The 72,089-nt window shown below is 45.0% G+C and overlaps 2 protein-coding genes and 1 pseudogene across 2 annotated transcripts; 1 reads left to right on the top strand and 2 right to left on the bottom strand.

Moving 5' to 3' along the window:
* Positions 1-29,127: 29,127 nt before the first annotated feature.
* LOC123404935 lies at positions 29,128-33,116 on the top strand. Its single transcript, XM_045098838.1, has 3 exons — positions 29,128-30,217; positions 31,195-31,292; positions 32,904-33,116. The coding sequence occupies exons 1-2, from the start codon at positions 29,128-29,130 to the stop codon at positions 31,245-31,247; spliced, it is 1,143 nt and encodes a 380-aa protein (XP_044954773.1). The 3' UTR covers positions 31,248-31,292; positions 32,904-33,116.
* Positions 33,117-33,522: 406 nt separating this feature from the next.
* LOC123404934 lies at positions 33,523-35,525 on the bottom strand (annotated as a pseudogene).
* Positions 35,526-56,283: 20,758 nt separating this feature from the next.
* LOC123403602 lies at positions 56,284-56,957 on the bottom strand. The gene is made up of 2 exons (XM_045097525.1): positions 56,625-56,957; positions 56,284-56,470 (listed from the first exon to the last, which is right to left on the bottom strand). Exons 1-2 carry the CDS (start codon positions 56,890-56,892, stop codon positions 56,415-56,417), a joined length of 324 nt encoding a protein of 107 aa, XP_044953460.1. The 5' UTR covers positions 56,893-56,957; the 3' UTR covers positions 56,284-56,414.
* Positions 56,958-72,089: the final 15,132 nt, after the last annotated feature.

Below are 72,089 nucleotides of genomic sequence, written 5' to 3'. Positions count from 1 at the left end.
ACATGTAGATACCGCAAATAGGTAGGTATGGTGGACTCTCATGGAAAAACTTTTGGGTTGATGGAAGTGGATGCACAAGCAGTATTCCCGCTTAGTACAAGTGAAGGCTAGCAAAAGACTGGGAAGCGACCAACTAGAGAGCGACAACAGTCATCAAGATGCAATGAGTATGACTAACATTGAATGCAATCATGAACATGATATAAATCACCATGAACACGAACATCATAGAGGCTATGTTGATTTTGTTTCAACTACATGCATGAACATGCGCCAAGTCAAGCCACTTGAAACATTCAAAGGAGAATACCATGATATCATACTACATCATAGTCATCTCAAAATCTATGTTGGCAATCAAGACAAACCATTATAAGCTCTCAACTAAATAAGCATGGCATCAGAAACTATGATCTCTAAGTTGTCATTGCAAACATGGTTATCTCACAACAACGCTAAATCTGGGTTGACAAGCTAGTCATATTTAGAAAAACAAAATAGATAGAGTTCATACCAACTTTTCAGTCTCAGTCACTTCATCATATATCATCATTGTTGCCTTTCATTTGCATGATCGAACGATGAAAACGATAATAAGCGCATTGGACTAAGCTGAATCTGCAGGCAAACAGAAAGGAGAAGACAAAGTAATATGGCTCTTTGAAAGCTAAACAGGTAAGCATGTAAGAACCACTAAGCATTATAACCAATATCTTCTACCTTGACACAAAGAAAAAGAAAACTATTTACGCGGGAAATCTCCCAACAAGAAAAAGAAGAAAGAAAAATATTTTTGGGTTTTCTCAAAAGGACACAAAAGAAGAAAACAAGAAAACAAAAAGAAACTAGCATGGATAATACAGTGGCAAAGTGTAAACACCGGCTAACAAAATGAAAGGATAACATGAATATAAAGTCGGTGAGAACACGTACTCCCCCAAGCTTAGGCTTTTGGCCTAGCTTGGTCTACTCCCATGGTGGGAAATAACCAGCTCCAGGATACTCCGGAGCAGACTGTGGATGCCACTGCTGTGTGAGCTCCTCTGGCTCCCACTGATAAACTGGCGTCTGGTACTCGACTGGCGGCTCGGGCGCGGGTGCCTGTGGTTGGGCCAAGTCCCAATATGCGTAGATATCCGCGGGCATAATAGTGTACCTACCTGCATGAAGATCAAACAAAGAAGGAGCAGGCAAGGTAATAGTCTCCAGAGTACCCTGACTAAATACCAGGTTATAAATCATCCGTCTACTAGCATCTCTATCCAGAAAATCATGGCGAACCATGCTGTCATAATCCAGATATCTCTTAGGGAGAAGCATCTCTCCTTCCTCTCCCAGTCTAATGGGTAACTCAAAGTGTCTGGCAAGACGGGTAGCATAGATACCTCCATAGACAACACCCTTGGAACGGTTCAGGTTCAACCGTTGAGCGACTATAGCGCCCAAGCTATAAGTCTTATCGTTATAAAGGCCTTCACGCAGAACCGCAAGGTCTGGAGAACTAAGTGATCCAGCCTCCCCATGGCCAATCAAACATTTTCCCACAAATAGTGAGAAGTACCGAAGCACAGGAAAATGTATGCTAGCAATTCTAGCACGAGACACTCCTCTCTCCTCTCCAACAACAATAGAACAAATGAAATCCTCCAAGTCCCATGGACGAGGGTCACGGATATCCCCAACATAAGGTAATTTGCATACATTGCAGAAGTCCTGCAGCGTCATGCACTTGGGGATATCGTAAATCATGAACTCAACGATGGGAGGATTCTTCCTCGGATAAAAGTTGAAGCTTTGAACGAAAATATTGGTGAGGAGGAGATATTGTGGGCACTTATCTTCAACGAACGCAGTAAGACCTGCGTTCTCCACCAAGTAATAAAAGTCTTCATAAAGTCCGGCGGCGCGCAAAAATTCATCACTTGGCCACTCGCACGCTCGAACTTCTGTGACTCGAGGGACTGCGTACTTGGGGTGATTCTTCTCGTCCTCCTTGTGGTTACGTCTTGAAGAGCCTCTCAAGAACCTCCTCATCTCTTCCTTTTTCTAGCTCTGAAAAATTCTGAAATTTGTAGAGACTTCGAAAGAAAAGTGAATGAGGATTAACCCAACTTGTATCAACTACTCCTACTAGTGCCTAGAGACCGTATCACGCGCTAAAACTACTTGGGACCAGCTAAAATCAACTTTTCAAGCTCAAGAACAGGGTCACCAAGGCAACAAGAATTCGTGAAGGATAAAGCACTAGAGCAAAAACTAATTGGACCAATGGAGGAGTCACTTACCAAGGAGTAATTTCCCCAAAACAGTTCAGAGAATGGTGCTTTGAGCAAGGAGATCGAAAATCACAGCCAAATGAGCAAGAACACGGGTTTGAGCTGCGAAACAATTTTTTTTGGAGGTGGAAGAAGAGGCTGAGAGCTGGAATGAGTGGAGGGGGTGCCAGTGGGCCCCACAAGCTTGCACCCCGCCACCAGGGGGTAGGTGGCGGTGGGGGGGGCTTGTGGCCCACTGGTCTGGCCCCCTGACCAGCTCTCGGGCTCACAAAATTTCAAAAAATCCAGAAAAAATCATACTAAATTTTCAGGACCATCGGAGAACTTTTATTTTCGAGGTATTTTTCTCCGGGACGCTAAAACAGAAAACAGGAAAAGCTAAACTAATTCTATCATTTTTCTTCTAAGCAACAGAAAATGAAGACTCAAAACAGAGGTATGTGACTCTCTGATTCATCCGTTTCATGGTCATCGAAAGAAATCCGTCAATGGGATTGATCAAGTCCTTATGACAAAACCTTCTCGAATCGCAAGAGAGAACGGAGAACTTTCGAATAGCCACTAAGTCACCTCAATGGGGATATGTATCTCCCCAACAAGCAAATCATACTTCATCTTGACACGAGGAATAGGGCATTCAAAGCTCCCAATAAGAATCGATGAAGTCTTTTCAATAGCATTGATGCTATGTACTGGATATCGTTTCTTCGGAAAGTGTACTGTGTGGTCATTACCGCTGACATGGAAAGTGACATTGCCTTTGTTGCAATCTATAACAGCCCCTGCGGTGTTTAAAAAGGGTCTTCCAAGGATGATAGCCATGGCATCGTCCTCAGGAATATCCAAGATAACAAAGTTTGTTAAGATAGTGGTATTAGCAACCACAACAGGCACATCCTCGCAAATGCCGATATGGAAAGAAGTTGATTTGTCGGCCATTTGCAGAGAAATTTCAGTGGGTGTCAACTTATCCAAGTCAAGTCTACGATAAAGAGAGAGCGGCATAACACTAACACCGGCTCCAAGGTCACATAAGACAGTTGTTACATAGTTTCCTTTAATAGAGCAAGGTATAGTGGGCTCTCCAGGATCACCGAGTTTCTTAGGAGTTCCACCTTTGAAAGTATAATTGGCTAGCATGGTGGAGATCTCAAGATCTGGTATCTTCCGTTTATTAGTCACGATATCTTTCATGTACTTGGCATACGGAGACATCTTGAGCATATCAGTTAACCGCATCTGCAGAAAGACGGGTCTTATCATCTCAACGAAGCGCTCAAAATCCTCATCATCCTTTTTCTTGGATGGCTTAGGAGGAAAGGGCATAGGCCTCTGAACCCATGGCTCTCATTCTTTACCATGCTTCCTAGCAGTAAAGTCATTCTTGTCGTATCTCTTAGGTTGTGGATTATCAGCATTAACCGTAGATTCAATCTCCACATCCTCATCATGGCTAAGTTGAGCATTATTGTGAACATCACTGTCCACATTGTCACCAGGTTCATGTTCATCACCTGATTGTGTTTCTGCAACAGACGCAGAAATATTATTAGGTTCTTCAGGTGTGATAGTATTTGGCGAACTGGCGTGCAGGTTTCTATCATCCTTCTTCTTCTCCTTAGGATGACTAGGTGTATCAGCATTGATTCCTTAAGAATCTTGATAAATTCTCTTAGGATGACCTTCAGGATACAAAGGTTCCTGAGTCATTTTGCCGCCTCTAGTAATCACTCTGACAGAGTTGTCATTTAATTCATTGAGCAAGTCATTTTGAGCTTTAAGTACTTGTTCTACCTGAGTAGTAATCATAGAGGCATGTTTACTCAGAAGCTTCAGAGCGTTGACATTTCTGTCTACACAAGCACATAAATCGCTAAGCATATGAGCACTTTGTTCCAAATGTCTGCTAACATAATCATTGAAACTCTGTTGTTTGTCAACAAAGTTGTCAAATTCATCAAACCATAGGCTAGCAGGTTTATCAAAAGGAATATCACTCTCATCAAACCTACACAGAGAATTCACTTCTACTACCTGTATCGGGTTGTCGAGACCGTGGATCCCTTCGATAGGTGGTAGATTTTTGACATCTTCAGCTCTAATGCCTTTCTCTTGCATAAATTTCTTGGCTTCTTGCATATCTTCGAGACTGAGGAATAGAATACCTATTTTCTTAGGAGTTGGCTTAGGAGGTGGTTCGGGAATAGTCCAAGCATTATCATTGATCAAGAGGTTATTTAGTAGAGTCTCAGCTTGTTCTACAGTTCGTTCCCTAAAAACACAACCGGTACAACTATCTAGGTAGTCTCTAGAGGCATCGGTAAGTCCGTTATAGAGGATATAAAGTATCTCGTTCTTCTTGAGAGGGTGATCAGGCAAAGCATTCTGTAGCTGGACGAGCCTCCCCCAAGCTTGTGGAAGACTCTCTTCTTGGAGTTAGGCAAAGTTGTATATTTCCTGCAAGGCAGCTTGCTTCTTATGGGCAGGGAAATATTTCTCACAGAAGTAATAGACCATCTCCTGGGACTACGCACACATCCAGGAGCAAGAGAGGTGAACCAGGCTTTAGCATCATCCTTTAGAGAGAAAGGAAACAGCTTAAGGATATAGTAGTGGCGGATCTTCTCCTCATTAGTGAAAAGGTTGGCTATTTCGGATAGTTTGGCAAGATGGGCTATGACCGTCTCAGACTCGTAACTGTGAAAAGGATCAGATTCGACTAGAGAGATTATCTCAGGGTCGACAGAGAATTCATAATCCTTATCGGTGACAAAGATAGGCGAAGTGGCAAACTTCGGATCATTTTTCATCCTAACTTCCCGAGATTTTTCCTTCCACTTGAGAACTAATTTCTCAGCGTCATAGGCATCCTTACACGCAAGAAAATCCTCAGCTTCTCTCCCTCCATAACGTAACCCTGAGGTATATCAGGCAATTCATATCTTGGAGAGCTAGATCTAGCAGGAGCAAAAGGAGGATCTATCTCAATAGTATCGGTAGTTTCAGAAGCATCACGAGCATTGGCAGTAACTCTAGCAATATGAGCATCAAGGAACGCTCCCAGTGGAACATCAGGCAAAGGAGTATCTCTAGCAGTATCAAGCATAGCATCATCAGGAAAAATAGCATCTCTAGCATCATCAGGCAAAGCAGTATCAAGCATAGCATCTCTAGCAGTATCAAGCATAGCATCAAGCATAGCATCTCTAGCAGTATCAGGCATAGTATCAAGCATATCATCATCAGGCATAGTATCAAGCATAGCATCATCGGACATAGTATCAAGCATGGCATCTCTAGCAGTAGTATCACAAGCATCATCAAGCACAGGCGACATATTAAGATTTCTAGCAGGAGGTGATGTCGCAAACTCACTCATAACTGAAGGTGAATCAAGTGCAGATCTAGATGGCAATTCCTTACCTCCCCTCGTAGTTGAGGGAAAGACTTTGGTCTTCGGATCCTTCAGATTCTTCATGGTGATCAGCAGATATAAATCCCAAGTAACTCAGAGAATATAGCAATACCTCCCCGGCAAAGGCGCCAGAAAAATGCTGTCGTCAGCTGTGCTTCCCCGGCAACGGCGCCGGGAAAATGCTGACATCAGCTGTGCTTCCCTGGCAATGGCTCCAGAAAAGTGTTGATCCTACAATCTCTAGTGTTAGCTAGACGAATGCTTATAACAACTAACCTTCTCCTGCAAAGGCACCAGAAGAATGCTGCTAGCACTCCCCGGCAATGAAACTAGAAGAATGTTGTTGATGGCCCACCAGCGCGTGGGTTCGCAACAGTTTTCGAGGGTAGAGTATTCGACCCAAATTTGTAGGTAAGCCTTAGGAGGTGAGAGTATACTCCCAAGTATTAGCAGTTGAATGTGTCAGATTCAACCACACCTGAAAGATTAGTATCTGCAAGCACAATAGTGACAGCGAAGTAGCAGGTATCGGCAGTGTAACGAGCAATAGTAGTGGCAAGGAACAACAGTAGTGACAGCAGTAGCAAGTAGCAACAGTAGCAAGCGATAGTAGTAGCAACAGTAGCAGCAGAGCAAGACAAGTAACAGCAGTAGCAACAGTAGTAGCAGCAGAGCAGGACAAGTAACAGCAGTAGCAACAGTAGTAGCGGCAGAGCAAGACAAGTAACGACAGTAGCAACAGTAGGACAAACTCGTAGGCATTGGGTCGGTGTTTTGTTTGGATGATATTCATCATGCAACAACTATAACACAGAGAGATATGTGGCTAGCTCCCGTTCGTCAATGTGATGTAGGCATGCATTCCGTGTGTCGTCATACGTGCTTAGGGAAAAGAACTTGCATGACATCTATTGTCCATCCCTCCCGTGGCAGCGGGGTCCAAAAGGAAACTACGGGATATTAAGGTTCTCCTTTTAATAAAGAGCGGACCAACGCATTAGCACTTGGTGAACAAATGAACTCCTCAAACTATGGTCATCAACGGGAGTGGTTCCGGTTATTGTCACTCCGGGGTTGCCGGATCATAACAGATAGTAGGTAACTACAACTTGCAAGTTGGGATCTAAAACACACATATATTGGTGACAACATAATAATTTCAGTTCTGAAATCATGGCACTCGGACCCTAGTGACAAGCATTAAGCATGGAAAAGTAGTAGCAACATCAAATCTCAGAACATAGTGGATACTAGGGATCAATCCCCATCAAAACTAACTCGATTACATGATAGATCTCATCCTACTCATCACCGTCTAGCGAGCCGACGAATAGATTACTCATGAACGACGAAGAGCTTCCTGGAATTGGAGAGGGAAGAAGGTTGATGATTATGATGGCGACGATTTCCCCTCTCCAGAGCCCAAGACGGACTCCAGATTTGCCCTCCACATGAAGAACAGGTGGTGGCGGTGCCTCCGTATCGAAAACGCGACGAAAACTTCTCTTCTAATTTTTTTCTGGGACGAAAGACAACTTATAGAGCTGGAATTGGGGGGCGGCAGGTGCGTGTGGGCGCCACAAGCCTGCCCACCGCCACCAGGGGGTGGTGGCGGAGCAGGGGCTTGTGGCCCACTGGCCCACCCCCTGAGGTGGATTCTGGCGCAGGTATTTTTGATATTTTCGAAAACTGCTCCCTGTAAATTTTTAGGACGTTTGGAGAACTTTGATTTCTGCACAAAAATAACACCAAGGCAATTCTACTGAAAGCAGCGTCAGTCCAGGTTAGTTCCATTCAAACCATGCAAATTATAGTCCAAAACAAGGGGAAAAGAGTTTGGAAAAGTAGATACATTGGAGACGTATCAATATACTCTTGATGATCTTAAGGGTATTAGTCCTACTCTATGTCAGCACAAGATTAAAACCGATCCTGACTTTAAATCAGTTGCTGATCATCAAAGGAGAGTAAATCCTAAGATGAAAGAGGTCGTTAGAAAAGAAGTATTAAAGTTTCTGGAAACAGGAATCATTTATCCTCTTGCTCATAGTGATTGGGTAAGTGTAGTACATTGGCTACCTAAGAAGGGAGGTATCACCGTCGTTCCTAATGATAAGGATGAACTAATCCCACAAAGGATTATTTGTTGGAAATATGCCCTAGAGGCAATGATAAATTAGTTATTATTATATTTATTTGTTCATGATAATCGTTTATTATCCATGCTATAATTGTATTGATTGGAAACACAATACTTGTGTGGATACATAGACAAAACACTGTCCCTAGTAAGCCTCTAGTTGACTAGCTCGTTGATCAAAGATGGCCAAGGTTTCCTGGCCATAGACAAGTGTTGTTACTTGATAACGGGATCACATCATTAGGAGAATCATGTGATGGACTAGACCCAAACTAATAGATGTAGCATGTTGATCGTGTCATTTTGTTGCTACTGTTTTCTGCGTGTCAAGTATTTGTTCCTATGACCATGAGATCATATAACTCACTGACACCGGAGGAATGCTTTGTGTGTATCAAACGTCGCAACGTAACTGGGAGACTATAAAGATGCTCTACAGGTATCTCCGAAGGTGTTAGTTGAGTTAGTATGGATCGAGACTGGGATTTGTCACTCCGTGTGACGGAGAGGTATCTCGGGGCCCACTCGGTAATACAACATCACACACAAGCCTTGCAAGCAATGTGACTTAGTGTAAGTTGCGGGATCTTGTATTACGGAACGAGTAAAGAGACTTGCCGGTAAACGAGATTGAAATAGGTATGCGGATACTGACGATCGAATCTCAGGCAAGTAACATACCGAAGGACAAAGGGAATGACATACGGGATTAAATGAATCCTTGACACTGAGGTTCAACCGATAAGATCTTCGGAGAATATGTAGGATCCAATATGGGCATCCAGGTCCCGCTATTGGATATTGACCGAGGAGTCACTCGGGTCATGTCTACATAGTTCTCAAACCCGCAGGGTCTGCACACTTAAGGTTCGACGTTGTTTTATGCGTATTTGAGTTATATGGTTGGTTACCGAATGTTGTTCGGAGTCCCGGATGAGATCCAGGACGTCACGAGGACCTCCGGAATTGTCCGGAGGTAAAGATTGATATATAGGAAGTCCTGTTTTGGTCACCGGAAAAGTTTCGGGCTCATCGGTAGTGTACCGGGAGTGCCGGGAGGGGTGCCGGGGACCATCGGGAGGGGTGTCACGCCCCAAGGGGTCTCAAGGGCTATGGGAAGAGATAAACCAGCCCCTAGTGGGCTGGAATAAGTTCCCACTAAGGCCCATAAGGTTTGAGAAGGAAAAAACACAAGGTGGAAAGAGTTTCCAAGTGGGAAGGTGGAATCCTACTCCAAGTAGGATTGGAGTAGGACTCCTCCACCTCCAATTTCGGCCAAACCTTGAGGGTTTGAGGCTGCCTCTTCCCTCCCCCTCCCTCCTATATATACTGAGGTATTAGGGCTGATTTGAGACAACTTTGCCACGGCAGCCCGACCACATACCTCCACGGTTTTTCCTCTAGATCGCGTTTCTGCGGAGCTCGGGCGGAGCCCTGCTGAGATTAGATCACCACCAACCTCCGGAGCACCGTCACGCTGCCGGAGAACTCATCTACCTCTCCGTCTCTCTTGCTGGATCAAGAAGGCCGAGATCATCGTCGAGCTGTACGTGTGCTGAACGCGGAGGTGCCGTCCGTTCGGCACTAGATCGGAGCGGATCGTGGGACGGATCGCGGGACGGTTCGTGGGACGGTTCGCGGGGCGGATCGAGGGACGTGAGGACGTTCCACTACATCAACCGCGTTTCTTAACGCTTCTGCTGTGCGATCTACAAGGGTACATAGATCGGAAATCCCCTCTCGTAGATGGACATCACCATGATAGGACTTCGTGCGCGTAGGAAATTTTTTGTTTCCCATGCGACGTTCCCCAACATTATTACCGTCTATAGAATGGTGATAGACTTCCGGAAACTGAACAAGGCAACCAGGAAAGATCATTATCCTTTGCCTTTCATCGACCAAATGCTAGAAAGGCTATCAAAACACACACACTTCTGCTTTCTAGACGGTTATTCAGGTTTCTCGCAAATACCTGTTGCACAATCTGATCAAGAGAAAACCACTTTCACCTACCCTTTCGGTACCTTTGCCTATAGACATATGCCTTTTGGCTTATGTAATGCACCTGCCACCTTCCAAAGATGTATGATGGCTATATTCTCTGACTTTTGTGAAAAGATCGTCGAGGTTTTCATGGATGACTTCTCCGTTTACGGGTCTTCCTTTGATGATTGCCTCAGCTACCTTGATCGAGTCTTACAGAGATGCGAAGAAACCAACCTCGTCTTGAATTGGGAGAAGTGCCACTTTATGGTTAATGAAGGTATCGTCATAGGACACAAAATATGTGAAAGAGGCATTGAAGTTGATAAGGCTAAGGTTGATGCAATTGAGAAAATGCCTTGCCCCACATATATCAGAGGTATACGAAGTTTCCTAGGTCATGCTGGTTTCTATAGAAGGTTCATTAAAGACTTCTCTAAGATTTCTAGGCCTCTTACCAACCTCTTGCAGAAGGATGTTCCTTTTGTTTTTGATGAGGATTGTGAGGAAGCCTTCGAAATACTTAAGAAGGCTTTGATAACTGCACCTATTGTTCAACATCCTGACTGGAACTTGCCCTTTGAGATCATGTGTGACGCTAGTGATTATGCTGTTGGTGCTGTTCTAGGACAAAGAGTTGACAAGAAGTTGAATGTCATTCACTACGCTAGTAAAACTCTAGACAGTGCCCAAAGAAACTATGCCACTACGGAGAAGGAATTTTTAGCAATCGTGTTTGCATGTGAAAAGTTCAGATCTTACATAGTTGACTCCAAAGTCACTATTCACTCTCATCATGCTGCTATTAGGTACCTCATGGAGAAGAAGGACGCTAAGCCTAGGCTGATCAGATGGGTTCTTCTGCTACAGGAATTTGATTTGCACATCGTTGACCGAAAGGGTGCTGATAACCCTGTAGCAGATAACTTGTCTAGGCTAGAGAATGTCCTTGATGACCCACTACCTATTGATGACAACTTTCCTGATGAGCAACTAAATGTCATCCGCACTTCACTTAGTGCACCGTGGTATGGCGATTATGCAAACTATATTGTAGCCAAATACATACCACCCAGTTTCACCTATTAGCAAAAGAAGAAATTCTTCTTTGATTTGAGACACTACTTTTGGGATGATCCTCACCTTTATAAGGAAGGAGTAGATGGTGTTATTAGACATTGTGTGCCTGAACATGAACAGAGACAGATCCTACAGAAGTGTCATTCCGAAGCCTACGGAGGACACCATGCTCGAGATAGAACTGCCCATAAGGTATTGCAATCAGGCTTCTATTGGCCCACTCTCTTCAAGGATGCCCATAAGTTTGTCTTGTCTTGTGATGAATGCCAAAGGATAGGGAACATCAGTAAGCGTCAAGAAATGCCTATGAACTATTCACTTGTCATTGATCCATTTGATGTCTGGGGCTTTGATTATATGGGACCCTTCCCGAGTTCCAATGGGTACACTCACATCTTAGTTGTTGTGGATTACGTTACTAAGTGGGTAGAAGCTATCCCCACTAAAAATGCTGATCACCACACCTCTATTAAGATGCTTAAAGAAGTCATATTCCCAAGATTTGGAGTCCCTAGATACTTGATGACTGATGGCGGTTCACACTTCATTCATGGTGTTTTCCGCAAGATGCTAGCTAAGTATGATGTCAACCATAGAGTTGCATCTCCTTATCACCCTCAGTCTAGTGGTCAAGTTGAGTTGAGTAATAGGGAGATCAAGTTGATCCTACAAAAGACCGTCAATAGATCTCGAAAGAACTGGTCTAGCAAACTTGACGATGCACTATGGGTTTATAGGACTGCTTATAAGAATCCCATGGGCATGTCACCGTATAAAATGGTTTACGGTAAGGCCTGTCATTTACCTCTTGAGCTGGAAGACAAAGCTTATTGGACAATCAAAGAGCTCAACTTTGATTTCAAACTTGCCGGTGAGAAGCGGTTGTTTGATATCAGCTCGTTAGATGAATAGAGAGCCCAGCCATATGAGAATGCCAGGTTGTTCAAGGAAAAGGTTAAGAGATGGCACGACAAACGGATACAGAAATGAGAGTTCAATGTAGGTGATTATGTCTTGCTATACAATTCTCGTTTGAGATTCTTTGCAGGCAAGCTTCTCTCTAAATGGGAAGGTCCCTATGTTGTCGAGGAAGTATATCGTTCCGGTGCCATCAAAATCAATAACACGGAAGGAAATTTTCCTAGAGTGGTAAATGGGCAAAGAATCAAGCATTACATCTCTGGTACTCCCATAAATGTTGAGACCAATATCATCAATGTCATAACTCCATAGGAGTACATAAGGGATGTTTATCAGCCTGTTTCAGACCTTGAAATGAAGATGTATCTGTTTCGGTAAGAAATTGGACTCCGATGCTTTTCCAATAGGAAATTTCCTCCGTTTTGGAATTTTTGGAAAATTGGAAAAATAAAAAGCAGTCCGGAGAGCGAACGAGGCGGCCACAAGCCGTGCCACCGCCCCCTACCCCCTGGTGGCGGAGGGCAAGCTTGTGGGCACCTCGTGTGCCTCCCGGACTCCGTTTTCTTGCGGAGGACTCCTTTTGGCCCAGAAAAAAATCAATATATAGTCGCCCGAAGGTTTTGATCTCCGTATCGCGTAGTTTTCCTCTATTTTCATTTCGAGCCTGTTTCTGTGACAGATCTAGATCATCATGACTTCCCCAAACGCTCCTAAGGACAAGATCTTCGAGAAGGTCATCAATCCCTACCTCACGGAAGTGCTGAAACACCCTCAATCTATCAAGATGAGTGAGGGGATGTTGCACATCCGTGATGTTGAGGGGCCTAAGAAGACCGGGAGCATGGAGACGAGGCTCGAAGCAATGGAGCAACAAGTCTTCAAGTGCCAAGGGATGGTAGAGCGTGGACTCAACGCCAACCACACGATGATCACAGAGTTCACTAGCAATCACAAGATGGATGCCATTGATATTGGGAAACACCTCTCCAGGCTCTACGATAGGGTTGACCAACTTCAGGGCCAGATCTATGACCTGCAGAATCAAAACTATGAGTATGAGTACAGATTTAAATCAATAAGGTTGGCTGCAGATTTGAGGATTCCGGCGACTCGTTCATCCTGCCATGATGGAGCACCTATGCCTTGGAAGACGGAGGATCAGACCGCTCCAACAACACCACCATCACCACCGAAGGAAGACAACTAAACATTGGTATGGGCAATCCCCTTGGCTTCTGCCAAGCTTGGGGCAGTTGCCCTGGTATCGTATCACCTTTATATCTTTTGCTTTTACCTTTGTTTTAGTTCTTTCCTTTTCAGTTTTTATTTCTTCTCTTAGAGGAATAAGTCTTTAGTTTTTAGTTTGAGTCTTTTGCTTTTGTCTCTCCCCTGATGTATTCGAGCTTACGAGCTATATAATAAAGAGTGTCTTAGTCAAGGGCTTTGCTTTGTGCCATGATCAAAAGTATGAAAAGAACGATAGCATGAAAGATCATGAGACGATCTTATGGAAAGTGATAACTTCACTTATGACACGTATGATGATTGAAACTTGTTGAGAATAAATCAACATAGACATTAGTCATTGTTGTAATTAATAAGAAGTAATAAGGAAAGAGAGGTTCACATATAAATATATCATCTTAGACACTTTTTTTTTACAATTGTGAGCACTCACCAAACTATTACATGCCTAGGAGTAGATGTTGGACAAGGAAGAAAACATAATGAATTGTGTTTGCTTGGTTCCAAACAATGTTATATGATTAGAGATCCCTTAGCATGTGACGATTGCTTCCACCTCATATTAGCCAAAACTCCCGCACCAAGTAGAGATACTACTTGTGCATCCATAAACCTTCAACCCAGTTTTGCCATGAGAGTCCACCATACCTACCTATGTTTGGGAAAGATCTATATTCATATATCAACTTCGAGTTGAGTACTTATGATTTATTGTTGTTGACTTTACCCTTGAGGTAAATGGTTGGGAGGCAAAACTATAAGCCCCTATCTTCCTCTGTGTCCAGCTGAAACTTTGACACCATGAGTATCACGTGAGTTGTAACAATTGTGGAAAACAAAAGAGATGATTGAGTATGTGGTTTTTCCTTACAAGCTCTTATTTGACTCTTTCTGATGTTGTGATAAATTGCAATTGCTTCAATGACTATGGACTACTGTTGGTTACTTCTCAGTAAGGTTTTTGCTTCATGCTTTGCTTTGTGAAGGAATTGTTACTTTCCCATAAGAATCTTTATGATGTATTGTTATTCTATGTGTGATCATGATGCCCTCATGTCCGTATTATGTTTTGTCGACACCTTCGTCCCTCAACATGTGGACATGTTTATGGAACTTGGTTTTCGCTTGAGGACACGCGAGGTCTAAGCTTGGGGGAGTTGATACGTCCATTTTGCATCATGCTTTCATGTTGATATTTATTGCTTTTTGGGCTGTTATATTACTTGTGGTACCATATTTATGCCTTTTCTCTCTTATTTTGTAAGGATTATTTGAAGAGAGAGAATTCAGGAAGCTGGAATTCTGGACTGGAAAAGGAGCAAATCCTAGTCCACTATCTACACATCTCCAAATGCCCTGAAAATTTACGTGGTTTTTTTCTGGAATATATTACAAATACTGGGCGAAAGAACTACCGGAGGGGGGCCACCAGGGCCCCACAAGCCCCCACTCCGCCACCACCCCCTGGTGGCGGTGGGCAAGCTTGTGGGCCGCCTGAAGGCCCACTAGCCCCCCTCTTTTGCTATATGAAGCGTCCTGGTCTGGAAAAAAAGCAAGGGGGAGCTTTTTCGTGGTTTCGCCGCCGCGACAAGGCCGAACTTGAGCAGATCCAATCTAGAGCTCCGGCAGGACGATCCTGCCGGGGAAACTTCCCTCCCGGAGGGGGAAATCGTCGCCATCGTCATCACCAACACTCCTCTCGTCGGAGGGGAGGCATCTTCATCAACATCTTCATCAGCACCATCTCCTCTCCAATCCCTAGTTCATCTCTTGTAACCAATCTTCGTCTCGCAACTCCGATAGGTACTTGTAAGGTTGCTAGTAGTGTTGATTACTCTTTGTAGTTGATGCTAGTTGGATTACTTGGTGGAAGAGTTTATGTTCAGATCCTTGATGCTATTCATTACACCTCTGGTCATGATTATGATTATGTCTTGTGAGTAGTTACTTTTGTTCCTGAGGACATGGGATGAGTCATGCTGATAATAGTCATGTGAATTTGCTATTCGTTCGGTATTTTGATATGTTGTATGTTGTTTTTCCTCTAGTGGTGTTATGTGAACGTCAACTACATAACACTTCACCATATTTGGGCCTAGAGGAAGGCATTTGGGAAGTAGTAAGTAGATGATGGGTTGCTGGAGTGACAGAAGCTTAAACCCCAGTCTATGCGTTGCTTCGTGAGGGGCTGATTTGGATCCACTAGTTTAATGTTATGGTTAGACTTTGTCTTAATTCTTCTTTTATAGTTGCGGATGCTTGCGAGAGAGGTTAACCATAAGTGAGATGCGTGTCCAAGTAAGGGCAGTACCCAAGCGCCGGTCCACCCACATATCAAACTATCAAAGTAACGAACGCGAATCATATGAACATGATGAAACTAGCATGACAGAAATTCCCGTGTGTCCTCAGGAGCGTTTTGTCCTCCTATAAGACTTTGTTCAGGCTTGTCCCTTGCTACGAAAGGGATTGGGCCACTTGCTTCACCGTTGCTACTACTTGTTACTTGTTACTCTTTCCTTGCTACGTTTCACCTCGCTACACAATTACTTGTTACCGCTACTTTCAGTGCTTGCAGTTATTACCTTGCTGAAATCCGTTTATCAGAGCCTTCTGCTCCTCGTTGGGTTCGACACTCTTACTTATTGAAAGGACTACGATTGATCCCCTATACTTGTGGGTCATCAAGCCACCGCAGTGCAGAGGCTCGGATCCGGGGACGCACATCCGCACGCCTGGATGCCCCGCGCCACCCATGCACGCGAGAAGGAGAGGCTCCTCCGCCATCGTCGTCAGCCACCCAGGCCCCTCGGTCGCCCACAGGGGGGCATCAGAGGGGAGGGGAGGTTTTTGCTGGTGCCGCTGATCTCCGATTAAAATGTGTCTTATATGTATGTTGTGTATTTTTCTGTGTTTTATGCAATGATGGCATTTTCATCTATGTTAGGATCAGTTTTTTGAAAACTCTGTTACAAAAATGCATCATAGTATAACACATGGAATTTGTTAAGACTTACAAACTTGGCATGATGACAACCATTGACCTATATCTCTTATGCATTTGAATCCTACATGAGTTTTGCACTATATAATGTGTATGTTCACGTCATGCCTATGCTTTCCATGTTAGTGATCTTTAATATGTTCATGTCTTGCATCTAAGTGACTAAGAAGATATAAATGAAATTCAGTTACAGAAAGTTGCATTTTATAAGATCCATAGTAAGTAATCACGATAGTAAATAATCATGACATCATATGATTGACACTTGTTAAATTCACCAAGTCTATTGATGTCAACGGAGCTTTGCATTTTGTAAAATGCATAGTAAATCAACCATGCTTCATAACATGTTATGTAATTTTCTGTAACAAAATTTTATTTATATCATGTTAGTCACTTTTACTACGGATCTTAAAAAATGCGACTTTCTATAATATAATTTCATTTATATCGTGTTAGTCACTTAGATGCAAGACATGAACATGTTAAAATGATTAACATGGAAAGCATTGGCATGGCGTGAAAGTATACATTATGTAGTGCAAAACTCATGTAATATGCAAATGCATAAGAGCTACAGGTCAATGGCTATCATCATATCAAGTTTGTAAGTCTTAACAAATTCGGTCAGTTATACTATGATGCATTTTTATCACAGAGTTTTCATCAACAAAATGATCCTAACATAGATGAAAATGCCACCATTACGTAGAACAGAAAAAAAATACACAACATTCATATAAGGCATGTTTTCATCAGATGCACGGAATAAAAGTTACAGCGATTTTAATATAAGATAATATGGCTCCTTTCCATTAGGCACCACACAATATAGTATGGCTCCTTTCACTTAGGCACTACAGAGTCAAGAATGTGGCCCCAGATGCCACGCTGGCCAGAAGTGTAGCGTCCATATGCGAGACGCTACATAGTGTAGTGTAGCGTCCATATGCGAGACGCTGCATAGTGTAGTGTGGCGCCCGACAGTCGGGTGCCACACAAAAAGGTTAGACGTATGAATTTCTTTCGCACACAGTTTATTTTGTGAATTAGTTGTGTCTATAAATCAACTGTGTCCATTTTGCCGCCCTTAGCAGAGTCATGACTCCTAACTCAAATCAACCACTTAATTATATAATATTCCAAACGATGAAAGCTTAAACGACTTTGTAATCGGTTAATCGACCAGTCTACTTCCGTATGATCTTAGAATTAAACGATCTTTCCGCAGTTCTGTTTGCACACGTGGACTTTTTCCTTGGGCAACTAAGCGTGACATGCACATTTTGAATTACAATACTGTTATTGTATCTCTATAATTGGTAGCTTCAGAGGGAGGAAGTAGGCATGAGAACCATGAATACTAACACCCAGAACATAATTTTATAAAAGAGGCCCACCCGAAATGAGGCACCAAAAAATTCGACACCAACGGAGTTTGAACCCTAGTGAGAGAGTGAGCCACTGCCCATCCTTGTCACTAGGCTATATCCTAGTCCTGAAAGGGAGAAAGTATATAAGGATGTGATGTTTTGGCTCTGGGTTGTAATTATAATGGAAATAGTTTAGAACTAGATCCTTAATATAGTTTAGAACCACACGATACAACATGAAACCATTACTGGAGCAAACAACACAACCACGCCCAAAAAAAGAAAGAGAAAACAATGCCAACACCGACAGATTAACGAAAACAACAATGACTCGCAACCGTTACGTCCCCTCCGGAGTATTCCTACCACGATCCTAGCATTCTGATTCATCGCGTACCAAGCAGCACCTCCAAAAAGATAGTGATGACAACGACATTGCTGTCCTGACAGGTCCCAAGGTTCCACCCGGTATGCTCCGAAGAGTGGGGAGGAGATACACTGAACGCCCTTGAGGAAGGAAGGGTGACACTCTCAAACGTCACCGTGTCGTTGTCGAATGACAATGATTTCTCCCGACCCCCAAAACACCACCTCCCGGACAATCACACGTGCTCCACCAAGCATGTCATCCACCACCATACTTCTCCACGGTCTTGCAGTCACCATCATTGTCTTATCATGGTCAACATAACAAGGCCAGTCAGCCTGAGGTGAACCAACCGTAGACAAAGTCCGACAGAAGGACAACCACACAGGAGGGAACCACCTCCAACGTCCAAGACGGTTACCGTCCGAACACGATGACAAGAGCACACCAAGCCATGGAACCGGAGGGCGGCAACAGTGCAACCACCTGAAGGACGTCATCCACCGCCATCGGCGGGTGCCGATCGGACACAACAACAGGGACACACCAGGCCAAACAGGCCCGACCGAGCCCTGGGGCTCGTAAAGTCCCCGCCGCCCTGCTGCTGCACGTAGACCGCCGCCACCACTACCCTCATGATCAGCCCAAAAGCTCAGCCAAACACAAACAGGCCCGTGAAGCTCCATCGCCACGCTGCAGCGGTGTGGCGTCAAAGCTGTCATCTACGGCGCCAGCCGCACCGCAGGCCAAACGAAGGCAACGAGACAAGCCCGTCCTGACCCAGGTCGATCCCGAGGGGCCTAGATCTAGGCCTGCAAGGCCAGAGCGCCACCACCACCGCGCATCCACCAACGGCAGCACCTCCACCACCTAGGCCACCCGCGCCGCACCGGGGGAAGCCCCGCCGCCGCACTGGGCCGTCGTCGCCGAGGAGCAACGTCTGGCCCCAGGCTGCCCCGCGCCACCCAAGTTAGGAGGGGAAGGACCGGAGGTCCACCATCGCCGGGGCCGCCCGACCAAGGGTCGATGCACCACACCGGCGACGGCGAGAGGGAGAAGGGAGCGGGGGTAAGGAGGCAGGAGGTGAGGGTCGTGGCCCGGGGGGCGGCACGGGTTCCGGGAGGGGGAAAAGGGCACTTGTTCTCCCATTTAGAACCAGATAGAACTGTTTTTTGTTTTGCTTTTCTAAAAGGGGACAGCTAGACGTCCACCGGTGGATCCGTATTAATTATCCATCACGTGACTAGCTGTTGGATGTATGCGTGCGCAGCCGTCCGATGTACACACATCCTGCAACAACGTTCCAGTTGCCGAAACTAGCTCGTTGTTTCGGCCCCGACATCGCACGTTCGATGTACATGTCGGAATTATGCCCTAGAGGCAATAATAAATGTATAGTTATTATTATAATTCCTGTTTCAAGATAATAGTTTATTATCCATGCTATAATTGTATTGAATGAAGACTCATTTACATGTGTGGATACATAGACAAAACACTGTCCCTAGCATGCCTCTAGTTGGCTAGCCAGTTGATCGATGATAGTCAGTGTCTTCTGATTATGAACAAGTTGTTGTTGCTTGATAACTGGATCACGTCATTGGGAGAATCACGTGATGGACTAGACCCAAACTAATAGACGTAGCATGTTGATCGTGTCATTTTGTTGCTACTGTTTTCTGCGTGTCAAGTATTTATTCCTATGACCATGAGATCATATAACTCACTGACACCGGAGGAATGCTTTGTGTGTATCAAACGTCGCAACGTAACTGGGTGACTATAAAGATGCTCTACAGGTATCTCCGAAGGTGTTAGTTGAGTTAGTATGGATCAAGACTGGGATTTGTCACTCCGTATGACGGAGAGGTATCTCGGGGCCCACTCGGTAATACAACATCACACACAAGCCTTGCAAGCAATGTAACTTAGTGTAAGTTGCGGGATCTTGTATTACGGAACGAGTAAAGAGACTTGCCGGTAAACGAGATTGAAATAGGTATACGGATACTGACGATCGAATCTCGGGCAAGTAACATACCGAAGGACAAAGGGAATGACATACGGGATTATACGAATCCTTGGCACTGAGGTTCAAACGATAAGATCTTCGTAGAATATGTAGGATCCAATATGGGCATCCAGGTCCCGCTATTGGATATTGACCGAGGAGTCTCTCAGGTCATGTCTACATAGTTCTCGAACCCGCAGGATCTGCACACTTAAGGTTCGACGTTGTTTTATGCGTATTTGAGTTATATGGTTGGTTACCGAATGTTGTTCGGAGTCCCGGATGAGATCACGGACGTCACGAGGGTTTCCGGAATGGTCCGGAAACGAAGATTGATATATAGGATGACCTCATTTGATTACCGGAAGGTTTTCGGAGTTACCGGGAATGTACCGGGAATGACGAATGGGTTCCGGGAGTTCACCGGGGGGGCAACCCACCCCGGGGAAGCCCATAGGCTTTGGGAATACACACCAGCCCTTAGTGGGCTGGTGGGACAGCCCCAAAGGGGCCTATGCGCCAAGAGAAAGAAAATCAAAGGAAAAGAAAAAAAAAAGAGGGAAGAGGTGGGAAGGGAGGGGGACTCCTCCCACCAAACCAAGTCCAACTCGGTTTGGGGGGGGGGAGTCCTCCCCCCCTTGGCTCGGCCGACTCCTTGGGAGTCCCTTGGACCCCAAGGCAAGGTCCCCCTCCCTCCTCCTATATATATGGGGCTTTTAGGGCAGATTTGAGACGACTTTCTCACGGCTGCCCGACCACATACCTCCATAGTTTTTCCTCTAGATCGTGTTTCTGCGGAGCTCGGGCGGAGCCCTGCAGAGACGAGATCATCACCAACCTCCGGAGCGCCGTCACGCTGCCGGAGAACTCTTCTACCTCTCCGTCTCTCTTGCTGGATCAAGAAGGCCGAGATCATCGTCGAGCTGTACGTGTGCTGAACGCAGAGGTGCCGTCCGTTCGGTACTAGATCGTGGGACTGATCGCGGGATTGTTCGCGGGGCGGATCGAGGGACGTGAGGACGTTCCACTACATCAACTGCGTTCTCTAACGCTTCTGCTGTTCGATCTACAAGGGTACGTAGATCACTCATCCCCTCTCGTAGATGGACATCACCATGATAGGTCTTCGTGCGCGTAGGAAAATTTTTGTTTCCCATGCGACGTTCCCCAACAGTGGTATCAGAGCTAGGTTCATGCGTAGATGTCTTCTCGAGTAGAACACAAAAGGTTTTGTGGACGGTGATCTGCGTTTTGCTGCCCTCCTTAGTCTTTTCTTGATTCCGCGGTATTGTTGGATTGAAGCGGCTTGGACCGACATTACTCGTACGCTTACGAGAGACTGGTTTCATCGTTATGAGTAACCCCCTTTTGCTCAAAGATGACTGGCAAGTGACGGTTTCTCCAACTTTAGTTGAATCGGATTTGACCGAGGAGGTCCTTGGATGAGGTTAAATAGCAACTCATATATCTCCGTTGTGGTGTTTACGTAAGTAAGATACGATCCTACTAGATACCCTTGGTCACCACGTAAAACATGCAACAACAAAATTAGAGGACGTCTAACTTGTTTTTGCAGGGTATGATTGTGATGTGATATGGCCAATGATGTGATGTGATATATTGGATGTATGAGATGATCATGTTGTAATAGAAATATCGACTTGCACGTCGATGGTACGGCAACCGGCAGGAGCCATAGGGTTGTCTTTATACTAACATATGTGCTTGCAGATGCGTTTACTATTTTGCTAGGATGTAGCTTTAGTAGTAATAGCATAAGTAGCACGACAACCACGATGGCAACACATTGATGGATGATCATGGTGTGGCGCCGGTGACAAGAAGATCGTGCCGGTGCTTTGATGATGGAGATCAAGAAGCACGAGATGATGGCCATATCATGTCACTTATGAATTGCATGTGATGTTAATCCTTTTATGCACCTTATTTTGCTTAGAACGACGGTAGCATTATGAGGTGATCTCTCACTAAAATTTCAAGACGAAATTGTGTTCTCCCCGACTATGCACCGTTGCTACAGTTCGTCGTTTCGAGACACCACGTGATGATCGGGTGTGATAGACTCAACGTTCACATACAACGGGTGCAAAACAGTTGCGCACGCGGAACACTCGGGTTAAGCTTGACGAGCTTAGCATGTGCAGACATGGCCTCGGAACACATGAGACCGAAAGGTCGATCATGAATCATATAGTTGATATGATTAGCATAGGGATGCTTACCACTGAAACTATACTCAACTCACGTGATGATCGGACTTGGAATAGTGTAAGTGGATCATGAACCACTCAAATGACTAGAGAGATGTACTTTTTGAGTGGGAGTTTAGCATATAATTTGATTAAGTTGAACTCTAATTATCTTGAACATAGTCTAAGTCCACTTTGAATATATTTGTGTTGTAGATCATGGCTCACGCAAGTGTCATCCTGAATTTTAATACGTTCCTAGAGAAAGCTAAGTTGAAAGATGATGGAAGCAACTTTGTAGACTGGGCTCGTAATCTTAAGCTAATCTTACAAGCTGGAAAGAAGGATTATGTCCTTAATGCTGCGCTAGGAGATGAACCACCCGCTACGGCTGATCAGGATGTTAAGAACGCTTGGTTAGCACGTAAGGAGGACTACTCAATAGTTCAATGTGCAGTCTTGTATGGCTTAGAACCGGGACTTCAACGTCGCTTTGAGCGTCATGGAGCATTTGAGATGTTCCAGGAGTTGAAGTTTATCTTTCAGAAGAACGCCCGGATCGAGAGGTATGAGACCTCTGATAAATTCTATGCTTGCAAGATGGAGGAAAACTCGTCTGTCAGTGAACATGTGCTCAAAATGTCTGGGTACTCAAACTGTCTAGCTGAACTGGGGATTAAACTCCCGCAAGAAGCTATCACTGACAGAATCCTTCAATCACTGCCGCCAAGCTATAAAGGCTTTGTGTTGAACTACAACATGCAAGGGATGAACAAGTCTCCCGGCGAGTTGTTTGCGATGCTGAAAGTCGTAGAGTCTGAACTCCGTAAAGAGCATCAAGTGTTGATGGTGAGCAAGACCACTAGTTTCAAGAGAAACGGCAAAGGCAAGAAAGGCAATTCGAAGAAGAGCGGCAAGCCTGTTGCCAATCCGCCGAAGAAACCCAAGGCTGGACCTAAGCCTGAAACAGAGTGCTTCTATTGCAAGGGTATGGGTCACTGGAAGCGCAATTGCCCCAAGTATCTGGCAGATAAGAAGGCGGGCAAAGAAAAATCAGGTATATTTGATATACATGTTATTGATGTGTACTTAACCGGCTCTCGTAGTAGTGCCTGGGTATTCGATACCGGTTCTGTTGCTCACATTTGCAACTCGAAGCAGGAACTGCGGAATAGACGAAGGCTGGCGAAAGACGAAGTGACGATGCGCGTAGGAAACGGTTCCAAGGTTGATGCAATCGCCGTCGGCACAGTGTCACTTCAACTACCATGGGGATTAGTGATGAACTTAAATCATTGTTATTTAGTGCCTGCGTTGAGCATGAACATTATATCTGGATCTTGTTTATTGCGAGACGGTTACTCTTTTAAGTCTGAGAATAATGGTTGTTCTATTTCTATGAGTAACATCTTTTATGGTCATGCACCGAATGTGAGAGGATTGTTCATATTGAATCTCGATAGCGATACACATATACATAACATTGAGACCAAAAGAGTTAGAGTAAACAATGATAGTGCCATATTTTTGTGGCACTGCCGCTTGGGTCATATTGGTGTAAAACGCATGAAGAAACTCCATGCTGATGGACTTTTGGAGTCACTTGACTTTGATTCACTTGACACGTGCGAACCATGCCTCATGGGCAAGATGACTAAGACTCCATTCTCCGGAACGATGGAGCGTGCAAGTGACTTGTTGGAAATCATACATACCGATGTGTGTGGTCCAATGAGCGTGGAGGCACGCGGCGGATATCGTTATTTTCTCACCTTCACTGACGATTTAAGTAGATATGGTTATGTCTACTTGATGAAGCACAAGTCTGAAACATTTGAAAAGTTCAAGCAATTTCAGAGTGAAGTGGAAAATCATCGTAACAAGAAGATCAAGTTCCTACGGTCTGATCGTGGGGGTGAATATCTGAGTTTCGAGTTTGGTACTCACTTAAGACAATGTGGAATTGTTTCGCAGTTAACACCGCCAGGAACACCACAGCGTAATGGTGTGTCCGAACGTCGTAATCGTACTTTGTTAGAGATGGTGCGATCTATGATGTCTCTTACTGATTTGCCGTTATCATTTTGGGGTTATGCATTAGAAACAGCTGCATTCACTTTAAATAGGGCACCATCGAAATCCGTTGAGACGACACCATACGAACTGTGGTATGGCAAAGGCCAAAGTTGTCGTTTCTTAAAGTTTGGGGATGTGATGCTTATGTCAAAAAGCTTCAGCCTGAAAAGCTGGAACCCAAAGCGGAAAAGTGCGTCTTCATAGGTTACCCAAAAGAGACAGTTGGGTACACCTTCTATCTCAAATCCGAGGGCAAAGTGTTTGTTGCTAAGAACGGAACTTTTCTCGAGAAGGAGTTTCTCTCGAGAGAATTGAGTGGGAGGCAGATAGAACTTGACGAGGTTGTCGAACCTCTCATCCCTCTGGATGGTGGCGCAGGGCAAGGGGAAACCTCTGTCATTGCGACGCCGGTTGAGGAGGAAGTTAATGATGATGATCATGAAACTCCAGTTCAAGTTTCTGTTGAACCACGCAGGTCGACGAGATCACGCGCTGCTCCAGAGTGGTACGGTAATCCCGTCTTATCAATCATGTTGTTAGACAACAATGAACCTGCAAATTATGAAGAAGCAATGGTGGGCCCAGATTCCAACAAATGGCTAGAAGCCATGAAATCCGAGATAGGATCCATGTATGAGAATAAAGTGTGGACTTTAGAGATACTACCTGAGGGCCGCAAGGCTATTCAAAACAAATGGATCTTTAAGAAGAAGACGGACGCTGACGGTAATGTGACCGTTTATAAAGCTCGACTTGTGGCAAAGGGTTTTTCACAAGTTCCAGGAGTTGACTACGATGAGACTTTCTCACCCGTAGCGATGCTTAAGTCCGTCAGAATCATGTTAGCAATAGCTGCATTTTTGATTATGAAATCTGGCAGATGGATGTCAAATCGGCATTCCTTAACGGTTTCCTTAAGGAAGAGTTGTATATGATGCAACCCGAAGGTTTTGTCGATCCTAAAAATGCTGACAAGGTGTGCAAGCTCCAGCGATCCATTTATGGACTGGTGCAAGCATCTCGGAGTTGGAACAAACGCTTTGATGAGGTGATCAAAGCATTTGGGTTTATACAAGTGGTTGGAGAATCTTGTATTTACAAGAAGGTGAGTGGGAGCACTGTGGCGTTTCTAATATTATATGTGGATGACATATTACTGATTGGAAACAACGTAGAGCTTTTGGAGAGCATAAAAGGTTACTTGAATAAAAGTTTCTCTATGAAGGACCTAGGAGAAGCTGCTTACATACTAGGCATTAAGATCTATAGGGATAGATCAAAACGCCTGATAGGACTTTCACAAAGCACATACCTTGATAAAGTTTTGAAGAGGTTCAAAATGGAATAGTCCAAGAAAGGGTTCTTGCCAGTGTTACAAGGTACGAGATTGAGTAAGACTCAGTGCCCAGCAACTGATGAAGATAGAGAGCATATGCGTTCCGTCCCCTATGCTTCGGCCATAGGTTCTATCATGTATGCAATGCTGTGCACTAGACCGGATGTTAGCCTGGCCATAAGTATGGCAGGTAGGTTCCAGAGTAATCTAGGAGTGGATCACTGGACGGCGGTCAAGAATATCCTAAAGTACCTGAAAAGGACTAAGGAGATGTTTCTCGTGTATGGAGGTGACGAAGAGCTCGCCGTAAAAGGTTACGTCGATGCAAGCTTTGACACAGATCCGGACGACTCTAAGTCGCAAAACGGATACGTATTTATTCTTAATGGGGGTGCAGTAAGCTGGTGCAGTTCCAAGCAAAGCGTCGTAGCAGATTCTACATGTGAAGCTGAGTACATGGCTGCCTCGGAGGCGGCTAAGGAGGGTGTATGGATGAAGCAGTTCATGACGGATCTTGGAGTGGTGCCAAGTGCACTGGATCCAATAACCTTGTTCTGTGACAACACTGGTGCCATTGCCTTAGCGAAGGAACCAAGGTTTCACAAGAAGACCAGACACATCAAACGACGCTTCAACCTCATCCGCGACTACGTCGAGGAGGAGGACGTAAATATATGCAAAGTGCACACGGATCTGAATGTAGCAGACCCGCTGACTAAACCTCTTCCACGGCCAAAACATGATCGACACTAGAACTGTATGGGTGTTACATTTATTACAATGTAATTCACATGGTGATGTGAGGGCTAGATTATTGACTCTAGTGCAAGTGGGAGACTTTTGGAATTATGCCCTAGAGGCAATAATAAATGTATAGTTATTATTATAATTCCTGTATCAAGACAATAGTTTATTATCCATGCTATAATTGTATTGAATGAAGACTCATTTACATGTGTGGATACATAGACAAAACACCGTCCCTAGCATGCCTCTAGTTGGCTAGCCAGTTGATCGATGATAGTCAGTGTCTTCTGATTATGAACAAGGTGTTGTTGCTTGATAACTGGATCACGTCATTGGGAGAATCACGTGATGGACTAGACCCAAACTAATAGACGTAGCATGTTGATTGTGTCATTTTGTTGCTACTGTTTTCTGCGTGTCAAGTATTTATTCCTATGACCATGAGATCATATAACTCACTGACACCGGAGGAATGCTTTGTGTGTATCAAACGTCGCAACGTAACTCGGTGACTATAAAGATGCTCTACAGGTATCTCCGAAGGTGTTAGTTGAGTTAGTATGGATCAAGACTGGGATTTGTCACTCCGTATGACGGAGAGGTATCTCGGGGCCCACTCGGTAATACAACATCACACACAAGCCTTGCAAGCAATGTAACTTAGTGTAAGTTGCGGGATCTTGTATTACGGAACGAGTAAAGAGACTTGCCGGTAAACGAGATTGAAATAGGTATACGAATACTGACGATCGAATCTCGGGCAAGTAACATACCGAAGGACAAAGGGAATGACATACGGGATTATACGAATCCTTGGCACTGAGGTTCAAACGATAAGATCTTCGTAGAATATGTAGGATCCAATATGGGCATCCAGGTCCCGCTATTGGATATTGACCGAGGAGTCTCTCGGGTCATGTCTACATAGTTCTCGAACCCGCAGGGTCTGCACACTTCAGGTTCGACGTTGTTTTACCGGAAGTTGTTCGGAGTCCCGGATGAGATCACGGACGTCACGAGGGTTTCCGTAATGGTCCGGAAACGAAGATTGATATATAGGATGACCTCATTTGATTACCGGAAGGTTTTCGGAGTTACCGGGAATGTACCGGGAATGACGAATGGGTTCCGGGAGTTCACCGGGGGGGGGGGGGGGGGCAACCCACCCCGGGGAAGCCCATAGGCTTTGGGAAGACACACCAGCCCTTAGTGGGCTGGTGGGACAGCCCCAAAGGGGCCTATGCGCCAAGAGAAAGAAAATCAAAGGAAAAAAAAAAGAGGGAAGAGGTGGGAAGGGAGGGGGACTCCTCCCACCAAACCAAGTCCAACTCGGTTTGGGGGGGGGAGTCCTCCCCCCCTTGGCTCGGCCGACTCCTTGGGAGTCCCTTGGACCCCAAGGCAAGGTCCCCCTCCCTCCTCCTATATATATGGGGCTTTTAGGGCAGATTTGAGACGACTTTCTCACGGCTGCCCGACCACATACCTCCATAGTTTTTCCTCTAGATCGCGTTTCTGCGGAGCTCGGGCGGAGCCCTGCTGAGACGAGATCATCACCAACCTCCGGAGCGCCGTCACGCTGCCGGAGAACTCTTCTACCTCTCCGTCTCTCTTGCTGGATCAAGAAGGCCGAGATCATCGTCGAGCTGTACGTGTGCTGAACGCAGAGGTGCCGTCCGTTCGGTACTAGATCGTGGGACTGATCGCGGGATTGTTCGCGGGGCGGATCGAGGGACGTGAAGACGTTCCACTACATCAACCGCGTTCTCTAACGCTTCTGCTGTTCGATCTACAAGGGTACGTAGATCACTCATCCCCTCTCGTAGATGGACATCACCATGATAGGTCTTCGTGCGCGTAGGAAAATTTTTGTTTCCCATGCGACGTTCCCCAACAGTACACGCGTGGTCGCCTCTCCCGATCAAATACATCCTCAAACAACGTTCCAGTTGCTGAAACTAACTCGTTGTTTCGGCTCCGACATTGCACGTCCGATGTACACGCGCGGTCGCTCCTCGGATCAAATACATCCTGAAACAACATTTAATTTGCTGAAACTAGCTCATTGTTTCGCCCCCGACATCGCACGCCTGATGTACACGCGCGGTCGCTTCCCTCGATCAAATACATCCTGAAACAACGTTCCAGTTGCTGAAACAAGCTCGTTGTTTCGGCCCTGACATCAAGCGGCCGAACGGCGTTCTTCACTTTTGCAATATAGGTAATGTTGCAAAAACATTTGCATCAGAGGTCATGCCGCAAAAACTTCTGCAACAAAGGTCATGTTGCAGAAAACTTTTGCAACATAGGTCAGGTTGCATAATTTTTTTCTTTGTATTTTTGTAACACATGTACTATTGCGAAAGAAACTTTTGCAACAAAGATCATGTTGCAGATAACTTTTACAACATAGGTCTGGTTGTAGAATTTTTATTTCTTCGTCTTTTGCAATGCAAGTACTGTTGCGGAAAAAACTTTTGCAACAAAGGTCATATTGCAGAAAACTTTTGCAACATAGGTTAAGTTGTAGAAAAAAACTTGATCTTTTGACAACAGAGCTAATGTTGCAAAAACTTGTCTAAATTACAGCCGCCGTTCACCGCTATAGTTAGCAACACAAGATAAAATAGAAAAATGCACGTCATAGGCAAGAGGAATGACAGACTATGCATGCGAGCGTCAGAACGTGCCTGACCAAGCATGGATCAAGCGATCCAACGACTGCGCGGGTGGCGGAGCTCTCCGCGCGATCATCCGGTAGAGAGTTAGCGTTTTCCTTTCTAAAAACGACAGCTTTTCTAAAAGAATAACTTCAACCGCAGTGCAGCTTCATTTTTTGTTTGTGTGAAAGGATAGTTTTGGGCTTTAATCGCACAATTGCACCCTAGACTCCGGCATTGCCGCTGCACCCTAGACTCCGCCGCCGCCGCCCCCATGAGCGCCATGACGGCCGCCCTCCACCACCGCCCCCGCTCCCGCCCGCCTTTGGAAGACGAGGATCTGCTCTCCGAGATCCTCCTCCGCCTCCCGCCGCAGCCGTCCTCCCTCCCCCGCGCCTCCGCCGTCTGGAAGCGCTGGCGCCGCCTCGTCTCCGATCCAGCCTTCTCCCGCCGCTACCGCCGACACCACCGCCGCAGGCCTCCCCTCCTCGGTTTCTTCCGCGACCGCTATCCATCCATCACATACACGCCTGCCATGGAGGCCCCCGACCGTGTCCCCGCCGGGCGCTTCTCCTTGCATCTCACTGGCAGCTACAGTGTCCTCAGCTGCCGCCATGGCCTCGTGCTCATCTTCGAAACGACGTGGGACTATGTCCTGGTGTGGGACCCCGTCACCGGCGATCAGCACCGTGTTGCTGCTCCCGCAGGGATCGACATGGACACAACCCCCATGGACGGGCAGGTGCTTCGTGCTGCTGCCGACGCCCAGCACTTCCAGGTGGTATTGGTTAACTCCGAAAAGAAATATGCACGAGTGGTCGTCGCCATTTACTCGTCGGAGACCGGTGCATGGAGTAATCTCATCCAAACTCCGGTTCCGCTTGAGGCCATGGAATATGAAGCCATGCCCCCTGTGCTGGTCGAGGATTCTCTTTACATCTTGCTCCCTGGGGATACTACAAGTGTAATTCTCCAGGTTGATTTGGGTACCCAGAGCCTAGCTGTGTTAGGTGTGCCAATGGATACCTTTGCCAAAGATCAATACTTGATGCTTATCCGAGCAGAGGGTGGCGGGCTGGGCGTTCTCTCCCTGACAGGATTCATCGCCAAGTTATGGAAGAGGAATAACGACTCTGATGGTGTCGCTTCATGGGTGCTGGGACGAACTTTTGAACTGGACAAGCTACTTCCCTTGAGTTCAGAGAAGATGAGGCGCATGCCCCTCGTAGCTTATGCTGAGGAAAATAATGTGGCTTTCTGGCGGACACTTGGCAGTATCTTCATGGTCCAGCTTGACTCATTGCAGTTCAGTAAACTCCCTGACAACAAAAACGATTTCATCTGTTATCCATTTGAAAGTGTCTATGCTGCAGGTAATAGAATGTCCTCAAATTCTGGTTATAACAGAACCATGCCTACTTTCTATAATTGGTTGATGGCATGCTATTCACATCCTTTTGTGTTAAGCTAATTATTTTAAGTGGTGTCAATTACTTGTTTCTTTTGCTCTTTAATGACCTCTTCAACATATGGAGAATTTGGTCTGTAGTGTTTTTGTTATGATGCTTGACTGCTTGTGTGGTAGCTTTATTTGATGGTCATGGTCTGAATTCACATATGTTACTAGTAGTAGCTAATCTGCTAGTGTCCTTTATGCCTTTTATGTCATCAGTTCATCATTATCTTGTTTGTCAACAAATAGGCAGCGATGCGTTTTCCACAATATCACAGTTGAACTATGTGTTTCAAGCGAGAGGTAGCAAACTGTATTTATCATTTTATTATATGAATATCTATTCAGTAATACGATGAACACAAGGACTGATAAAGTCTTTCTGTATTAGGTGAACTAAATTTCACTGTTTCCTGCCTGTTGACGTATTCAGGAATTGTACGCTGGTAGTGTTTGTGCCGCGGTGCCGATTTTACTCATGTTGAAAACAACTGCATAAAAACTAGATTGAACCTACTGAAATGTCAAATAGGTAGATCAATTGTTATTTTTGGATGCTTAAATCTACTTATATCTGTTCATTTGATATTGTTATCGGTGCTATCTTGATATTCTTAAATTAGTGATGAAAAATTGGTTTGAAATTTATGAATAATTGTTCATTTTATCTCTTGCTTGATATTTTTTCTGCAGTTTTTTCTCATGTTGAAAACAACTACATGCGAATATTCTTTTAATGTGTCAGGCTGTATGGTTTTGTTTATCTTCCTAATGTTTTATCAGAACAGAGTTATTTTTTTCCAGATTACAAAATTGTGAGTTATGTAAATATCGTGTTGATGCCTCGTTGTATATCTTTAGCTTTCCATTAGGTTGTTTGACTTCTTATGATTGCAGAAATAAGCATTGGTTGTGGACATGCTGGAGCTGATCAAGATATGCTAGTGTGATATACTGGTATAGCAGGAAAGCTTGTCTTCTGAATGTATTTTGAGGTATCTGAAGTTCTGAACTGTTCTTTCAAAACACATGTATTTGTTTTCCTTTTTACTGCCATTCCTCAATTACTAAATTGCAAGAGAGGTCTGTGAGCTTCTCTCTACAATCTTTGGTTTAACTGTTCCCCACCTGGCCATTTCTCATCATGCTTCCATGGCAGGCTGCATCGTGTTTTTTCTCTCTATGCCCTGCTTCCTCATCCCTTCCTCAGTAGCTCTCCATTCTCTTCCTCATGCCTTCACCCACTTACATTCTTTTTTATTTGCTGATATTTCAAGCCCCTCCACTGGATATGCTCTTTCGCTTGCCTTTCCCTTCCATCCAGCTGCCTTGCTTTCACTTTGCCTCCTCCTTAGTACTCCCCAAGCCCCTTCCAGTAGTGCTGGTTCTTCTCTCTCTAGCTCTTCAGATGACTAATGACTTACCCTCCACCCTTTTTGTGTAAAGTTTTTTTCCTACTCGGTCATAGATTATAGAGAAAGGTGTGATAGCTCCCGGGTGCTAGCAGAATGAAATACGTGCTCTTTCGTGTTTCATGTTTTTTTTGTTTTAATGTCACCACTTGCTACATTGCCTTTGATTAATTTTTTGCGGTTATGGATATATCAGGCCGTAGTGTGAGTGTGTGACTTGTAGGTTTTTCTCTCTGCCTAAGTGACCAACAACTAACAATACCATTTGTTTCATACTTCATTTATGTTTGCTTATCGCTATGACATTCCACATTGCTGCTTATTTTGGATCATTGTGAATTGTGATACTAGTGCACTAATTATTGTATCAGTTTCTAAAGAGCAAGTCTTCGTGAAATGTTGTACTACTTTTTATCATTTTTCATGCAGTTTAATGGATGGTTATTCTAGTTTTAGGCAGTTCGCTTAAATATTGTCTCAATGCCTCTGATTGTCAGTTTAAGTTGCAGATGCAATTGGCCATAGTTTGCTCCGAACTAATCTGTAGCTATGCTTTGTGGCAGTTTAATTTCTTCAATTTGATCATTATGGTTGATGTTTAACACTATATATTAAAGATATCATCAAAATGTCATGAGAAGATTCACCATGAATACTGCTTTCGCAACAAATTGCACTATGTACTAACAACATATTATCATTGGAAGTAGTGGTCAAATGATGTGCAGAGTAAAAAAATGACATGTATTCTTGACCGAAGGAAGTCTATCTGTTAACAAGGCGATGCATAATCCCTTCGTTCAGGCTCCTACTGCATGAATCTGATTAAATTAGTGATTAACTAGCTGTTTCTGCATCTAAAAAAAGGAACACTTATGAGCTAGAAACATGAAAAGGATGCCTAGGAGCTAGAAACTTGATGTTTCAGATTTTCTACTCCATGAACCCCTCATATGCCCACTGATCTTTTAGCTTCTACTAGGACCAAATATGCCCACAAATTACCTATTATGCGTTTCAACTTTCCAATGTTGTTTTTGTAATGCTGAGATGATTCGACTTTAAAGATGTCCAGAATGGTGAAGCTAATGTTTACTATTTGAGTCATACAAAATAGTCTGATATAACTTTAAGAGCATTTCCATGAATGAATGGTACACATTTAGTTTGACTGATGCTGTGATTACCTTGCAGGTATCTACAGTTACAATCTGGTGGCTGAGATGTAGAAAGGGCTTGTTTGCTGCGATCCGCGAGGAAAATCCATCCTCTATGTAGGATACACTAGTCATATCTGAAATTAATCGCTTATTTTGATCAGACCTCTCTGTTATCTAATTTCTCTAGTCAATTGTTCAACTGGCATGAAGATATAATGGGCTTGCTACGCTTAATTAGTACCTTTCAGCTGATCTTGCTTGCATTTTGTGTATGCTCATGTTTTTACTGGTTTCTTGTGATTGTGTTCCATGTTGTATCAGGGAGGACAAATTCTGCGTAAAATTTCTGCTCATGCCCCCATTTAGCGTGTTTATTTAAACGTTGCTCTGACTAATGAATGTTGAGTTCTTTTGCTTTTATTGAGATTCAGGGAAGGGTTGGATGAGATTTCTAATGTTTGAGTGGATGATATTGCTAAGGCTTGGAGTATGAAATAAACATGTCACTTTGAGATTTGCAAAATTTAACACAAGTGGTGCGCGGACACGCAAAACACATTTTATTAATTGGTTTGGCAATCACAGCCGTTCAACATCATATGATCCCATGATCCACAGGCTGTTCAGCTCTTTATTTTGAAGGCTACTTGGCGTTAATTATTGCCCCACCTGTTGTTGCACTGAGCTATACAATCCGCAACACCTTGTGTATCTGCAAAATGGCCAAGATGAGCACATGATCCTCAGTACAGACGGTGATTCTTCTTCATATCAACAGAAAAAAGGGAGCATATATTGCATCGATGTGTTGACACCAGCTTTTGGCACGGAATAAAATCATATTAAGGTGAACTCAAAGGAAAAGTGCTCCACATGAAAGAGTTTTGTGGTGTTGACATGAATATTTTTGGAGTTTGGACCATTGCTGTCCAATCTGATATTGAAGGCCGAAACTGTGTTCGGAGTGCTGAGATTTCATATTCAGAGTACTGTTCGGCCTGTTAAGCCAACAAGACAGCCTCATATGAAAAAATGTTCAACATGAATTGTGTTCGCCTCGTCGAGCCGATCCATTTTGATATATATTTTGTATCAATGCGGGTATGTGTATGACCTGAAGGGACAAAACAAGATCGGGCTGAAGTTTCACTCAGAGATCCGAGTGGAAAGTTTACCATCCGAGTGGAGTGCCATCCGAGTGGAGTGCCATTCGAGTGGAAAGTTTGCCATTCGAGTGAAAAGTTTCTAAACACGAGTGGAACTTGGGTGAGATACATGAATTCCGAGTGAAAGTATAACTATACGAGTGAAGGCTTGATGACCGAGTGAAAAGTTTCCAAATACGAGTGGAATTTCGGTCAAGGAATCGTGGATTTAGAGTGAAAATTGTTGTTCGAGTGAAAATCACTCGACCGACTAAAAGGGGCTCCGAATCCGAGTGATTCAACTAGAAGGTAGAGATTGGCCTGTATGGTCATCTAGATAGCCTCGGATGGAAAAGTGTTCAACATGAAAGTTGTTTGTAACGTTGAAATGGTCAACTTTTCTTTTAAGGTCATTATCATATGAGGTAGTACACGGCCTGCAAGGATGCTACAACACTCGGACGGTCCAGTCCGCTATAGGACCGAGGCCGATTCAAAGTTGCATATGACTTCGTGGAGTATTCAAGATGACCTTATTTGGAAAAGTGATCAACATGAGAGTTGTTTGTATCGTCAAGACGGTCGATTTTGATATATAAATCGTCCCAATCGGAGGATATATGCAGATTTCACAGCCTACGCAAGAAACAAGAAAGAAGATTGGGCCAGATTTGGGCTGAATCCGAGTTAGACTAGAAGTAGGACTCTAGGACGTGATTTGCTGTAGTTTTCTTGTAAGGAAAGCCTAGATGAATCCTTTGCTTGTACGGGAAGTCCAGTCGCCTCTTATATATGTTGGGGGTGACGGCCGATTGAACAACACACAATCGAAACATCAATATACTATTTTTTCATCCACGTTTCATCCTCCCATCGTTTTCATCTCTCGTTCTTCATTGTTCCTCGAATTTGAGAGCTGCGAATCCCGAGGCCCTAGGGCGAGCGAATCAACCTAGGGCAGCCCATAGCCGCCGCACTCCTTGACGGGGTCTTTTCCGGACATGTGGGGTTTCGGGTCCTCAAAAGCACCTGACGGTTGTCTCGCGTATCGCGCTGTCGGTCGGGTCTCCTTCGACGTGAGCTGCGGTGCATCACCCCCGACATCGAGGGTACACGTGACGTGTTCGTGTGTCAACACGATGTTGGTCTATAAACGGAGCAAATGGAATGCAAGTACAGACAAGAATTCATCTATAAATGGAGCAAATGGAATGCAAGGTGTCTGTTGGTCTTACAGGTCGGCGCCACGGACTGGTCGCAGAAGGAGTCCGTGCTGGAGAGTGGAGACCATGATGCATGCAGCAAGGGCGTCCTTCTTGTCGATGCCGTCACAGTTGCCAGCGGTCGGCGTTGCAGAGCCACCAAGGGACACTGTGCCTGCACCCATCGTGGCGCTGCTGGTAACAGTCGCAGAAGGACATGCCGGCCACCTGCTGTTTGGATGGCACTGACATGATGAGGACCATGATGCACAGGGCGGCAATGGCGGGCGCCCGCTTGTTTACCTCCATGTTCTCTCCTTCTGTGGGAGCTATATGACAAGAGAACTACTGTGGGAGTTTTCAGGTGATTGGTGGCTCTCTTAGTCAGTCAGAGTTTTTTTAGAAAAGGAGGCTAAGCACCGACCTCTGCATCGAATGATGCATGCAGCCATCTTTATTACTTATTCAACAAAGGTCTAACAAGTACATACATCAAATCATCCGAAACCCCCTCTCACACCTACATACCGTGATAATGTGGAGTGCTCTCACTCCCCATATCTAAATCCGGTGGCGTCTCCGATCCACCCACATAACGTATCGGAACGCACAACCGGTGCAGCAGACCTAAAGCGTACACCACATGCACACGTTTTAGAAGCCGCCATCATCCTCGAACCGTTGAACCATCTTCAGGAGAGAGATCCACGTAATCCTTGTCAGTCCAGCCATCCGTCGACGCCACCACGACGCCCAACGGCACCACCTCCCCGCGCTCCTCCATCCAAACGCGAAGGCTCAGTAAAATCTGTCGTGCGTAGCACCTGCCGACCAGGCATGACAAAGCGTAGCACCTGTCGGCCAGGCATAACCTGACATCACCACTGAAGCTCCGTGCTGGACGAAGACGCTCCACCTCCTGTCACCGTCTTCCAGCACTGCTCCACAAACGATGCTTCCTAGAGAGGAACGACACCGCAATGCCGCCATCGTCCGATCTGAAAAACCAGATCCTAGGGTTTCCCCCGGAGCAGGACGAGTGGATCAACAGTAGTTACAGAACGAAGCCTTCATCAAGGTAACGACTCAGAAAGCCGCCATCGTTCGCCGTCGGCATGGTTTTCACCGGCAACCATGTCTCCCCACCATCAGACCCGTCATCCCCCGCGGAGGGGACGCCGCCAATTAGTCAGTCAGAGTGTATGGTCCTTATATACTGGAGTTGGGCCATGTCGATATTTGACCTGGATAATTTGTAGTGTAACATGACAAAGTATTTTAGAATTTTCTAGCACACAAATCACCCACAATTTCAGGCTTAGTTGTTGTGTAGCCAGTTTTGCCATGCTATTGATTTCCTGACTAAGATGGTGCCTGCTGCCAATTACTAGCCCCTAGTGGAGCACCTGAAAATAACCTTGGATCTTAAACCGATTAGGCAAGCGCATGCTACTCATATTTCTATTTTCCTTGTGAAAATGCCCGTACTGATGTAGAAAGAAAACCGAATGCAGTTTTCATACAATGCTGTTTAGTACTCCCTCCGGTCCTTTTTAGTTTGCACATTAGCTTTGTCCAAAGTCAAAGTATCTCTACTTTGACCAAATTTATAGAAACATGTATCAAAATTCACAATGTCAAATTAATATTGTTAGATTCATTACGAAAGGTAGTTTCATGATACGTATATTTTTTAATATATATTTGATCAAACTTTGTAAAGTTTAACTTGACCCAAATCTAATATGTGGAGTAAAAAGGACCGGAGGGAGTATAATAGTAAGGGACAGATTGCTATATAAAGATCAAAGTAAGATTAGGTAGCTAGATCAAAGTGTCCTAGACAACGTTATGTGCACATCCGAGTTTGAGTCCAAACCAGTGTCTTGTACAAGTTGCAAACGAGCCTGGGTCGCGTCGTGTTGGTTGCCGACTCGGCAACGCGTTGGGCGCGACGACGTTGTATGCCTTTATATACCAAGCTAAACTATGAAAACGGTGGAAGCAATACGCACCACCAAATACCAGTTTCGTTTTGTTTGATTCGCTACGTTCCGTCGAGACGATCAACTCATTCAGTCAACCACAAGCTAGCTATAGGATCCATCCACCTGCCTGCTAGCTTGCTTGCTAGTGTACGTGAACCTCCGCGAGGACTTTGAGGGTCCAAAAGCCAACAATTGGTATCTAGAGCCTCGACGATCTATGATCTACGATGACGGACAGCGACGCTGAGTCGGTCAAGTCCGGCAACGGCGATGCCAAGGCGAACAAGAACGGCGACAAGGTGAAGAAGGGCGTCAAGTCAGCAATCAGTGGTGGAGGAACGAGCGGCACCAACGTCCAGGCGCATCGCAACATCCCCATCCAGTACCCGATGCTCACCGACGCCAACTACGGCGTGTGGGCGGTGAAGATGAAGATTATTCTTCGATCCCTTCAAGTGTGGGAGGCCATCACGGACGACGACGTCGACGAGGAGCGCGACGAAGGTGCCATGGTCGCCATAGCCCAGTCTGTGCTGGATTCCGTGCTGATGACATTGGCGGAGTTCGAGATGGCAAGAGAGGCGTGGAACGCACTCAAGGAGATGAGGACCGGAGAAGATCGCGTCACCAAGGCACGGGCACAAGTGCTGAAGCGCCAATTTCACAAGTTGCAGATGGAGGAAACTGAATCGGTGAACGACTACGCCATGCGTCTTACTACTCTGGTGGGAGAGATCCGCGCGCTTGGTTCAAAGCTCGAGGAGACCGAGATCGTGGAGAAAATTTTCAGTTTGGTGACTGACAAATTCACGTACATCATCGGCACGCTCGAGCAGCTTTACGACATCGACGACATGACCATAACGGAGGCGATCGGACGCCTGCGGACATGGGAAGAGAATGCTCGTGGCTGTCAGAAAGGCAAAGGAGGAGGTAGTGACCAACTCATGTACTCGCGCGCAGATTGGGAGGCCCCAAGTAGCAAAGGAAGGCGTGATGGTGGCGAAGGCTCAAGCAACATGAAGCGCGATGGACAAACCGGAAAAGGCAAGCCACAAGATCGTGGTAAGACAGACCGATCTAAAGGGCGGAAGCAACGAAACTTGAATATGTCCGAGGTCAAGTGCTATAACTGCAACGAGATGGGTCACTTTGCAAAGGATTGTCCGAAGCCTAACAAGCGGGAGATCAAGGCAAATTTGGCAAAGTAGGAAGACGAAGGTTCAGGTCTTCTGATGGCCGAAGTTTGTGATCTCGCTGAAACAGTGGTTGTGAAACCAAGCCGAAAGGTGCTACTTCATGAGAAGAATGTGACACCTAAGTTATCCGGGGATCACAACGTATCGTGGTATCTCGACACGGGTGCCAGTAACCACATGACGGGATGCAAGGAGAAATTTCTCGAGCTGAAATATGATGTTGAAGGCTCGGTCAAGTTCGGTGATGGTTCAGCGGTGGAGATTTGCGGGCAAGGATCTATCCTATTCGAGGGTCTCAGAGGCGAACATCGCATACTCACCGGAGTGTACTACATCCCACGGCTTCGCAACAACATCATCTCTATTGGGAAGCTTGACGAGAATGGATGCAAGGTGAATATCGAGAACGGAGTGATGACGATCTTCGACAACCTCCGAAACGTGCTAGCTCGTGTTAATCGCACACGGAATAGGCTATATATCCTCAACCTTGATCAATCTCAACCGGAGTGTTGGCTCGCCAAGAGTGATGATGATTCGTGGTTATGGCATGCTAGATTTGGACACGTTAACTTCTACGCCTTGAAGAAGATGTCAAAGATGGAGATGGTATACGGGATGCCATTTATCGACCATGTTGATCGAGTATGTGATGGGTGCTTGGTTGGAAAACAGCACCGCAGGCCGTTCCCTGCTCAGTCTACCTATCGTGCAAGTGATGCACTCGAGCTGCTCCATGGTGATCTATGTGGCCCTATCACCCCAGCAACTCACGCGGGAAAGAAGTATTTCTTCCTCGTGGTAGACGACTACTCGAGATATATGTGGGTAATTCTCCTACGATCCAAAGATGAGGCGTTTGAAGCGTTCAAGAAGCTGAAGGCTGCAACGGAGATGGAACACAAGTTGAAGGTTCGCGCTCTACGGACAGATCGCGGCGGAGAGTTTACATCGAACGAATTCAACGATTACTGCGAGAAGATTGGCATAAAGAGGTTCCTCACGGCACCTTACACGTTGCAGCAGAATGGGGTCGTTGAAAGGCGCAATCGAACCGTCGTTGACATGGCAAGGAGTTTACTCAAGAGCAAGAACCTGCCGGGGATTTTTTGGGGAGAAGCTGTCTCGACGGCGGTCTATCTTCTCAACCGGGCTCCAACGAAGGCGATGATCGGAAAGACTCCGTATGAAGCAATTTACGGACGTAAGCCGAATGTGTCTCATCTACGGACGTTCGGGTGCGTGGCACATGTGAAGATGGCGGAGCCACATCTCTCAAAGCTTGCCGATCGTAGCACCAAGATGGTGTTCATCGGATACGAGAGCAGTTCTGGCACCAAGGCATACCGTTTCTACGATCCACAAACCAAGCGTCTAAGGATTTCACAGGACGTCGTGTTTGAAGAAAACCAAGCGTGGAATTCGAGCGCCGCAGCCGACGATGCTCCAAACAGTAACATATTTGTAGTTGAATTTCCAACTGACGATGATGCAGGAGAAGATGTCCAGGTAGTTGGCAAGACGCCGAACCAAGGTGGCCACAATGGTAGTGATCATCATGGTGCCGACACCGACGACGACGTGCATAGGTCACAAGGAGATAGCGACAACAAAGCGCACGACACGGGTGGAGATCTCGACGACAACATCGACAACGAGGCACATAGTGACGATGACAATCAAGATGATGGTCATGATCACGACGACTACGCCGACGACGCGGATGTCGATGACACGCCCGAGACTCAACCATCTTCCTCAAGTGCATCAACATCGACACAATTTGTGTCACCTCCTTCGCAAGCCACAATGGACTCCTCAGGGCCTCGTCGCTACAAGATGCTCAAGAAAGTCTACAAGTACACAAAGCCAGTTACGCTCGAGTACTCCGGACTATGTCTGTTCGGAGTTGAGGAGCCGGCGAACTTCGTAGAGGCGAGCAAAAGCCGTAGTTGGATGCACGCCACGGATGAGGAGATGAAGGCGATTGAGAGCAAGGGCACGTGGACTTTGGTAACCCGTCCTCTAAACCAAAAGGCGATAGGTTTGAAGTGGGTTTACAAGTTAAAGAAGGACACGTACGGTGCCATTGTGAAGTACAAGGCAAGACTCGTTGCAAAGGGCTACGTTCAACGTCAAGGAGTTGACTATGATGAGGTGTTTGCACCGGTTGCTCGAATCGAGATGGTGAGAGTGCTCCTAGCTTTGGAAGCACAAGAGGATTGGAAGGTTCATCATATGGATGTTAAATCCTCTTTCCTCAACGACAATCTCACAGAAGAAGTGTACGTGGAACAACCCCTCGGCTACGAGAAGAAAGGCGAAGAAGGGAAAGTTTACAAGCTCAAGAAGGCACTTTACGGGTTGAAGCAAGCGCCAAGAGCTTGGAACTCAAAGTTAGACCGAAGTCTGGTCTCGCTCGGGTTCAAGAGATGTCCCCTCGAGCACGCAGTCTATACAAAGAACTCCAAAGGCTCAAACCTGCTAGTTGGAGTTTATGTCGACGATCTGATTATCACCGGAGATAGCGTACAAGAAATTGAACATTTCAAGGCGCAAATGAAGAACAAGTTTAACATGAGTGATCTGAGATTACTCAGCTATTACTTGGGCATCGAAGTGAAGCAAAGCTCCGGAGAGATTTCCCTATGTCAATCGGCCTACGCGGTCAAGTTATTGGAAAAGTGTGGCATGTCAGATTGCTACGAGACACAAGTTCCAATGGACCAACGTCACAAGTTGAGCAAGCGTAGCTCAAATCCGCCGGTGGACACCACAATGTATCGAAGCGTTGTGGGCAGCCTAAGATACTTGGTGCATACCCGACCTGACTTGGCTTATTCAGTCGGGATCGTGAGTCGTTTCATCGAGAATCCCATAATCGAGCACATGGGCGCGGTCAATCAAATCTTCACTAGTGGGGACAGGGCCTATAGCCCCGGCCCGTAAGGGGCTTTAGTCCCGGTTCACCAACCGGGACTAAAGGGGCAGGACTAAAGGTCTAACCTTTTCGTCCCGGCCCTGTTACACGCCGGGACTAAAGGTGCTCCACGTGGGCGCCTCGTAGCGCCCCAGGGGCAGGCCCTTTAGTCCCGGTTCGTTACACGGACCGGGACTAAAGATTTTCAGATTTTGCTGGTTTTTGGGTTTTTTATTTTTGAATGAAATTATTTTTGGGTTTTAGGGTTTTAGGGTTTAGGTGTTCGGGAGATTAACGTGATGCCTCGTTTGGTGTTCGGGAATTAGTTTTCATATAATTAAAATAGAAATAATTATGCATATATATATAAGATTAACTTATCTTACAAGCGAGCATATATATATATACAATTATATGCAGATCTGAATTATCGGGACTAGAGCCCGTCTATTCGATTGCATGGACGAACATCAGTAATGGCCCCCTATTTACACTAAATCGTCCTGTGTCATCTCTAGCTTCCGTCCTCAGAAATCCCGCAAGCTCCTCTGCAACAGCAATCGCGCGTTGCTCTGGTAGGACCTTCGTCCTCATGGCCGTGTGCTATATAAGAAGAGGAGATGAATATGAATATCAATCATGATAACAAAGAATGACGGGTAAAAATAGAGGTGTGAATGTTCATTGCTTACGTCGAATCTGTGATCCTTGAGCTCAGAGGTAAACGTGCGAATGGCCTCGCAAACATAGTATCCGCATAGATGCGTTCCCCGTGGCTGCTGGTCGCACTTTACGAGAATAAAATATATATAATCAAAATAATAATCTAGCATCATAAATGTATTGAAAATTAATAGAAGTATATCATACTACTACTTACCTGAGCCGCTCTAAAGGTCAGCTTCTCAGGAAAGTTACCGGTAGTCACGCACTTGAACCGCTTCCAAACCCTGCCCGACAAGGATAATGATTTGCTAAGTTTTTCATTAATTGATATATCAGAAAATCATCGAAAGAGACCGATAGAGCGCAAGAATGATTAAAATTACCTTTGGAGCATGTCCTGCAGGCTTTGGAACTGTTCCAAGGGTCTCGATAATGGGTCGAAGGCATCAACTCTCCCCTTATCAATTTGAATGTCCAACAGAATCCAATGGAAGCTGCACATGTATATATATATGTGTGTGTGTGTGTGTCAGTAACTTATCAATTACACTTATAAGTGAATGGACACAACAAAGTAAAGACCCTCACCTGAAGTTGTATGGAAACAGTATGTGGTCACAGAAATTTTGATCTGTTAGAAACCTTAGAACATTTTCCTCCGTCTCCTTGGGTTTGTCAGTTAGCGTCGCTATATGTATTTTATCTGGGTCAATAAACCCAATATTTAGGATGCTCTTACTTTTACAGTCCAGAATCTTCATTCTGCATAATAGAGTACAAGTTATATATAGACAATGAATTGAAATAACTAAACAAGTTATATGTAGACAACGAATTAAAAAACTTACAGACAATAGCAACTCATAACCGATTTGTCGAGGGCGTCGCCATTGTACATCTGGAAGAGTTCATCAAAGTCGATATGGATTTCTTCGGAGCGGTCGTAGTACTCCCGTGGGACACTCAACACGATCATCGTTCTCCCATTCTTTGATTCACTTAAGTACCATTTATGCAAGTAACGCATATTTGTTGGGAGATCATCTTTGCTGACCAAAGGCTCTCCCATGACAAACTGTGGCTTAGGGGCTACCAAAGCCTTGGGTATCCTGTCGTCTTGGGAAGCCAACAAATCTTCAACCGAGATACCACATTCATCCGCCAACTCCTTTGCTCTTTCAAAAGCTTGCCCCTGCACCGGAGGGGGAACATTCTTGGTTAACACCTTGAGGGGTGGGATCGACTGTTTGGTCTGTTGTCCAAGCTGAGGAACGTCTGATTTTTCTTGCTTGTAGTTGAACTTGATTTGCTCCCACTTGCACTTGCACGTGAGCTGCTCTTTTTCACTTCCTTCTGCAATGTGCGTGTATAGTCATCAGGCTTATAGTGTAAGTCATACTATGATGAAGTGGTTATGAAGTCTTTTGCCCATGCTATGTGCTTCTCGGTGTATTCCGGGCGGGGCTCAGGTTCCTTCCTTTTCATCTGCGCATCATGCTGTTCCTTTGCTATCCTCGCGTTTTCCTCGGGGGTACGATCATAAGGTCAGATAGGAAGATTAGCATGAGGTACCTTTCGGAGGGGCGACAGTTTGCGCTTTGGGGAGCTCCGTCCCTTAGAAATCTTCGACGGAGCGTTCTCGCTCGCACGCTTCCGCTTAGTATCATGTGCGGGCGGCGGCGGAGACGGACGACCCAAGTCCGGCGGCGGTGATCGAGATGGACTCGTGTTGTGATGGCCGACGTCATGTGGAGGGCTTGGAGGTAATGGAGGTGTAGGTGACCTGTGACGACTTGGAGGCGGTGTTGTCCTTGGGGCCGAGCCTGGAAGCTTGATGTAGTTCTTGTCCCATAGGATGACTCCACCCAGTACTTCTCCGAGTGTCCTCTCATCTTCGGGTCCAGCTATGTCGAGCTCCATATCATTAAACCCCGTCATGATTTCATCCACCCCGACTTTAGCAAAGCCAGCTGGAATCTCACGGCCATGCCAGCGTGCATCAGGGCCACGGCCATCAGGGTTTCGAATCAGAACACATCTCTTACAAATGGACTTCATTTTTTGGAACTTATTTGAACTCCATACTTTTTGTGTGTTCAAAATGCACCATTCAAAGGCACATCACAAAATTTCAACAATTTCTGACTTCATTTGGTATATTTCGTGCATTTACTTATTTTTTTGAGCTAGTTGACCCTGAAATTGAAAAGCACTACAAATGAACTCTGAAAATGTTGAAAGTTGGCATGCTATCATCATTTCACCCACATAGCATGTGTTAAAAAGTTGAGAGGGCTACGATAAAAACTGGATGCAGTTCGTGTACAAAACTGACAATCTCTCTCGAAGTAGCAAGGTTTCGAACCAGAACTCGTCTCTTACAAAGGGATTTCATTTTTTTGAACTTATTTGAACTCCATACTTTTTGTGTGTTCAAAATGCACCATTCAAAGGCACATCACAAAATTTCAACAATTTCTGACTTCATTTGGTATATTTCATGCATTTACTTTTTTTTTTTTGAGCTAGTTGACCCTGAAATTGAAAAGCACTACAAATGAACTCTGAAAATGTTGAAAGTTGGCATGCTATCATCATTTCACCCACATAGCATGTTGTTCAAAATGCACCATTCAAAGGCACATCACAAAATGGACAATCTCTCTCGAAGTAGAAGCGACCCCCATAATAAGAGACGACATTCTTCTTCTCTCATATATGGTGGACACTAGCTCACCTGATTTTTCAACCGTCGACAATCAGAAAATCAGGTGAAAATCAAGTGAGCTAGTGTCCACCATATATGAGAGAAGAAGAATGTCGTCTCTTATTGTGGGGGTCGCTTCTACTTCGAGAGAGATTGTCCATTTTGTGATGTGCCTTTGAATGGTGCATTTTGAACAACATGCTATAATTGTATTTCTTAGTTCATGATAATCGTTTATTATTATATTTCTTAGTTCATGATAATCATTTATTATCCATGCTATAATTGTATTGATTGGAAACACAATACTTGTGTGGATACATAGACAAAACACTGTCCCTAGTAAGCCTCTAGTTGACTAGCTCGTTGATCAAAGATGGTCAAGGTTTCCTGGCCATAGGCAAGTGTTTTCACTTGATAACGGGATCACATCATTAGGAGAATCATGTGATGGGCTAGACCCAAACTAATAGACGTAGCATGTTGATCGTGTCATTTTGTTGCTACTGTTTTCTGCGTGTCAAGTATTTGTTCCAATGACCATGAGATCATATAACTCATGAACACTGGAGGAATGCTTTGTGTGTATCAAACATCGCAACGTAACTGGGTGACTATAAAGATGCTCTACAGGTATCTCCAAAGGTGTTCGTTGAGTTAGTATGGATCGAGACTGGGATTTGTCACTCCGTGTGACGGAGAGGTATCTCGGGACCCACTCGGTAATACAACATCACACACAAGCCTTGCAAGCAATGTAGCTTAGTGTAAGTTACGGGATCTTGTATTACGGAACGAGTAAAGAGACTTGCCGGTAAACGAGATTGAAATAGGTATGCGGATACTAACGATCGAATCTCGGGCAAGTAACATACCGAAGGACAAAGGGAATGACATACGGGATTATATGAATCCTTGGCACTGAGGTTCAAACGATAAGATCTTCGTAGAATATGTAGGATCCAATATGGGCATCCAGGTCCCGCTATTGGATATTGACCGAGGAGTCTCTCGGGTCATGTCTACATAGTTCTCGAACCCGCAGGGTCTGCACACTTAAGGTTCGACGTTGTTTTATGCGTATTTGAGTTATATGGTTGGTTACCGAATGTTTTTCGGAGTCCCGGATGAGATCACGGACGTCACGAGGGTTTCCGAAATGGTCTGGAAACGAAGATTGATATATAGGATGACCTCATTTGATTACCGGAAGGTTTTCGGAGTTACCGGAAATGTACCGGGAATGACGAATGGGTTCCGGGAGTTCACCGGGGGGGGGGGGGCGCAACCCACCCCCGGGAAGCCCATAGGCCTTGAAGGTGGCGCACCAGCCCTTAGTGGGCTGGTGGGACAGCCCAAAAGGGCCCTATGCGCCTAGGAAAGAAAATCAAAGAGAAAAGAAAAAAAAGAGGATGTGGGAAGGGAAGGAAGGACTCCCACCCACCAAACCAAGTCCTACTCGGTTTGGGGGGGGGAGCCTTCCCCCCTTGGCTCGGCCGACCCCCTTGGGGCTCCTTGAGCCCCAAGGCAAGGTCCCCTCCCTCCCACCTATATATACGGAGGTTTTAGGGCTGATTTGAGACGACTTTTCCACGGCAGCCCGACCACACACCTCCACGGGTTTTCCTCTAGATCACGTTTCTGCGGAGCTCGGGCGGAGCCCTGTTGAGACAAGGTCATCACCAACCTCCGGAGCGCCGCCACGCTGCCGGAGAACTCTTCTACCTCTCCGTCTCTCTTGCTGGATCAAGAAGGCCGAGATCATCGTCGAGCTGTACGTGTGCTGAACGCGGAGGTGCCGTCCGTTCGGCACTAGATCGTGGGACTGATCGCGGGATTGTTCGCGGGGCGGATCGAGGGACGTGAGGACGTTCCACTACATCAACCGCGTTCACTAACGCTTCTGCTGTACGATCTACAAGGGTACGTAGATCACTCATCCCCTCTCGTAGATGGACATCACCATGATAGGTCTTCGTGCGCGTAGGAAATTTTTTGTTTCCCTTGCGACGTTCCCCAACAGTGGTATCAGAGCTAGGTTCATGCGTAGATGTCTTCTCGAGTAGAACACAAAAGTTTTTGTGGGCGGTGATGTGCGTTTTGCTGCCCTCCTTAGTCTTTTCTTGATTCCACGGTATTGTTGGATTGAAGCGGCTTGGACCGACATTACTCGTACGCTTACGAGAGACTGGTTTCATCGCTACGAGTAACCCCGTTGCTCAAAGATGACTGGCAAGTGTCAGTTTCTCCAACTTTAGTTGAATCGGATTTGACCGAGGAGGTCCTTAGATGAGGTTAAATAGCAACTCATATATCTCCGTTGTCGTGTTTATGTAAGTAAGATGCGATCCTATTAGATACCCGTGGTCACCACGTAAAACATGCAACAACAAAATTAGAGGACGTCTAACTTGTTTTTGCAGGGTATGCTTGTGATGTGATATGGCCAACGATGTGATGTGATATATTGGATGTATGAGATGATCATGTTGTAATAGATAATATCGACTTGCACGTCATGGTACGGCAACCGGCAGGAGCCATAGGGTTGTCTTTATACTAATGTTTGTGCTTGCAGATGCGTTTACTATTTTGCTAGGATGTAGCTTTAGTAGTAATAGCATGAGTAGCACGACAACCTCGATGGCAACACGTTGATGGAGATCATGGCGTGGCGCCGGTGACAAGAAGATCGTGCCGGTGCTTTGGTGATGGAGATCAAGAAGCACGTGATGATGGCCATATCATGTCACTTATGAATTGCATGTGATGTTAATCCTTTTATGCACCTTATTTTGCTTAGAACGACGGTAGCATTATGAGGTGATCTCTCACTAAAATTTCAAGACGAAATTGTGTTCTCCCCGACTGTGCACCGTTGCTACAGTTCATCGTTTCGAGACACCACGTGATGATCGGGTGTGATAGACTCAACGTTCATATACAACGGGTGCAAAACAGTTGCGCACGCGGAACACTCGGGTTAAGCTTGACGAGCCTAGCATGTGCAGACATGGCCTTGGAACACATGAGACCGAAAGGTCGATCATGAATCATATAGATGATATGATTAGCATAGGGATGCTTACCACTAAAACTATACTCAACTCACGTGATGATCGGACTTGAGCTAGCGTAAGTGGATCATGAACCACTCAAATGACTAAGAGAGATGTATTTTTTGAGTGAGAGTTTAGCGTATAATTTTGATTAAAGTTAAACTCTAATTATCTTGAACATAGTCTAATGGTCTTTGCGAATTACGATGTAGTTTGCGCTATAGCTCTACTGTTTTTTTATATGTTCCTAGAGAAAATTTAGTTGAAAGTTGAGAGTAGCAAACTTTGCAGACTAAGTCTGTAAAACCGAGGATTGTCCTCGTTGCTACGGAGAAGGCTTATGTCCTTAATGCACCACTCGGTGTGCTGCACCTCGAGCGTCGTCTCTGGATGCTGTGAACATTCGACATACACGTTTCTGATGACTACACGATAGTTCACTGCAAAATACTTAATGGCTTAGAAGCAAGGCGCCGAAAACATTTTGAAACGTCACGGAACATAAGAGATGTTCTAAAGAGATGAAATTGTGATTTCATGCTTGTGCCCTTGTTAAGAGGTATGAGACCTCCGACAAGATTCTTTGTTCACGAAGTAAAGGAGAAAAGCTCAATCGTTGAGCGTGTGCTCAGATTGTCTGAGTACGACAATCACTTGAATCAAGTGGGAGTTAATCTTCCAGATGAGAAAGTGATGGTTCTCCAAAGTCACTGCCACCAAGCTATGAGAGCTTCATGATGAACTATAACATATCAAGGATAGATACAATGATCCTTGAGCGATTCGCGATGTTTGACACTGCGAAAGTAGAAATCAAGAAGGAGCATCAATAGTTGATGGTTTGTAAACCACTAAGTTTCAAGAAAGGCAAGGGCTAGAAGGGATACTTCGTGAAACGGCAAAACAGTTGCTGCACTAATGAAGAGACCCAAGATTAAACCCAAACCCGAGACTAAGTGCTTCTGTAATGAGGGGAACAGTCACTGAGGGGGAGCAACTCTAGATACTTGGTAGATAAGAAGGCTGGCAAAAGTCGAAAGAAATATATTTGATATAAATGATGTTGATGTGTACTTTGCTAGTACTCCTAGTAGCACGAGGGTATTGGATACCGGTTCGGTTGCTAAGTGATTAGTAACACGAAATGAAAGCTACGACATAAACGGAGACTAGCTAAAGGCGAGGTGACGATACGGGTTGGAAGTGTTTCCAAGGTTGATATGATCAAACGTCACACGCTCCCTCTACCATCGGGATTGGTGTTAAACCTAAATAATTGTTATTTGGTGCTTGCGTTAAGCATGAACATGATTGGATCGTGTTTATTGCAATACGATTATTCATTTAAAGAGAATAATGGTTACTCTATTTCCTTGAATAATCACCTTCAATGGTTTATTGAATCTCGATCGTAGTGTTACACATGTTCATAATATTGGTGCCAAAAGATACGAGGTAATGATGATAGTACCACTTAGTTGTGGCACTGCCGCTTGAGTCATGTTGGTATAAATTGCATGAAGAGGCTCCACGCTAATGGATCTTTATACTCACTTGATTTTGAATCACTAGTGACATGCAAATCATGCCACATGAGCAAGGCCTTGTTTTCATTGAGATGAAATAAGATAGTAACTTGTTGGAGGTAATACATTTTGATGTATGCAGTCCAATGAGTGCTGAGGCACGCAGTGGATATCATTATGTTCTTACTTCAATGACGATTTGAGTAGATACTAGAGTATTTACTTAATGAATCACAAGTCTGAAATATTGAAAAGTTCAATTCTGTTTCAGAGTGAAGTTCGTCGTAACAAGAGGATAAACTATCTGCGATATGATCATAGAAATGAATATCTGAGTTACAAGTTTTGGTACGCAGTTAAGACAATGTGGAAATTGTTTCGCAGTTCATGCCACCTGGAACATCATAGTGTGATGATGTGTCTGAACGTCATAGCCATGCACTATTTGGTATGGTGAATGCTATCATGTCTCTTATCGAATTATCACTATCGTTTATGGGTTATGCATTAGAGACAACCGCATTCACTTTAAATAGGGCACCGCGTATTTCCACTGAGATGACACAGTATAGACTGAGGTTTAGAGAAATCTAAACTATCGTTTCTTGAAAGTTTGGGGCTTCGACACTTATGTGAAAAAGTTTCAGTCTGATAAGCTCGAACCCAAAGCGGATAAATGCATCTTCATATGATATCCAAAACAGTTGGGTACATCTCCTATCTCAGATTCGAAAGCAAAGTGTTTGTTTCTACAAACGGATCCTTTCTCGAGGAAAAGTTTCTCTCGAAAGAATTGAGTGGGAGGGTGGTAGAACTTGATGAGGTTATTGGACCATCACTTCAACCAGTGTGTAGCAGGGCGCATGAAGTTGTTCCTGTGGCGCCTACACCAATTGAAGTGAAAGCTGATGATGGTGATCATCGAGCATCGGATCAAGTTACTACAAGCCTCGTAGGTTGACAAGGTCACGTACTACTGGAGAGTGGTACAGTAACCCTGTCTTGGAGGTCATGTTGTTGAGCAACAGTGAACCTACGAGTTATGGAGAAAGCAATGGTGGGCCCGGATTCCGACAAATGGCTGGAAGCCATGAAATCCGAGAGAGGATCCATGTATGAAAACAAAGTGTAGACTTTGGAAGAACTACTTGATGGTCATAGGACTATTGAGTAAAGATGGATCTTTAAAAGGAAGACAGACGATGATGGTGATAAGTCACTATTAAGAAAAGCTCGACTTGTCGCAAAGATGTTTCCGACAAGATCAAAGAGTTGACTATGATGAGACTTTCACACTCGTAGCGATGCTAAAAGTCTGTTAGAATTATGTTAGTAGTTGCTGCATTATTTATGAAATATTGCACGTAGGATGTCAAAACATTGTTTCCTCGACGGTTTCCTTGAGCAAACATTGTATGTGATACAACCAGGAGGTTTTGTCGATCCTAAAGATACTAGCAAGTATCCAAGCTCCAGTGATCCTTCAATGGACTGGTGCAAGCATCTCGGAGTTGGAATATACACTTTGATGAGATGATCAAAGATTTTGGGTTTGTACAAGGTTTATGAGAAACTTGTATTTCCAAAGAAGTGAGTGGGAGCACTATAGAATTTCTGATAAGTATATGTGGTTGACATATTGTGGATCAGAAGTAATGTAGAATTTCTGTAAAGCATACAAGGTTGTTTGAAGAGAGTTTTCAAAGGAATACCTGGATTGAGCTACTTGAACGTTGAGCATCAAAGATCTATGGAGATAGATCGAAAGCGCTTAATGGAAGTTTCAACAAGATGCATGCCTTGACAAGTTTTTGAAGGAGTTCAAAATAGATCAGCAAAGAAGGAGTTCTTGGTTGCATTCTAAGGTGTGAATTTGAGTAAGACTCAAAAACCGACCACGGCAGAATAAAGAGAATAGACGAAGGTCGTCTTCTATGCCTTAGCCGTAGACTCTAAAGTATGCCATGCTGAGTACCGCACTTGATGTGTGCCTTGCAGCAAGTCCGTACACAGAGTGATCCAGGATTGAATCACTGATCAGCGGTCAAAGTTATCCTTAGTAACTAAATAAACTAAGGAATTTTTCTCGATTATGGAGGTGGTTAAAGAGTTTGTCGTAAAGGGTTACGTCGATGCAAGCTTTGACACTAATCCGAATAACTATGAGTAGTGAAACGGATTCGTATAGTAGAGTAGATATTTGGAGCATTTCCGAATAGCACGTAGTAGCAGCATCTATAAGATGACATAAAGATTTGTAAAGAACGCACGGATCTGAAAGTTTCAGAACCATTGACTAAAACCTCTCTCACGAGCAAGACGTGATCAGACTCCAAAACTATATGGGTGTTGGATTCGTTGGAATCACACGGTGATGTGAACTAGATTATTGACTCTAGTGCAAGTGGGAGACTGTTGGATATATGCCCTAGAGGCAATAATAAATTAGTTATTATTATATTTCTTAGTTCATGATAATCGTTTATTATCCGTGCTATAATTGTATTGATTGGAAACACAATACTTGTGTGGATACATAGACAAAACACTGTCCCTAGTAAGCCTCTAGTTGACTAGCTCGTTGATCAAAGATGGTCAAGGTTTCCTGGCCATAGGCAAGTGTTGTCACTTGATAACGGGATCACATCATTAGGAGAATCATGTGATGGACTAGACCCAAACTAATAGACGTAGCATGTTGATCGTGTCATTTTGTTGCTACTATTTTCTGCGTGTCAAGTATTTGTTCCTATGACCATGAGATCATATAACTCACGGACACCGGAGGAATGCTTTGTGTGTATCAAACGTCGCAACGTAACTGGGTGACTATAAAGATGCTCTACAGGTATCTCCAAAGGTGTTCGTTGAGTTAGTATGGATCGAGACTGGGATTTGTCACTCCGTGTGACGGAGAGGTATCTCGGGGCCCACTCGGTAATACAACATCACACACAAGCCTTGCAAGCAATGTAGCTTAGTGTAAGTTACGGGATCTTGTATTACGGAACGAGTAAAGAGACTTGCCGGTAAACGAGATTGAAATAGGTATGCGGATACTAACGATCGAATCTCGGGCAAGTAACATACCGAAGGACAAAGGGAATGACATACGGGATTATATGAATCCTTGGCACTGAGGTTCAAACGATAAGATCTTCGTAGAACATGTAGGATCCAATATGGGCATCCAGGTCCCGCTATTGGATATTGACCGAGGAGTCTCTCGGGTCATGTCTACATAGTTCTCGAACCCGCAGGGTCTGCACACTTAAGGTTCAACGTTGTTTTATGCGTATTTGAGTTATATGGTTTGTTACCGAATGTTGTTCGGAGTCCCGGATGAGATCACGGACGTCACGAGGGTTTCCGGAATGGTCCGGAAACGAAGATTGATATATAGGATGACCTCATTTGATTACCGGAAGGTTTTCGGAGTTACCGGGAATGTACCGGGAATGACGAATGGGTTCCGGGAGTTCACCGGGGGGGGGGGGGGGGGGCAACCCACCCCGGGGAAGCCCATAGGCCTTGAGGGTGGCGCACCAGCCCTTAGTGGGCTGGTGGGACAGCCCAAAAGGGCCCTATGCGCCTAGGAAAGAAAATCAAAGAGAAAAGAAAAAAAAGAGGAGGTGGGAAGGGAAGGAAGGACTCCCACCCAGATTATGGAACACTATTCCAATGAGATTGTGCTCCCCTTCAACTAATCAAAATTGTTTCACTACAACTATTTGAAGGGAACCAACTATGATTCCAATGGAACATATTAAACACTAGTTGATTCTAATACGATTTTTCAGATTATGGAACACTATTCCAATTCGATTGTGCTCCCCTTCAACTAAGCAAAATTGTTTCACTACAACTATTTGAAGGGAACCAACTATGATTGAAACAAATAAACTTACAATGTCATTATCTTGGATCAAAGAAAGCCTCAAAACTTACCTCGCCCATTGGAAGATCAAGACATGGCGTGCGAAGCATAGTTGGATGACGGCAACACCGCGTTGATCGACCGTGTACTCCAGATCAAGCCCCAAGAACTTCTCATGATCCGCTGCGTGGTCAAACCATTTTTCCTTCAACTGTTGAAGAAAAAACGGCACCTCGTTGCTCAGGTTCGTGTACACGACATCGAGCATCGTCGTGCCATGTGCGAGCACCTTACGAAAGCTAGTTGGCATGGTGGAAGAAGAGAAGGGAAGAAGAGAGGAGAAGAACAGAGAGGGCGACGCGAGAGAGAAGAAGAACAGAGAAATGACGACTGTACGCTTCAGTTCGTGCTTTTCATCGCCCGAAACGATGCGGGATGCAAACCGTTTGGGTCTTTAGTCCCGGGTTGAGCCACCAACCGGGACTAAAGAGGTATACCAACCGTCGCCACCACTACGGCAGGCCACGTGTTAGTCCTTTAGTCCCGGGTTGAGCCACCAACCGGGACTAAAGGGGGATACGAACGGTTGCCACCACCACTGCCCACCGCGTAGCCCTTTAGTCCCGGTTTGGGACACGAACCGGGACTAAAGGCTCCTTACGGGCCGGGACTAAAGCCTCGAGGGAGGCATTGAGAATTGGGGCGACGTGGCCGGGCCTTTAGTCCGGCCCAGAGGCAGGCCAGGACTAAAGGGTCCAGGCCAAAGGCCCGTTTTCCACTAGTGCTTGCGCTATGTGAAAGGCACCATTAATCTTGGTTGCACGTACAAAAAGGAAAAGGAAGGATTGATCCTTCGTGGATATTCAGATAGTGACATGGCAGGTGATGTTGATGAACGAAAGTGCACAACGGGCATGGTTTTCTACCTTGGCCCGAATCTGATTAGCTGGAATTCTCAGAAGCAAAAGGTGGTGGCACTGTCTTCATGCGAGGCAGAATACATAGCGGCAAGCACGGCAGCTTGTCAAGCAGTGTGGCTGAGAAGACTTCTAGCTATTCTTGCAAAGCGGGAGGTGCAGAAGGTGTCATTGAAGATTGACAACCAAGCTGCAATCTCATTGTGCAAAAATCCGGTTCATCACGAAAGGAGCAAGCACATAGATATCCGGTTTCATCACATCCGGGAGTGCATTGAGGAAGGGTTGATTGAAGTTCAACACGTGAACACCAAAGACCAGCTTGCCGATATTTTCACCAAGTCCCTCGGTCGACAGAAGTTCATCGAGATGAGGAAGAAAGTCGTAGTGCAAGCAATGAAGACAAAACAACCAGGTTAAGGAGGTGAATGTAGTAATTAACCTAGTTGTAGTCTATAGTAAGATTAGGTAGCTAGATCAAAGTGTCATAGACAACGTTATGTGCATATCCGAGTTTGAGTCCAAACCAGTGTCTTGTACAAGTTGCAAATGAGCCTGGGTCGCGTCGTGTTGGTTGCCGACTCGGCAACGCGTTGGGCGCGACGACGTTGTATGTCTTTATATACCAAGCTAAAGTATGGTATTGCACCACCAAATACCAGTTTCGTTTTGTTTGATTCGCTACGTTCCGTCGAGACGATCAACTTATTCGATCAGTCAACCACAAGCTAGCTATAGGATCCGTCCACCTGCCTGCTAGCTTGCTTGCTAGTGTACGTGAAGCTCCGGGAGGACTTTGAGGGTCCAAAAGCCAACAGTGTCTGCCTGGAAAGACACCTCCTGTGAATTGAATTTGCACAGTTCTCTTTTTCTTTAACAAAAATTGCATCTATCCAGTAGCAATGCCACTGGGTTTGTTTTAAATTTTTAGATATGGTGAAGGCTTCGGTGAGTTGGCTAATGTCTGAATTTGAATTCTTTGATGAGTTAAATATACAGATGATGTATACATGGGAGTGTGTGCTTCAGTGTGTTGGGTCTTGGGTGTGTGATTGCCGTCGTCGTTAAAAGACTATGTATGATACAGGGACATGTTGTGTTGCTCCTCTTGATATGGGGATGGGGTGAACGGATCTTGCACAGTAGAATCTTCTCTTTTGGTTAGTCTGGTAGATATGGAAATTAGGATGTAACCTTTTTTTACTGAACTGTAGCTATACATATGAACATATCTAGTGTTGGGGAGTTTGCTTACATATTTTCTTAGCATATCTCTCATTGTTATTTTTTTTACATTCTCATTGTGAAATCAGATTTTTCTGCTTTTCTACTCCAGTGAACGCATCATATGCCCATTGACCGTTTAGCCTCTATTGGAACAGATGTTTTAAGATACTACCAAGTTGAAGGTCTGCCTCAAATTACATATTGTTCTCTGTTTCTAATGTTAGTTTTGTCTAATAACTCTGGTGATTTCATGTCGTAACTTTTTGCACAGTTTTCAAGATGGTGTAGCTAATGTTTACTGTTAGAGCCATTCTAAATATACAGACCTGAGTTCAATGGCTTTCCATGAATGTGTTGTACAGATTGGTTTGACTGATGCATGCCATGATTGCCCTGCAGGTATCTAGAGTTACTTTCCGGTGGCCAAGATGCAGAAGTGGCTTGTTCGCTTGCTTCGATTAGTTAGTACCTTTCAATTGATCTTACTTGCCTTAATTATGTATGTGTTCATCTTTCATTGTTTTCTTAGATTCTGCATCAGATTTCTATTTAGCCCCCATTTTCTGCGTTTATTATTGGTGAATGTTTATCTGGTTCTCACTGATGAATTTCGAATTAGTTTCGTTTCATTAACAATCAGGCAAGGCTTGGATGAGTTTGCTGTAGTAAATTTGCCAATTCGCATGAAGATTGAAGACATAATGACTTGCTTGTATTAATCAGTACTTTTCGGTTGATCTTGCTGTGTTTGTTCATACTGTCACACTGTTTTCTGTGTTGCATCTGTCGGGGAGAATTCCGCATCAGATTTATGCGTATGCCGTCCCATCTTGTGTGTTTGTTCTTATGAGTTGCTTGCTTTCACTGGGATTCACGGACGGCTTGGACGGGATTGCTAATGATTTAATTCTTGTAGTATGTGTTAACTTCTTACGAAATAAATATGCAGCTGAAATTTGCAAAAATAAAAATAAAAAAAAATCAGACAAGTGGCACCGACCCACGCGAAACACATTTTATTGATTGGTTCAGCGGTGACAGACGTTCAACATCATATGATCCCATGATCCACAGATTCTTCAGCTGTTTATTTTAAGGTTACTTGGCGTTAATTATTGCCCCCACCTCTTCTTGCACTCAGCTATGCAATCCGCAACACCTTGTGCATCTGCAAAATCGTCAAGACGATCACAAGATCATCAGAACAGATGGTGATTTTTGTCATGTCAACAGAAAACAGAGAACATAGACATCACTGGTCATGAGAAATTCATCTATAAACGAAGCAAATGCAATGCAAGTAAGGGGGTCCGTCGTCTTACAGGTTGGTGCCACCGCCGGGTCGCAGACGGAGTCTGTGCTGCAGACCATGATGCACGCGGCGAGGACATCCTCCCTGTCGCCGGCGTCGCAGTTGCCGGCACAGTCGACGTTGCAGAGCCACCAAGGGACGCTTTGCCTGCACCCGGGGTAGCACTGCTGGTAACAGTTGCAGAAGGACATGGCGGCCACCCGCTGCTGGGATGGCACTGACATGATGAGGAGCATGCCAAGGGCGGCAATGGTGGCCGCCCTCTTCTTCGTCTCCATCTCCTCTCCTTCGTCGGACGAGAAGAGAAGAGAATTGATGTAGACGTTTTCAGGTGACTGGTGGTTCTCTTAGTCAGTTTCAGAGTGTCAAGTCTCTTATATATCGGAGTTCCAAGGGCAATATCGACATTTGATCTGGATAGTTTGTAGTGTAACGCAACAAAGTACTTCAGTATTTTCCAGCAAATCAAATGGCCCACAATTTCAGGTCTGTTTGTCTTGTAGCCCCTTTTGCCATGTTATTAATTTCCTCAACAAGATGGTGCCTACTGCCAATTACTAGCCCCTATTGCAGCACCTGAAAATAGCCTTGGATCTTTCTATTTTCGTTGTGGAGAGACCTGTGCTTTTTTTTTTTTGAAGGCAGGAGAGACCTGTGCTGATGTAGAAAGAAAACCGAATGCAGTTTTTAATACAATGCTGTTTAGTAGTAGCGAGGGAGAGATTGCTATTTTAAGTGCTTGGAGATGTGAACTGTCTGCCTGGAAAGATATCCCCTACGTCCCTTTTTCTTCAACAAAATTTGCACATCTTGATAGTTTATTTCTTTTTTGAGATATGGTGAGGGTTTTGGTGAGTTGGCTAATGTATGAATTTGAATTCTTTGACACATACAGACAATGTATACACTGGCATGTGTGCTTCAGTGTGTTGGGTGTGCGATTATTGTATTAAATTCGATCTGGCAGCAACTTATATCTTGTGTATTTCTAAAAGGTATTGCCGGTGAGCTAGAGATCTGATTTTTCTTCTTTCCTGCTCCATGAACGCATTATATGCCCATTGATTGTGTAGCCTCTATTGGCACCAGATGTTGCCAAAAACTGCCAAGTTAAAGGTGTGCCACATATTGCCAGTGAGCTAAAAACTGCCAGATGAACGCATTATTCTCTGCTTCTGATGTTAGTTTTGTCTAATAATTTTGTGGTGATTTCATGTCAGAGCTTTTGGCACAATTTTCAGGATGGTTTAGCTAATGTTTACTGTTTGAGCGACACAAAATCTGCAGATATGACTTTAATGGCTTTCCATGAATGCCTTGTACAGGATGGTTTGACTGATGTCGTGATTGCCCTGCAGGTATCTATAGTTACTTTCCGGTTGCCAAGATGTAGAAGTGGCTTGTTTGCTTGCTTCGGCTAGTTACCTTTCAATTGATCGTGCTTGCGTTCATAAGGTATGTGTTCATCTTTTCACTGTTGTCTTTGATTCTGCGTCAGATTTTTATTTAGGCCCCATTTTCTGCGTTTGTTCTTGATGAATGTTTCTGGTTCTCATTGATGAATTTCAAATTATTCCGCTTCCGTTAACATTCAGGCAAGTCTTGGATGAGTTTGCTAATGTTTGTAGTTTTTAACCTGTTAACCTTGTATGTCACTTATCGCTCGCAAAAGAAGATAAATAGTTTGTTCTTGCCATCTGGACAAAGGAAGGTTAAATTGTAGAATGTCAGACCCTCGAGCCTAGCTAATTCTCTCGTACAAAGAACAAGAGAGGACGGGAGGTAGACGAAGCACTGGAGACTTAGTGTTTCTCTGGCGACGTACGCCACCGGCGCTCAAACGCCCTTGTTCTCTCTTCAGCACAAAGCTACAGCAAGTAACACACTCTCATGGCCGGGTCTTTGTAGCCCCACAGCAGCGTAGCTTCCACGTTTCTGTATGCACGTACGCAGGAACGTCCAGCTAGCTCCATTGCGATCTGCCCCGCCATGCGCACGACGCGCGCTATGCGCACGAAGCGGTCAGCTCCACCGTCCGCGGCTAACTGACTACTACCACTACGCGCGCGCACACGCTACTGCCACGAGCACACAAAACGCACGCACGCAACGCACACACACCTATGACCTGACCCGACTCCGCAGACTCGACCTGACGTGCCTACGCTAGTCTGCACCGCACCAGACTCGACCTGGCGCACGCACGCCGGTCATCACCGTGTTTGGGTCACAGCTTATTCCCAACAGTCACCCCCTAAGCTGTGACCTAGAGGAGCGTCGACCCGACGTCGTCAACGTCGGCGAGGAGAGCCTTCTTTTCCGCCGCCTTCTTTGGCTTCCGGCAGTCGCGGGAGAAATGCCCACGCACACCGCAGTTGTAGCATCGACCACGCCGCCTTCCTCCGCTGCCCGACGCCGTGCTGCCCGCGTCATCATTGTCGTGGTCGAACTTGCCGCCTTGCTGACGTCGCCGCGTCGCCCATTGAGCCGCCGTGAGCATGAGCTGGTCGCCGCCTCGTCCGCCGCTGTCCTGAGTGCGCCGCCTCGTTCGCTCCTCGAACGCCTTCAGCCGCCCAAGCGCCTCCTCGAACGGCATGTCGTCGACGTCGCAGAATTGCTCAATTCCGGCCACCGCTCCATACAGCCGGTCCGGCACGGTGTCGAGCAGTTTCTTCACCATTGTCGCGTCATCGAGCGTTGCTCCGAGGGCCGCGTACCTTGCCGCCATGCCGCTGATCCTCCCGGCGTACGTGTCCAGCTCGTCGCCGTCCTCCATGCGCAGGCGATCGAACTCGCCGCGGAGAGTGGAGAGCCGCGCCGCCCTCACCCGGTCCGTGCCGACAAACCGCGTCTTGAGGCTCGCCCACAGCTCTGCCACCGTCTTCTTCGACGACACCTGCAACAGGATGTCCTCGGAGAGTGCTCCGAGGAGGTATGCCCTCGCCGGCTTGTCCTTCTTGGCGATGACGGCCGCCGCCGAGTCCTCCGCTGGAACCACCGCTTCCCACAACCCTTGCGCGTCGAGGTTCGCCTCCACCTTGATCGCCCACACGGTGTAGTTGTCACCGGTGAGCATCGGCACAGGGAACGACACCGTGCTCCCTCCGGCGCCGTACGGGACGAGGGCCATGGCCGCCGATGTTGGAGAACGTCGCATGGAAAACAAAAAATTTCCTACGCGCACGAAGACCTATCATGGTGATGTCCATCTACGAGAGGGGATGTTCGATCTACGTACCCTTGTAGATCGCACAGCAGAAGCGTTAGTGAACGCGGTTGATGTAGTGGAACGTCCTCACGTCCCTCGATCCGCCCCGCGAACCGTCCCGCGATCAATCCCACGATCTAGTGCCGAACGGACGGCACCTCCGCGTTCAGCACACGTACAACTCGACGATGATCTCGGCCTTCTTGATCCAGCAAGAGAGACGGAGAGGTAGATGAGTTCTCCGGCAGCGTGACGGCGCTCCGGAGGTTGGTGGTGATCTAATCTCAGCAGGGCTCCGCCCGAGCTCCGCAGAAACTCGATCTAGAGGTAAAACCGTGGAGGTATGTGGTCGGGCTGCCGTGGCAAAAGTTGTCTCAAATCAGCCCTAATACCTCAGTATATATAGGAGAGAGGGGGAGGGAAGAGGCAGCCTCAAACCCTCAAGGTTTGGCCGAAATTGGAGGTGGAGGAGTCCTACTCCAATCCTACTTGGAGTAGGATTCCACCTTCCCACTTGGAAACTCTTTCCACCTTGTGTTTTTTCCTTCTCAAACCTTATGGGCCTTAGTGGGAACTTATTCCAGCCCACTAGGGGCTGGTTTATCTCTTCCCATAGCCCATGAGACCCCTTGGGGCGTGACACCCCTCCCGATGGTCCCCGGCACCCCTCCCGGCACTCCCGGTACACTATCGATGAGCCCGAAACTTTTCCGATAATGCCCGAAAACTTTCCGGTAACCAAATGAGGTCATCCTATATATCAATCTTCGTTTCCGGACCATTCCGGAAACCCTCGTGACGTCCGTGATATCATCTGGGACTCCGAACAACATTCGGTAACCAACCATATAACTCAAATACGCATAAAACAACGTCGAACCTTAAGTGTGCAGACCCTGCGGGTTCGAGAACTATGTAGACATGACCCGAGAGACTCCTCGGTCAATATCCAATAGCGGGACCTGGATGCCCATATTGGATCCTACATATTCTACGAAGATCTTATCGTTTGAACCTCAGTGCCAAGAATTCATATAATCCCGTATGTCATTCCCTTTGTCCTTCGGTATGTTACTTGCCCGAGATTCGATCGTCAGTATCCGCATACCTATTTCAATCTCATTTACCGGCAAGTCTCTTTACTCGTTCCGTAATACAAGATCCCGCAACTTACACTAAGTCACATTGCTTGCAAGGCTTGTGTGTGATGTTGTATTACCGAGTGGGCCCCGAGATACCTCTCCGTCACACGGAGTGACAAATCTCAGTCTCGATCCATACTAACTCAACGAACACCTTCGGAGATACCTGTAGAGCATCTTTATAGTCACCCAGTTACGTTGCGATGTTTGATACACATAAAGCATTCCTCCGGTGTCCGTGAGTTATATGATCTCATGGTCATAGGAACAAATACTTGACACGCAGAAAACAGTAGCAACAAAATGACACGATCAACATGCTATGTCTATTAGTTTGGGTCTAGTACATCACATGATTCTCCTAATGATGTGATCCCGTTTATCAAGTGACAACACTTGCCTATGGCCAGGAAACCTTGACCATCTTTGATCAACGAGCTAGTCAACTAGAGGCTTACTAGGGACAGTGTTTTGTCTATGTATCCACACAAGTATTGTGTTTCCAATTAATACAATTATAGCATGGATAATAAACGATTATCATGAACTAAGAAATATAATAATAACTAATTTATTATTGCCTCTAGGGCATATTTCCAACAGTCTCCCACTTGCACTAGAGTCAATAATCTATTTCACATCATCATGTGATTGCAACGAATCCAATACCTATATAGTTATGGCGTGTGATCACGTCTTGCTCGTGAGAGAGGTTTTAGTCAATGGTTCTGAAACTTTCAGATCCGTGCGTTCTTTACAAATCTTTATGTCATCTTATAGATGCTGCTACTACGTGCTATTCGGAAATGCTCCAAATATCTACTCTACTATACGAATCCGTTTCACTACTCATAGTTATTCGGATTAGTGTCAAAGCTTGCCTCGACGTAACCCTTTACGACGAACTCTTTAACCACCTCCATAATCGAGAAAAATTCCTTAGTCCATTAGTTACTAAGGATAAATTTTGACCGCTGCTAGTGATTCAATCATGGATCACTCTCTGTACCTCTCAACAGACTTTGAGTCAAGGCACACATCAGGTGCAGTACACAGCATGGCATACTTTAGATTCTACGGCTAAGGCATAGAAGACGACCTTCGTCTATTCTCTTTATTCTACCGTGGTCGTGTTTTGAGTCTTACTCAAATTCACACCTTACAACGCAACCAAGAACTCCTTCTTTGTTGATCTATTTTGAACTCCTTCAAAAACTTGTCAAGGCATGCATCTTGTTGAAACTTCCATTAAGCGCTTTCGATCTATCTCCATAGATCTTTGATGCTCAACGTTCAAGTAGCTCAATCCAGGTATTCCTTTGAAAACTCCTTTCAAACAACCTTGTATGCTTTACAGAAATTCTACATTACTTCTGATCCACAATATGTCAACCACATATACTTATCAGAAATTCTATAGTGCTCCCACTCACTTCTTTGGAAATACAAGTTTCTCATAAACCTTGTACAAACCCAAAATCTTTGATCATCTCATCAAAGTGTATATTCCAACTCCGAGATGCTTGCACCAGTCCATTGAAGGATCACTGGAGCTTGCATACTTGCTAGTATCTTTAGGATCGACAAAACCTCCTGGTTGTATCACATACAATGTTTGCTCAAGGAAACCGTCGAGGAAACAATGTTTTGACATCCTACGTGCAATATTTCATAAATAATGCAGCAACTACTAACATAATTCTAACAGACCTTTAGCATCACTACGAGTGAGAAAGTCTCATCATAGTCAACTGTTTGATCTTGTCGAAAACATCTTTACGACAAGTCGAGCTTTTCTTAATAGTGACTTATCACCATCATCGTCTGTCTTCTTTTAAAGATCCATCTTTACTCAATAGTCCTATGACCATCAAGTAGTTTTTCCAAAGTCTACACTTTGTTTTCATACATGGATCCTCTCTCGGATTTCATGGCTTTCAGCCATTTGTCGGAATCCGGGCCCACCATTGCTTTCTTCATAACTCGTAGGTTCACTATTGTTCAACAACATGACCTCCAAGACAGGGTTACCGTACCACTCTGTAGTAGTACGCGACCTTGTCAACCTACGAGGCTTGTAGTAACTTGATCCGATGCTCGATGATCACCATCATCAGCTTCCACTTCAATTGGTGTATGCGCCACAGGAACAACTTCCTGCGCCCTGCTACACACTGGTTGAAGTGATGGTTCAATAACCTCATCAAGTTCTACTACCCTCCCACTCAATTCTTTCGAGAGAAACCTTCCCTCGAGAAAGGATTCGTTTCTAGAAACAAACACTTTGTTTTCGGATCTGAGATAGGAGATGTACCCAACTGTTTTGGATATCCTATGAAGATGCATTTATCCGCTTTGGGTTCGAGCTTATCAAACTGAAACTTTTTCACATAAGTGTCGAAGCCCCAAACTTTCAAGAAACGACAGTTTAGATTTCTCTAAACCTCAGTCTATACCGTGTCATCTCAAAGGAAATACGCGGTGCCCTATTTAAAGTGAATGCGGTTGTCTTTAATGCATAACCCATAAACGATAGTGGTAATTCGATAAGAGACATCATAGCATGCACCATACCAAATAGTGCGTGGCTATGACGTTCAGACACATCATCACACTATGATGTTCCAGGTGGCATGAACTGCGAAACAATTTCCACATTGTCTTAACTGTGTACCAAAACTCGTAACTCAGATATTCATTTCTATGATCATATCGTAGACAGTTTATCCTCTTGTTACGACGAACTTCACTCTGAAACAGAATTGAACTTTTCAATATTTCAGACTTGTGATTCATTAAGTAAATACTCTTGTATCTACTCAAATCTTCATTGAAGTAAGAACATAATGATATCCACTGCGTGCCTCAGCACCCATTGGACTGCATACATCAAAATGTATCACTTCCAACAAGTTACTATCTTGTTTCATCTCAATGAAAACAAGGCCTTGCTCATGTAGTATCATTTGCATGTCACTAGTGATTCAAAATCAAGTGAATATAAAGATCCATCAGCATGGAGCCTCTTCATGCAATTTATACCAACATGACTCAAGCGACAGTGCCACAAGTAAGTGGTACTATCATCATTACCTCGTATCTTTTGGCACCAATATCATGAACATGGGTAATACTATGATCGAGATTCAATAAACCATTAAAGATGATTATTCAAGCAAATAGAGTAACCATTATTCTCTTTAAATGAATAATCGTATTGCAACAAACACGATCCAATCATGTTCATGCTCAACGCAAGCACAAAATAACAATTATTTCGGTTTAACACCAATCCCGATGGTAGAGGAAGCGTGCGACGTTTTGATCATATCAATCTTGGAAACACTTCCAACACGTATCGTCACCTCGCCTTTAGCTAGTCTCCGTTTACGTCGTAGCCATCATTTCGTGTTACTAATCACTTAGCAACCGAACCGGTATCCAATACCCTCATGCTACTAGGAGTACTAGTAAAGTACACATTAACATCATGTATATCAAATATACTTCTTTCGACTTTTGCCAGCCTTCTTATCTACCAAGTATCTAGAGTTGCTCCGCCTCAGTGACTGTTCCCCTCATTACAGAAGCACTTAGTCTCGGGTTTGGGTTTAATCTTGGGTCTCTTCATTAGTGCAGCAACTGTTTTGCCGTTTCACGAAGTGTCCCTTCTAGCCCTTTGAAACTTAGTGGTTTTACTAACCATCAACTATTGATGCTCCTTCTTGATTTCTACTCCCGCAGTGTCAAACATCGCGAATCACTCAAAGATCATTGTATCTATCCTTGATATGTTATAGTTCATCACGAAGCTCTCACAGCTTGGTGGCAGTGACTTTGGAGAACTATCACTATCTCATCCGGAAGATTAACTCCCACTTGATTCAAGCGATTGTCGTACTCAGACAATCTGAGCACACGCTCAACGATTGAGTTTTTCTCCTTTACTTTGTGGACAAAGAATCTTGTCGGAGGTCTCATACCTCTTAACAAGGGCACAAGCATGAAATCACAATTTCATCTCTTTAGAACATCACTTATGTTCCGTGACGTTTTACAACGTTTTTCGGCGCCTTGCTTCTAAGCCATTAAGTATTTTGCACTGAACTATTGTGTAGTCATCAGAAACGTGTATGTCGGATGTTCACATCATCCACAGACGACGCTCGAGGTGCAGCACACCGAGTGGTGCATTAAGGACATAAGCCTTCTGCGCAGCAACGAGGACAATCCTCGGTTTTACAAACTTAGTCTGCAAAGTTTGCTACTATTAATTTTCAACTAAATTTTCTCTAGGAACATATAAAATAGTAGAGCTACAGCGCAAGCTACATCATAATTTGCAAAGACCATTAGACTCTGTTCATGACAATTAGTTCAATTAATCATATTACTTAAGAACTCCCACTCACAAAGTACATCTCTCTAGTCATTTGAGTGGTACATGATCCAAATCCACTATCTCAAGTCCGATCATCACGTGAGTCCGAGAATAATTTCAGTGGTAAGCATCTCTATGCTAATCATATCAACTATACGATTCATGCTCGACCTTTCGGTCTCATGTGTTCCGAGGCCATGTCTGCACATGCTAGGCTCGTCAAGCTTAACCCGAGTGTTCTGCGTGCGCAACTATTTTGCACCCGTTGTATGTGAACGTTGAGTCTATCACACCCGATCATCACGTGGTGTCTCGAAACGAAGAACTGTCGCAACGGTGCACAGTCGGGGAGAACACAATGTCGTCTTGAAATTTTAGTGAGAGATCACCTCATAATGCTACCGTCGTTCTAAGCAAGATAAGGTGCAAAAAAGGATTAACATCACATGCAATTCATAAGTGACATGATATGGCCATCATCATGTGCTTCTTGATCTCCATCACCAAAGCACCGGCACGATCTTCTTGTCACCGGCGCCACACCATGATCTCCATCAACGTGTCGCCATCGGGGTTGTCGTGCTACTCATGCTATTACTACTAAAGCTACATCCTAGCAAAATAGTAAACGCATCTGCAAGCACAAACATTAGTTTAAAGACAACCCTATGACTCCTTCCGGTTGCCGTACCATCGACGTGCAAGTTGATATTATCTATTACAACATGATCATCTCATACATCCAATATATCACATCACATCGTTGGCCATATCACATCACAAGCATACCCTGCAAAAACAAGTTAGACGCCCTCTAATTTTGTTGTTGCATGTTTTACGTGGTGACCATGGGTATCTAGTAGGATCGCATCTTACTTACGCAAACACCACAACGGAGATATATGAGTTGCTATTTAACCTCATCCAAGGACCTCCTCGGTCAAATCCGATTCAACTAAAGTTGGAGAAACTGACACCCGCCAGTCATCTTTGAGCAACGGAGTTACTCGTAGCGATGAAACCAGTCTCTCGTAAGCGTACGAGTAATGTCGGTCCGAGCCGCTTCGATACAACAATACCGCGGAATCAAGAAAAGACCGAGGGCAGCAAAACGCACATCACCACCCACAAAAACTTTTGTGTTCTACTCGAGAAGACATCTACGCATGAACCTAGCTCATGATGCCACTGTTGGAAAACGTCGCATGGGAAACAAAAAATTTCCTACGCGCACGAAGACCTATCATGGTGATGTCCATCTACGAGAGGGGATGTTCGATCTACGTACCCTTGTAGATCGCACAGCAGAAGCGTTAGTGAACGCGGTTGATGTAGTGGAACGTCCTCACGTCCCTCGATCCGCCCCGCGAACCGTCCCGCGATCAGTCCCACGATCTAGTGCCGAACAGACGGCACCTCCGCGTTCAGCACACGTACAGCTCGATGATGATCTCGGCCTTCTTGATCCAGCAAGAGAGACGGAGAGGTAGATGAGTTCTCCGGCAGCGTGACGGCGCTCCGGAGGTTGGTGGTGATCTAATCTCAGCAGGGCTCCGCCCGAGCTCCGTAGAAACGCGATCTAGAGGTAAAACCGTGGAGGTATGTGGTCGGGCTGCCGTGGCAAAAGTTGTCTCAAATCAGCCCTAATACCTCAGTATATATAGGAGGGAGGGGGAGGGAAGAGGCAGCCTCAAACCCTCAAGGTTTGACCGAAATTGGAGGTGGAGGAGTCCTACTCCAATCCTACTTGGAGTAGGATTCCACCTTCCCACTTGGAAACTCTTTCCACCTTGTGTTTTTTCCTTCTCAAACCTTATGGGCCTTAGTGGGAACTTATTCCAGCCCACTAGGGGCTGGTTTATCTCTTCCCATAGCCCATGAGACCCCTTGGGGCGTGACACCCCTCCCGATGGTCCCCGGCACCCCTCCCGGCACTCCCGGTACACTACCGATGAGCCCGAAACTTTTCCGGTAATGCCCGAAAACTTTCCGGTAACCAAATGAGGTCATCCTATATATCAATCTTCGTTTCCGGACCATTCCGGAAACCCTCGTGACGTCCGTGATCTCATCCGGGACTCCGAACAACATTCGGTAACCAACCATATAACTCAAATACGCATAAAACAACGTCGAACCTTAAGTGTGCAGACCCTGCGGGTTCGAGAACTATGTAGACATGACCCGAGAGACTCCTCGGTCAATATCCAATAGCGGGACCTGGATGCCCATATTGGATCCTACATATTCTACGAAGATCTTATCGTTTGAACCTCAGTGCCAAGAATTCATATAATCCCGTATGTCATTCCCTTTGTCCTTCGGTATGTTACTTGCCCGAGATTCGATCGTCAGTATCCACATACCTATTTCAATCTCGTTTACCGGCAAGTCTCTTTACTCGTTCCGTAATACAAGATCCCGCAACTTACACTAAGTCACATTGCTTGCAAGGCTTGTGTGTGATGTTGTATTACCGAGTGGGTCCCGAGATACCTCTCCGTCACACGGAGTGACAAATCTCAGTCTCGATCCATACTAACTCAACGAACACCTTCGGAGATACCTGTAGAGCATCTTTATAGTCACCCAGTTACGTTGCGACGTTTGATACACACAAAGCATTCCTCCGGTGTCCGTGAGTTATATGATCTCATGGTCATAGGAACAAATACTTGACACGCAGAAAACAGTAGCAACAAAATGACACGATCAACATGCTACGTCTATTAGTTTGGGTCTAGTCCATCACATGATTCTCATAATGATGTAATCCCGTTTATCAAGTGAAAACACTTGCCTATGGCCAGGAAACCTTGACCATCTTTGATCAACGAGCTAGTCAACTAGAGGCTTACTAGGGACAGTGTTTTGTCTATGTATCCACACAAGTATTGTGTTTCCAATCAATACAATTATAGCATGGATAATAAACGATTATCATGAACTAAGAAATATAATAATAACTAATTTATTATTGCCTCTAGGGCATATTTCCAACAGCCGATAGGATCGCAACGAAGCTCTTTATACCAAATGTCAGACCCTCGAGCCTAGCTAATTCTCTCGTACGAAGAACAAGAGAGGACAGGAGGTAGACGAAGCACTGGAGACTTAGTGTTTCTCTGGCAACGTACGCCACCGGCGCTCAAACGCCCTTGTTCTCTCTTCAGCACAAAGCTACAGCAAGTAACACACTCTCATGGCCGGGTCTTTGTAGCCCCACAGCAGCATAGCTTCCACGTTTTTGTACACACGTACGCAGGAACGTCCAGCTAGCTCCATTGCAATCTGCCCGGCCATGCGCACGACGCACGCTACGCGCACGACGCGCACGAAGCGGCCAGGTCCACCGTCCGCTGCTAACTGACTACTACCACTACGCGCGCGCACATGCTACTGCCACGAGCACACAAAACGCACGCACGCAACGCACGCACACCTACGACCTGACCCGACTCCGCGGACTCGACCTGACGCGCCTACGCCAGTCTGCACCGCACCGGACTCGACCTGGCGCACGCACGCCGGTCATCACCGTGTTTGGGTCACGGCTTATTCCCAACAGAAGAATCAAAATTATCAGGGTTTGCACATGCATCGATAATTTTTGGATTCACGAGTGATGCACCAATGCAAAAAACACATTTTTTTGACTGGTGCAGCAATCACAGCCGTTCGACATCATATGTTTATGATCACATGACAGAACAGATAATTCGTAATGAGCCAAGAATAGTATTTCACTATTTTCCAGCAAATCAAATTACCACAATTTAAGTTGGAATGGATCGCCTGGCCTTTCCATCAGTGTGGACTTTTGGTTGGTGTTGGCTGTTGGGAATAAGGCGCGGCGGCGAGCCGACCACGTCGGGTGCGTATATGGGTGCGCACTGGGCGTGGTGGGCGAGCCGGGTTTGCGCGCGTGTGTGCGTGTGTGGGTGTGCGTGAGCCAGCGCGTGTGTGCGTGAGGCTGCACGGGGGCGTTGGCGAGAAACCGGGGGGAGTAGACCGCGTCGAGGCGCTGGGCCTGGTCGCGCGGATCGCGTGCGTGCGCGGAGGGAGCGCGGGCCGGGAGCGCAGGGACGTGGGGAATGCGCGAGGAGGGCACGTCGGGAGCGCATTGTGGGGCGACGATGTACTGGGATATAAACCCTCCCACCCCGTGTTGTAGCAAGTGGCGAGAGCGAAACTGAGTTCGAGCTCAGGAGATTTATACAGAGCGCGCTGTTCGGGCGGCGCAGGTGTTCGAGCACCGCGAAAACTACTGTGTTCATCCTCTCGTCGCGGCACCTTGTCTCCGGTGATCACCGGACCAGGGTGGTTCCATTTTTAATCTAACATTGGCTAGTCCATGAAACTTAACACGGGTGTCCTGTAGCCAATTTTGCCATAGTATTCATTTCTCTGAATGAGGTGGGACATTGCGTGCTGTCACTTACTAGCCCCTAGTGCTAGTGGTGCACCTGATAATAACCATGGATCTTAAATTGGTTAGGCAAGCACTTGATGCTCACCTTATGAGCTGTGAAGCTGCCTGTGTTGATATAGAAAGAAAACTGAATGCAATTCTATACAATGCTGTTTATATAAGGGATGGCGTACTGTAACGGTGCAAAGTCCCTGTTTATATGATTCTATACAGCTGCATGTAGTTTACAAGCTTCTGCATGTATTGGATATCAATCAGAATTCATTGGCAGCTTACAAGCTTCTGAATGTAGTTCCAATGGAATAGGCCACGTGAGAAGAAAAACACCCAGATAAGCCCTCACAAAATAATGTTTATATGGGATGATACGTACCACTGGAAATTATTGTACATATGTTTAATCACTTGCTGTTTAGTAGTAGTAAGGGATAAATTGCTATTTTAAGCTGTAATGACATATCCTATAAACTGGATTTACATAATCCTCCTTTCCATTAACAATATTTCCATCTATTCAGTACTAGCTTGCTACGATACAGTACTGGACAGTTGGTCATCTTCTTCTTTGAGATATGGTGCTTTGGTGAGGAGAGTGGATTTTTAGCTCCCGGGTGCCTAGGCATCTGGACAGTGGAGCTCTACACACTAAAAAGATTTCAGTGCTTCAAGTTTTGAGCATTTTTAGCATCAAAATCTGAAACTTGATTGTACATATTTTTCTACAAGATATTTTGGCATGATAATTTACAAAAATGTACAAAGTTTGATCATCTTTGATGCTGCAAAGTTTCAAATCTTTTTGATTTTGTTTTCTATTTCTTTTGATTTTACTGTTCATAGAGGGTGCATAGGCACCCGGGTGCTATCACACCTTTCTCTTAGTTTGATTTGTTGAGATTGATGCGAGCCTTTATGTCGCTCATTCCTTGCAAAAGAAGATAAACAATTGAGCTCTTGCCATCTGGACAGGGGAAGGAAAACACATTTTATTAATTGGTGTAGCAAAACAAAACCGTTTGGCATCATATGACGGACCAGCTCTTTAGCTCTTCAAGGTTATTTGACGTGACCATGGAATCAAATGACCAAATTTCAGGTTGGGTGTCCTGTAGCCAATTTCAGGTTGGGCTTTGCATACTGCCACTTACTAGCCCCTAGTTCTGCACCTTAAAATAACCTTGGATCTTAAACTGGTTAGACAAGCCACATGCTGCTGAAATCCTCATTTATGGAGCTGCCTGTGTTGACATAGAAGGAAAACTGATTGCAGTTCTGGTACACTAGCTATAGTTTATGTATGGGAAGACATACCAGAGCAAGTTACAGGGGCATAAATAAAAATGGAATAGTTCACGCGGTAAAATAACTTCTATTTACTGGGGGCGAATTATCTGTTCAGATGTTACACAAAGAAACGACATCTGAAATACCGGCATATGTTGCACAAACCCTTGTGACAAATCATCTAAATGGTGCGCTCTCTGAAAAAATGAGCTTATTGCCAGCACAAGAGATTAACTTCCATAACAAATCATCGGCGAAAGCACCGTGTTCCAATCAACTTGAAGATTAGATTCCATGACACAATTGGAAATTGGTTTGATCATGTGTGTCAATCATTCGTGTCCATGTCAGTAAAAATAGTTTTCAACAGAACTGAAGTATATTTAAACCTAGGAAAAAAAACTTGCACTTAATTTTTTTTCAGTCGAAATGGACATTTGCCTAAAAAAAGAAGAGAATCTGCTTCCACCTGTGCACACTAGAAAAATTAGCCTCCTTGTGGCACAAGATTGCTCGACCTTTTGTGATGGTAAACGGTGAAAGCATTACTAGCACTGCTAGGAATGACCCGGTGTTCCAATCAACCTGAATACTAGCTTCCATGACAACTGGAAATTGGTTTCAGTATTTGATCATTTGCATCTGGTGGGGAGAATTCTGCATATAATTTCCACTTATGACACATTTTATGTGTTTGCTCTTGATGAAATTGTCTGTGAGTTATTCTACTAATGAATGAATGTTGAATTGTTTTGTTTTCATTGAGATTAACATAAAGCTTGAACGAGTTTGTGGATTAACGTCTGAATTCCTCTTAAGAAATGAAATGTGTCAGTTATCCCTCGTGGAAAAGAAGGTTGCTAGTTTTGTTCTTACGATCCAGTAGGGAAAGGTAAAATCAAAGCCAAATGAAAACTAGCAGGCATTTTCCATATGCATGAATAAGCTAATTTACTTTGACTTTTAGGATATACAAAATTCTTACAAGTGGTGCACCGAAGTGAAACACATTTTATTGATAGGGGCAG

This window comes from Hordeum vulgare, chromosome 6H (assembly GCF_904849725.1).
Source record: "Hordeum vulgare subsp. vulgare chromosome 6H, MorexV3_pseudomolecules_assembly, whole genome shotgun sequence".
NCBI classification, from domain to species: Eukaryota; Viridiplantae; Streptophyta; class Magnoliopsida; order Poales; family Poaceae; genus Hordeum; species Hordeum vulgare.
Note: the sequence above shows the minus strand (reverse complement) of the source record. Positions and strands in the feature narration are given on the sequence as shown.

Coding starts and splice junctions, on each gene's coding strand:
- LOC123403602 (XM_045097525.1), bottom strand. CDS start 56,892: ATGGAGACGAAGAAGAGGGCGGCCACCATTGCCGCCCTTGGCATGCTC. Junction 56,471..56,624: donor CCCGGCGGTGGCACCAACCT/GTAAGACGACGG, acceptor ACGATTTTGCAG/ATGCACAAGGTGTTGCGGAT.
- LOC123404935 (XM_045098838.1), top strand. CDS start 29,128: ATGACGGCCGCCCTCCACCACCGCCCCCGCTCCCGCCCGCCTTTGGAA. Junction 30,218..31,194: donor TGAAAGTGTCTATGCTGCAG/GTAATAGAATGT, acceptor TTATGATTGCAG/AAATAAGCATTGGTTGTGGA.